At 45.6% G+C, this 72,089-nt stretch overlaps 1 protein-coding gene across 1 annotated transcript; it reads right to left on the bottom strand.

Annotated features, from left to right (window-relative positions):
- Positions 1 to 36,792: 36,792 nt before the first annotated feature.
- LOC149360053 (uncharacterized) lies at positions 36,793 to 53,227 on the bottom strand. The gene is made up of 8 exons (XM_089567769.1): positions 53,174 to 53,227; positions 50,756 to 50,864; positions 50,284 to 50,375; positions 49,194 to 49,298; positions 46,681 to 46,704; positions 41,283 to 41,330; positions 38,918 to 38,971; positions 36,793 to 36,921 (listed from the first exon to the last, which is right to left on the bottom strand). The coding sequence occupies exons 1-8, from the start codon at positions 53,225 to 53,227 to the stop codon at positions 36,793 to 36,795; spliced, it is 615 nt and encodes a 204-aa protein (XP_089423895.1).
- Positions 53,228 to 72,089: the final 18,862 nt, after the last annotated feature.

Below are 72,089 nucleotides of genomic sequence, written 5' to 3'. Positions count from 1 at the left end.
GTGGGTTGGTAGCCACGGGTGTAGCTATCTTGCAGGATTTTATCTCCTAGCGGTGGTGGTGGTGAAAAACATTTATCGTGCCATTAATTTTTACAGAGAGGTGATTGGGGTAGGCCCTTGGCCCTTTCCCCTAACAATACTAGGTGAAGCCCCTATTCCGGGGGCCCATTGGCAAGCAACGCCGCCCGCGTCCGGTGAACCAAGGCCTTTTGGGTCTTTAGGTCCTGACAGCCGATCAGGGCCGCCTCCCAGTCCTCTCTGGTGGGGTTGGGGTTGAGGGGGATAGATGGGTTTGATTGACACGCCCAAACCATGTGGAAGGTGTCAGCCACCTCCCCACAGAACTGGCACGTGCCATCAAAGGATGCGTTGAAATGTTTAAGTACCGCCGGGCACAGTACAGTGTTAGTAAGAATTTTGATGAGAAGGCGCTCGTCAGCGCGATCCAGTCCCTTACCAGGGGCCGGGTAGCGCCGGTGCTCCTCCTTGTAGCAATCGGTGATGTGTTTGAATGTAAGGGCCAGATTGTCTGATTGGGAGTAGGCTTCCAAGGACAGTGAGATAGCCCGGGGCGCGGGCGGCCTGATCGGCCTGATCGTTTCCTTGGAGTCCCTGATGACCGGGGGCCAAATCAGGTTACGTGGAGTTGGATCTTCGCATCGGCAGCTATATTCTAGTATGCGCCAGGCAAGCGGGGCAGCCCAGCCCAACTCACAGTACCGACAGGCCCCTCGCGAGTCGGTGATGATGTGTTTCGACTAGGGAGTAGTGAGAGCCAGAACAAAGCAATCTCCTCCTCGTGTGTTGCGCTGTAGGCTTTGAAAGTGAGCCTGTTAACTGTGTTTGTGTTGTATACGACTGCGGCCGTTTACCACCCCCCGTGGTGTGGGCCGGCAATGCCCACGTAATACACATGTTGTGGTTACCATAGTATTGCGCCAACGCTTCCGCGCGCGCCTGGCGACGACCGCTATGGTCTTCTCTGGACATGTTGCGGGGAAGGGGTCAGACCCGGAGGGCGCGTCTCCAGGGTTCTGGCTCTCTCTCTCTTTTCTCAATATGGTAGTCATGTTTGATGTGTAGCCCGTCCAAGAGGCGGCGACCGGACGTGGTCTGTGCAAGACGCGTGTATTGGTGGACTAAGTGGGCTTCGGCCCCTGAGGTAATTGCGATACGCTGTCTGTGAATCTGTGAGAATGTATTCTGAGCTAGTGTGTGTTGCAGCTAGAGCAATCGTCACTTTTTCCGCAGCCAGTATGTCCTGGCTAGCCAGTACTAGTCTGTCGACTGTTGTATTTTGGTGCACTACCGCGACGGCCGTCATTCCCTGCTCGGGACCCACAGCATCGACATAGAACACGCCCTCGCGCCCACCGTAGTGTCTTTTCTTGGCTTCAGCTCGGAGATCTTTAACGTGCACTAACCCGCGTCTTTCGGGTCAGCAAATTAGTAATTTGTAATTCCTTAGTCCTTAGTATGACGTCACACATAATTAAGAATAATTACTAAGGAATTGCTAATTTGAAATTTGTAATTCCTCAGTAATTAGTACTTAATTATGTGCGACGTTATCCAGTGGTGACGTCAGCAGTGCCACAGTGGCAGTCTAAGTGGTACGGAAAACGCTTTCGCCTGTACGCACTTTAGACAGTCCAAGTGCCCCCTGAGATGCCGCCGCCGCTGCGATTATCGCGCCGTTTGCTTCTGCAATTCTACTCGGGATGGCCATTGGTCAAACCGCAGCCAATTTTTGGAGCGAAAAGCTTCACTAGGCTAGTCAACACCGGGTATGGCGTATGCTCCGTGATCAGAATTAGCCCCAGCTGCGCTTGCGCAGAACCTAGTGACGTCACAGAAGAGGCGCAGATGGTCGGAGCGGCCGCCGCGCAACCGCCGCCTGACCTTTCGACGCAGCCGCGCGCTACTGTGCATGTGCGCTGCCTCCTCACCGACGCTACTACTGCGCGCTCGCCTCCTCGCCACCGTTTCACCTTTCGTTGCAGCCGCGTGTTTACCACAGTTACTACGCATGCGCAAGGAGGGCTATATATATAACACGCTTAGCTACACCGGAGATGGTGACGAATCGCGGCTTCGGCCGCTTATCTATTTTTTTCAGCCAGCGTCCGCTTCGGCGGACGCGGTTTTTTGCTGCGACGCACGCCTTTTCTTTTCTTTTTCTCTTTCCTCTCATCTTTTAACTCTGCTCTATCTGCACGTGGCAGCGGTGGTGGCACGGCTGGAGCCAGTTGGCAGGCCCGTGCAATTTCCTTTTCGTTCTTCTCTCAGTCGCAACAACAACTGTTATCGTGGTGCTCCCAGTGCATTGTCCGCGAACTGCGACAGCCATGACGTCAAACAAAGCATAACTGCAGCTTTTCGTTTGTGTATCCAGGCTTAACCAGGGCTAAGCCACTGCCAATTTTTTTTCTGTTTTGGTCTGCTCAATAGATAACGAGGGCCTCGATTCTGGCGGTCTTGATGCCGTAGACAGCATAAGAGGGTTCTCGCACAGCTTCCGCCCTCACCGTTCGACCAGTTTCCTACATGCCACTGGCGGTAATAGAGGACGTGCTACGTCCGCCGCTTTGGACGAAGTGGCGCTGATGAACGCACTTATGGTTCGGTTGCAATAAACCTAAATAACCCCGAAAGCAGGATTCTGGACATCCGTCGCCGTTGTCTAGTTGGTAGAGCACCGGGCGCAAATATTTGAGGTGGTTGGTTCCGATCAGTCCGGCGGTATGTGTTTTTCTTCTGCTTTCTAATTAACTATCGTTAAAATAATTGCTGCATTATTTCCGATTTTTAACACTGCAAATTTACAAAGAATGCCCTATCCACTTTGTTTTATACGACTGTTTATTGCCGTCATGTATGTCATGCCATATTCTAGTTGATATTACGAAGAAGGCATCACTCACGGGATATGCAATGCAACGGCCAGAAATGTCATAGGTCCTTAGGGCTGCAAAAGAATTACAAAAGAAGGAACGCGTAATAAGGACGGTAGAAAATGAGGTGGCCGGAATATATTAATTAGGTTTCTTGGAATAAGCCACAGCTCTATAGTGGAGGCCTAATTGGAGCGATTTAGGAAAGGGACTGTGTCCTTACAACACATGTAAATAATGACGAAAAAGTGTGGCGGGAGGACAAAAATTGGCGATGGGCTTCCTTGAAAGAGTAGGTATTCTGGTTACCTTTCACGCAATTTCGTATAGTTGCTGTTCAGCGCCTTACCAGGAAGTATACTTGAGTCAGCCGGCAGCAGAGATCAGGACCAGAATTCCTATGTCTGCGAGGCATCAACTTGTATACTTAGTGTAGCCCGCACACGCCGCGCTTGGTATGACTTTTCTTTTCAGTTTGTGTATCAATGCGCAAAAGTTTATTATTGCCACACACTAAAATGTATCAAATCAACTGGATAAATTCACGTGTGAAACGTACAAAGGCTTACTTTCATTTATTTATTAGTACCTCAAAGGCCCACTAGGGGCATTACATGAGGGGTGGGCATACATATCATTGAAAAAAATGAGTGATGAATGATTTGAAGTATTCCAGGGCAGGATGGATGAAAGCTTCAGCGGGGAGGTCGTTCCAATCTCTTGCGGTGTGGCCGAAGAATGATTTTAGGTGCGCAGAAGTAGATGCTCGAGGTGTACGAACAGCTTTCGGATGACTGATGCGAAGTGAAAGGCGGTATGCAGGGGCGGTAACGGATTGACTCAAATGCGAATGATAAAACTTGTGGAAAAGGCGGAGTCTGTCAATATTTCGACTGGGTTCAAGGCTAGCGAGGTTAGCTTTGGTTTTCAATGCTGTTACGCTCGTATGATATGAGTAATCAGAATATACGAATCTTATCGTGCGGCTCTGGACGTACTCAAGGGTTTTGGCTGGGTTAATTTGTTGGAGGTCCCAGATTGAGCATGACTATTCAAGTTTAGGACGGACAAGAGTTAAATAGGCGGACAGTTTTACGGAAGCAGGTGCCAAACGCAAGTTACGCTTTAGATAACCGAGAACACGGTTAGCTTCGTTGGTTATGTTCATTATGTGGGTGGTCCAAGAGAAATCCTGTGTTAGGCTAATACCTAAATATTTATATGAAGATGCGTGTGATATCATGGAACCGCGAAGGGTGTAATTGGGAGTAGGATACGATTGACGACGATGAAATGATACTAGCGTTGTTTTATTAGCGTTTAAAGACATTAGCTAGTTTGCGCACCACTCTTCCACAAGTTTTATGTCGCACTGCAGATGGTAAGTGTCTCTGTTACAAGTGATGCTCCGGTAGATGACGCAGTCGTCGGCGAACAAACGAACGGTGGAAGATAGATTACTTGGGAGGTCGTTGATGTAAATTAAAAATAGTAGAGTCCTAAAACCGTGCCTTGTGGCACGCCGGAGGTAACAGGGGAGATGGAAGATGCGTGATGGTTAGCCCATATAAACTGTTGGCGGTTAGTCAAAAAATTCCGGAGCCAATCATATACTAGTGGGCGGAGGTTTAGGCGCGAAAGTTTAAATAAGAGGCGTTGATGGGAAACTTTGTCGAAAGCTTTTACAGACTTCGTATGTTCGTGTCCATACTAGAACTGATGTCATGAGTAAAGAGGGCCATTGGGTAGAGCAGGATAGTTTTTTCAGGAATCCGTGTTGAGAAGGGTCAAAAAAGTTGACAGACTGCGAGAAGGTCATGATGTGTGAGTAAATTACGTGCTCCATTAATTTAGAGGGAGCGCTAGTGACGGAGATGGGAAGGTAGTTCTTACTAGACGATGGGGGGCCTTTTTTGTGCACTGGGATGATTTTCCCCACTTTCCAGTCGTGGGGTACAATACCGGACTCGAGTGATTGCTGGCAGATACGACAACGAAGAACAGCTACAACGTTTTTAGTATTCTTGAGAACTTTTGTGTTAATTTTATCTGTACCAGCAGATGAGGCTAGTTTCATGGAATCGATCAATGCGATTATTCCGTTAGGGTCGAAACGTATGTCAGGCGTAGGAGGGTAATCAAAATAAGGATAGTCAAGCATGTCGCCTACAGGATCGTGGGTATAATTGGATGAAAATGTATAATTTAATGCTTCAGCCGTGTCAGTGTGTGGAATAGGTGAACCGTGTTCGTCGCAAAGCGATATTGGCAGGGTTGCTTTTGGTTGATAGTCTTCCAAAATTGCCTGGGGTTCTTGTGAAGCATATCAGGTAATGTGGATGAGAAGAAGGTTTTTGTGGCTTGTGCTGCGTGAGAAAGAAAGTTCTTTTCGGCAGCATGATACTTTTTCCATGCGCGGGCGTCATTACAATGCTTTGCAGATCGAAAGAGCCTTTTCTGTTTGCTCAGTAGCCTTTTTAACTTTCCGTTGAACCATGCCGATGATGACCGTGGGGTGACTGTTTCGGTAGGGATGTAGGTGTGGATGAGCTCGCGCATTTTATCAGTGAACAGATACCAGTTAGTTTCGACAGAGCGATTTAAAAAGTTTGAGAGGACAGAGCTACAGAATCCCGTGAGGTCGTTATTCATGGCATCATAGTCAACTTTGTCGTAGGGCGTCAATGTTTTATTTAATTTTTCAGGGCGTAATAAGGGACTGTGATAGTTGCCGTAGGTTACCGAGTGATCACTCAAGCCTGATAGGTGCGTAAGTGGTGAAATGCTCTCAGGATGAGTAGCGAGCACGAGATCAAGAAATTACGGTATCTCACCGAGCGCTGTGCTGAAGTACGTCAAACGAAGATTTATTAACGCTATAGCGTCAAGGGCCCCGTGTCGCAGAAAGGGCGGTGTCGTCTTCGGCGGCGTAAATTGGCCGCGAGCGAGAAATCTCGGAAGCAATAATAAATAAAACCGAGTAGGAAATTCGTCGAGTTGGGGAATCGAACGGAGTACAGAATCGGAGTTCGAGACGAGCACGCTAATCACTCCGCCACGCCAGCTCGATGGTTTGTAGTGAACAAATGCGCGTCTAGTGAATACGGTGGTGTCTTGGAGGGATGTTTTAGAGACATATACTGGGGTGTATAAGTAATTATGAACATACAAATTACGGAAATCGCCGTTAAGAGAGTAGCAAAGTACGATTGAACCACTTTTCCTCTTCGTATGGAGCGCACGCAGCGTCATCAGCCGGCGCCCACTAAAACCACTCCCTCCACCTCCTCCTCCTCCTCCTCGCAATGTACGCCACTGCCCCCACAGATAGCGCGCGACGGCAGCGCCTCCCGCTCGTCCCGTTCGGGCGCAGTGGCGCCGTGCGGGGACGCAGGAATCACGCGGTGAGCGGTGAACAACGCAGAGCACATCCAAGGCGCGTTCACCACGAAGCTTGCGGCTTGCTGCCAGTTCGTTCCGCGCGGGAGCTATGCTTGCGTTCGTGGCATCGGGTTTGTCAAGAACGATGCGCCGACGAATTACGACTCCAGCTTGAGTCCCGCGCGTTTCGTCAACGCGCCTGGCAGAGGACTCCCAGGGATCTAAGAATATAGAGAATTACCTTCTGCATATGTGGGAATTAACCCATTACGCTATCGCGTCATACCCTCAAGGCGCAGCTTTAGCGCCCCCTCTAATTTTTTTTATGCGAAGCATATTGCTAGAGCTACCACTCACGCCGTCGCCGTGGGACCCCCCCCCCGTGACACCGTGACGTCACACCACGTGACACCGTGACGTCACACCACGTGACATCGGATGAGAGAGCCGGCCTCCACCTCGCGCCGTCGCCGCGGGACCCCTAGCCGTGACACCGTGACGTCACCGTGACACCGTGACGTGACACCGTGACGTCACACCACGTGACATCGGATGAGAGAGCCGGCCTCCACCTCGCGCCGTCGAACTGTTTCAACCAGTGCGGACAGTGGTGTATCGACTCTGGTGCAAGAGTTAAACTGTGCTTCAATCAGTGTGGACGGTAGTGAGTGTAGTACTATGTCGACTCGTTTGGAGCGTCGGAATGCCTATAGACGACAAAGGCGCGCCATGGAATCCTCCGAAGAACGAGAGCACCGGCTGGAAGAGCGTTGTTTCTAAGACAACCACTTGAATGTCCTTGTGTCTCATACTATAAAGAGAAGTTTATTGACTTCCAAACGATCAGGACAAAAATCTCTGCCTCTCCCGTAACCGAGAGTACAGTAAGCATGAAATGTTTACGGGCCTAATGTCATCTCGGAGGACACCCGAACCGCACCGTACAGGAAGGGAGGAACGCCACCACCCGTTCAGCGCGATGCCTTGCCATTTGAACCCAAGGTTTCTTGAGGAAAGGAAATGGCGCAGTAATTCTCTGCCATCTCGGTGGACGCCCGAACCGCACCGTAAAGGAAGGGAGGAACGCCACCACCCGTTCGGCGCGATGCCTTGCCCTTTGAACGCGGGCTTCCGTGGCAATCCAGGCGCTCACCCAACGCGCGTCTCGGGGTTAGTCGGCGTTCCGCGGTAGCCATGCCGTTGTCTTCCCCCACGACGAAGGCTTCTAGTGGTTGTATTAAAATGACCAAGTATTCAACCAAGGAAAGCCATGTATTACCAAGGCTAGCCACTAATATGCTTCGCATTCCCCAGGCTTAGCCAAGCTAAGCCTCAGCATTTTTTTCTCGGCTTGTGAGAAATATTGCGATGAGGCTGACGCCACCACTTTTGAGCAATTTATGCTAGGTAGAAAATACATTTGCGATTGTGGCTAGGTCTGCGTTCTAATGTACTGCCACGGCCGCTTGATGCAAAACGCAAAGCGAGGTGCGGCCAGCCACGTCGCGAGTATTTGTAAGGGCTGGCCCCCTCTGGGTCAGCTCATGCATAACCCCCTGTATTATACCTGTACATAAATGTTTTCCACCACCACCACCGCCGACAATGGGCGAGCGCGTCCTGGGGAAGTTTACAGTCGCGGCCGCTGTTTTCGGTGGGGGCGCCACTGTTCGGGGACAGGCCGCCCGGTTTCCCGGGAGTGGACTCCCGTAGCGCTGCTTGCTTCGTCGTGTTCGAGCGCGTTTGCCTCGTGTAAAACCGCGTTTGCCTTCCATATTCAATGCAAAATAAAAACCACTACTACTACTACTCACCTTCCTCATGTCTGCAGTGCTTTCTTTGGATTTTCTGCTGTGCGCGTGAGTGAGCACGTTTGCCTCGCGTCTTCGGTGCTGGATTTGGACTTTTCGTGTGCGCGTGAATGAATGTTTGCTTCCTGTCTGCCGGGCACGCTTTGGGCTTTTCGTGCATGCGTGTGTGGAGGTCAGGGACGTGCAAGGGGCACGATGCCGCGCATCTGCTGTGTGCCACTGTCCGTCACAAACTCCAGAAAACAGCCAACTGTGCGAAATCACGAGTTTCCCTCCGAACTACAGCGTCGAGAAGCGTGGCTGAAAATATCGCTCGCCAGGGACTGTCAGGGAAAGGAGGCAAGTGGGTGCCAAGCGACAGGTGTCTGGTATGTTCTTTGCATTTTACAGAGAATGACTACAAAAAAGTAAGGTGAAGGAAAGTTCTTCGTCTGTGAATGGTTCCTTCCTTTCTTGTATGACCATGCAATAAAAGTGTAAAGTATTTTGTGGTTTTCTCGGCTGCAGGTGGGCTTACGAAGTTCCACAACTTCAGCTATAATGATCGTTTTTTTTCTTTTTTATAAATTGTAATAACTTGTGCATATAAGAGCCAAAATTCGACGTGACACGAAGCGGAAATTTACTGCGTGTGACCAGCTGTGCGTGTCCGTCTCATTCACCCCTCTACATGGGGTAGTGAGAAGTGAATAAAAATCAGGGGATCACTTTGACGATCTAAAGTGGAGAGGCGTAAGCCTTTAACCGCCTCTGTTGCTGCCCTCTGCTTGGCAACTGTTGAAGATCGTTTGGCGACTCTTGAACGCTTCCGTACGGCATCGCGAGCGCGTTTCGTAGCGGGCGACATTGGAGCGCGCGCGGGCTGCATCCTTCCTCGATCAACGTTCAGAGTGCAACTGAGAGAGCTCTGGGTGATACGACCATTATGCAAACTTTTGACGTCAGTACACATGCGCTGTTGTTAAACCACCTGAGGATTGCGCATGGGGCACTGCGCATGTGCAGTGTGCGTGTTTAGTGGGTATCATTAACTAATCATCATTACTGTTCGTACATCTACTACTACACCATTAACTATCATTACTGACTTTTCAAGAAACCATTATTGACAGCTGCCGCGGACGCATGGACGGACGGACACGCTGGCGAGTCATGAGCCATAAAAGGCTTTCGCCTTAAAGATAGAATGAAAGCTTCAGGCTCATTAATGCTACATCCTGAGGTAGAGCCGTGCACAGTATAGGCGGCCGTTATGGACAGCGTTCAGGCATACACTAGAAGGGGGATTCCCACCTGCTGTGGTGATTTGTGGCATAATCGGCGCTTTTAATGACGACTGAAAAAAAAATTACCGACGATTACGTTACTTCCTAATGCGAAATTTGAGCGCAGCAAATAAGCTGTTTCACCTTTTCGATAGTGAATCAACCCCAGCTGCGGAGTTGGTTTCAGGGACAACGCCGCCGATGCCGACACAAACAATATGATACCCTCGCTTCCGCAGCGCTAAGAACCAGGTCTAGCCGTGGGAAGGTGGTCACGTATTCGTCGACGTGCCGGGGCCTACGTGAAATAACCGGCGCGTCCGCAACTGAAGAGCACCCTATCCGCCACACAAGAACAGGGGGGGGGGGGACCCTTTCCTCCTCTTTCTGCATGGCGGCGACGGTGTTCTATGCAGTCACGTTATCTTGACTCTCTAGCGGCGTCAGCGGCATCCAGCGGTATCAGTCGGTCGTTATCAGTCGGTCGCTGCTAGAGCTGGGGGGATGAAAGGGGGGCGGAGCTGGTTACGAGGCCGACGACAACGCCGACGACGACGCGAAACCCAGGAACGGACGCCAAAGAGCTGCGCTCTAAAATGCAGTCTTTAATGAGGCACTAGGAAGCGCACAGTTTACGCCCTCAAACAGTGAGAAACGGGCGTACCGACGCAGCTGTCGCGGCGTTTCCCTGCGAGCAGTTGTCCCCGAGCGGTGGCGCCGCGGCGGGCGCACGGAGAACTAGGCCCAAGACGCCGTTTCTGTGCGACGTGGCGGGCCGCACCTCGCTTTGCGCTTTGTATCTAGCGGCCGTGGTACTGCTAAGCGGTAATTTTTGACACTTCTTTTGTGTGTGTGTGTGTGTGTGTGTGCGCGCGTGCGTGCGTGCGTGCGTGTGTGTGTGCGTGCATGCGTGCGTGCGTGCGTGCGTGTGTGCGTGCGTGTGCGTGCGTGTGCGTGCGTGCGTGCGTGCGTGTGCGTGTGTGTGTGTGCGTGTGTGTGTGCGTGCGTGTGTGCGCGTGCGTGCGTGCGTGTGCGTGCGTGCGCGCGTGTGTGTGTGTGTGTGTGTGTGCGTGCGTACGTGCGTGTGTGTGTGCGTGTGTGTGTGTGTGTGTGTGTGCGCGCGCGTGCGTGTGCGTGCGTGCGTGCGCGCTTGCCTGTGTTTGTGTGTGTGTGCGTGCGTGGTGCAAGCTTTGCTCTCTCTGATACTTCAAATTGCAGAGAGTCCCAATTTGTCAGGCTGCCATCTGCGAAGTTTTTGGAAGTATATTTCAGGAATCGAGCGTACAGTGAACCCTCTGGGCTGGCGGCAATAATTTTTAATTTTTATCAGAAAAGAGCCGGTATGGCTATTCGCTATACAATGGCGCTCGGTTAGCCCTTCAGCTCAGGGGCCCATGTTGTTAAAATACTGCTTTTAAGTAGCAAGTGTGTTTTGCCTCATTTATTGATCGTCAAAAGGAATTGAACTGTTCTATAGAGCTCGAAGGTGTCCAAATATACTGTCCTGATCTGCGGCACTCCAGTCAGCGTTGTGACGGCCGGTGCTTTTTAAATTAGCCGCCAAAATTCGTATTGCTATATAGGCCCGGTCAACTTTCTGCAGCGTGCAGGCGAGGATGACGCGAAAGGGAGGGAGACAGGTCTTTGTCCACGCGAGGTGAGGTGTGATCTACTACCGCCCTCGTAAACTCGCACCGTCTCTACAAATTGCCTTCTTTGCCTAGCTATATGGAGACTATGTAAAATGAATAAAAGCCTGCTAATGAAGGAGCAAAGTTCTCAGAAATATGGTGTAATCATGTGTACAAATCTCTTGGGCACTTTTTTTGGTACGACCCAATGACGGCTAAGTGACTCAATATGTTCTTAAATTTTTGGAAATAGATTCTTCTGTCGGAGAGCGCTTTTTTTTGGCCTAGCGCTGTCCGAGGTGCAGCGCTTCAGAATAGAGCTAACACGTACTAAGTAGACGAAAGGCTAACTAATATCGAGTCGTTAACTTTTGAACTATTACTCTTAGTCACCTTGTTTACTGAGGGGCGTGTAGCCCAACGCATGTGGCATCCACATAAGTTTTTAGAAGGTCGGAAACGCATGTACCCTGGGCGATGCGGCCCAAAAATGCTCGGCTATATTGGCGGGCTACGCGCATTACAGGCGTTGCTTTGCCTACAGGCTTTTTTAAAGAACGTGACGTAGGAGCAATGAAGAGAAAAATTGTTGTGGCACAGCACTGAAGGTAACTGCATTTTCAAAATATTAAAAACAGATAAGAATATTACGCACGGAGGGTTACACACCTGTCCATAAATAAGGAGACTAGTACGTATAGTTGAAAATTTAATTATTCATTATTTGCTGTACAGCACAATAGTTAACACGTCTCAGCTGCATTGTGTTGTGCAACTCCGCTAGCAATGCTACGTCAAAAAGTGCGCTATTCTGACTGAAAAAACATGATTTTTAAATTGCAGACTATCTTAGGTGAAACACCCGGTGTATATTACGACCAAACTCTTCATTTCGTAATTGTTGAAAAAATATATCCTAGTAAGGGAATCCCGGACGAGGATGAACTTTCCTCAACTATGGTGTCTCTGTGATAGTTGTATAGGTACTATGCAGCTGCGTAGCTGTGCTTGGGTGGACACTACTAAGTAATTAGTGCGTTATTATAGACCTACTCCTACAGGGAGGCTGTTCCTTAGCACTGGATCAACAGCGTTCATATTGTGAGCTGCTGATAAAGTTCGTTCTTGTCCTACCGTCTGCTAGCCGTCCTGATTAGTTGAGTTGATAGTGGGTCTGCACCTGAGAGGCAGTGGCCCGGGTTCGAATACCGGACTAAAAAGAATATCTCTTGAACTGCGAATTTTCTGCGAAAGTGTATAGCTTTCGTTTGTAGATCTATCGCAACACCTGGATGAAGGTTAATCAGTAATTACAGTACTGTTAGAAATCTACTCCACCTTGTGTGCTTCCCCTAAACTTAAGATGAACTCTGTTACTACTTCGAAATGTCCATCCATTTGCTCTCGCACTATTATCTGCTACAACTTCCGGTTAGCTCAGTAGTTTGAGATACTGTCATGCACAGGGAGTGGTCGAGGGTTTGAACCCCGGACCACGATGATTTTTTCTTCATTTACGAAGTTTCTGTAGAAGCTGTATAGCTTTTTTTTAGAGCGCAGCTCTTTGGCGTCCGTTCCTGGGTTTCGCGTCGTCGTCGGCGTCGGCCTCGTAACCAGCTCCGCCCCCCTTTCATCCCCCCAGCGCTATCGGCGTCAGCGGCATCAGTCAGTCGCTGCTATCTCTTCCCTCCTCCCTTTATCGTGTTGTCCGCTTGCTGCGCGCGCTTCTGCCCCCATCGTTTGCTGCTGGGTGTACACGCCGCCCCCCTCCCCCCTCTTCCTGCGAGTCTCCGGTTGTCAAAGCGCCGGCTCGAACTTAATTCCTTTCTTCGCTCCTCCTCCAATGCAACCCCTGTGCGGTGGCAATCAGAGAGCCAGATCGGTGGCGGCGGATCTGTATATGTGCACCGCCCGAGCAGAAATTGCCGCTGCCGTTCGCCCTGTGCGGTGGCAGAGAGCCAGATCGGTGGCGGCGGATCTGTATATGTGCACCGCCCGAGCCGAAATTGCCGCTGCCGTTCGCTACTGCGAAAAAATTACGAGGAACTTTAGCGGCTAAAGTGCTGAAAGGCGAAAGCCTGAGTGCTGCATTCTGCTACGTGATTGTTCACTGCACATTTTGTTGGTGCATTAATTAACTGCCAATTAATGACGCTTAAGCTTCGCCTTTAGAAGTGGAACGCGACCGCGTGTTGTAGCGCTGCCACGGAGTCCAAGGAACGCCACCACCCGTTCGGCGCGATGCGTTGCCCTTTGAACGCAACGCTTTTTGAGGAAAGGAAATGGGGCTGTAATTCTCTGTCATCTCGGTGGACACCTCAGCCGCACCGTACAGGAAGGGAGGAAGTGTGAGTGAAAGAAGAAAGAGGGGCCGTAATGAAGAAAATGAAAATTGTATTTGAGGAAAGGAAATTACGCATTAACTGTCTCACATATCTGAGTAGACACTATACTCCGTTTCATACATCATGTGCAACGCGGTGAAGGCTACGGAAGTAGTCCGCACAAAAAAATAAAGAGAGGTGTATCCCTCCGCGCTGTTTTGTGGCCGTGCGGTCTAACGCGTCGCTCCATCTTCCTCCCTTCCCGTTACGGCGAGGTTTAGGTGTCCACCGAGATATGACAGATACATTTCCTTTCCTCAAAAACCAATTTACCGACGAGCAAGGCGTATTTGTCCGCGTTTCAGATTGGTCCAAATTGTCGTCACGCCGCTGAGCTGGACGCCATTTTCTCAAAAGTAAAAGGGAGGCGAACAGAAAGAGTAAACACGGCGGCCAGCGGGAACAGCGAAAACGTGAAATTGAAAAAGACGACACACGCAAAATACAAAATCACAGATCTCGGCCGATTCGCTCGCAATATCATCGTTTTTTGTCACGCTGATGACAAATGTATTACCCACAAAGCCTGTCGGCAATGCATTTGTTATTTTTCGCTCACCACAAGCAACGCACTATTTTCTGTCACGGATGCAGGCTGCGCAAAAAAGAGCGCTATCTTTGACAGCGTTGCACCTGATGTATGAAACGAAGTATAGTCGAAAATTGTATTTGAGAATCAAGCATTGCTGTACCAAGTCGAACATATATCAGTCTATTTCTCCGACCACAAAGCTTCCTTCATGACTGTCAAGAACTGTTAGTGGAGTCTTTGTTAAAGGAATACGTGTGAAAAATAAAAAAAAATTCTGTGATAGCGCATACATGTGTTACTCGATTTCTTTGCCTCAATCTATCGAAAAGGTGAAACAGCTTATTTGCTGCGCTCAAATTTCGCATTAGGAAGTAACGTAATCGTCGGTAATTTTTTTCTTGAAATATCCATATGTCAGCGCTCGGGTTACTCCCCTTGGGACATTTCTCATAAACCTTTGACCAACAAATTACGCTGAAGGAAGAACCATTAGGGCCCACCAGGGCAATCGCATAATCTGTGAGTCTAACCGCGCAGCTCATTTTCAACAAGAGAGCTAGGCAAAACAAGAAAACAATAGAAACATTTCGGAACAGAATGTAACCAATTGTCAATCTTTTGCTGTTTTAATATAGACCCCATTTATTCCCACTGCGGTGAACTTCTAGCAACCAGCGCTTCGCGTAACAGGGAGACACCAACTGTGATAACACCGTCCGAACACGCAGTCTAAGAGAGTGGAGTGATATCACCGATTGCATGCATTTTTCGCGGGCCGGCAGTGTAGTCTGGCTGCACGAGTTTTGGAAGTTTTCTCCGATGTGCGGCACCGAAAATTCCGCGTAGGTAGCTTGTTTCCAATATATTTAATGTTTAACTGACATAAAACACTTTATTAATTAGGAGAACGTCTTATTTTCCACAGTGGAGTTTAGACATTCGGCGCCTCTCAAATGCACAGTTCTTTCTCTGCAATTTTCAGTTTCCGCGAACTGGCAGTCGCGAAATTAGGATCGCCCGAGAGCGGAAAACTTGGAGGAAGGACAGAGCAGCCTGCATGAGTGGCACCGACGATGAATGACTGCATTTCGAACCTGATTGTCTCCATAGATAGCGCTTATAATACGAATTACGACGCGCATAATCGCGAATAATTTTCTTTTTTTTTTTAAGACGCCATTTTTATTGCACTTCTCGGGAAGCTTATGTAGCCAATAATTTGCAGTGTAAGAGGGGGTTTAATGTGAGGGTCTAGAACCGCGGGAGCAGCAGTAAAGATGGCCTGAGGTCAGGTAGGTCTAGCACAAACACTCACGGCGATAGCAATGCCACTGAAGCGCATATTCATCTTCGTCTTTGAGGTGTATGACCGTCTTCGTCCTTAGAATCAGCCCCGCGGAGCCATACTGGCGACTTACGGCGACAGTAAGATGGCGGGGTCGTAGTATGACTTGACGCACTGGACATGAACTGTCTCGCGTCCGTGGAGGTGGAGATCGGGAGTCGGCTTGAGGGAATCAACAACGCAGCTAACCGGTGAGGTGCACTCTAGGTCCTGGTAGGGGTCGTGATACTCACCAAGAAATTTTGGCGTAAGTTAGCGAGGTCGATCACAGACATGGCGATAGCAGTGCTGTCGTTGGCCTCATAAATCGGCACATACCCACAAAGGGGACTCGCCACAAACAGGCGGCGCTCTTCTACCGAGCCGGAGTACCCGGCTTCGAACCCGATCGCGGCGGTCGCGTTTCGATGGAGGTGAAACACAAGAGGCACCCGTGCGCTATGCGATGTCAGTGCACGTTAAAGATCCCCAGGTGGTCGAAATTACTCCGGAGACCTCCACTACGGCATCTCTTTCTCTCTTTCCTCTTTCACTCCCACCTTTCTCTCTTCTCTTACGGCGCGGTTCAGGTGTCCGCCGAGATATGTGAGACAGATACTGCTCCATTTCCTTTACTCAAAAACCAATTTAATTTAATTTAATACAACCAGGTGGTGACTACCTTTATTGCAAATTGCATGCGGCCACCATGGAATGGTCTTCAAACATTGGGCGACTCAGTTTCTGTGACAGAGGTGGCTGAGTGTGGTAAGAAGGCTAGTAAGTTGAAATTTTTGATAGGTAGTGAGTAAAAAAAATATATAGGAATAGCATAAAAGAGAGCACCAGAATAAGGGATAAAAGCGACATTACGAATGCTTACGATGGTAGACGCTTTGATTCTAGAAGAAAATTTATGCGGAAAAAATTCACAAGAAAATTTTGACTACCTGCGCGCACAAGAGACACGGGCGGCACATTCTCTACAGAAAACAGTTAAAGTACTCATTTTTCCACCGAGGCGGTTTTTTTCGTATTATGAGGTGATAATGCTCTAAATATTATTTAAAGCCGCCGCGGTGGCTCAGTGGTTATGGTGCTAGGCTGCTCACCCGAAAGACGCGGGTTCAATCCCACCCGCGATGGTCGCGTTTCGATGGAAGGAAATCGCTAGAAGCCCGTGTACTGTGCGACGTCACTGGGCGTTAGAAAGCCCCAGGTGGTCGAATTCTTCCGGAGTCCTCCATTACGGCGTCCCTCATAGCCTGAGCCGCTTTGGGACGTTAAACCCTATCAACCAATCATCAACCATCTATATTATTTTGGTAAGTCTCCAGCTACACTACTCACCTCTAGTTGTAAAAAGCCTGCCCTGTCTTGCATATGTTGCACACTCATTGGTTCATTGAGCATAAAGTACCTTACTTACCAGGCCACTTTCAGCCATAAATTAAAAAAATGAGAAATATAAAAGCATGATAGTTTCAAAATAAGGCATAAAGTATTGCACCGTATCCCAGGTATGGACATGTTTGTCACTAAATTTTTGAAAATAAACGTGTATGCCATTTTCGTTTCTTGCGGAAGTAAGTAGAACTTTTTTCACGAAATCTTTAAGAATTTCGCGACATTAAGCTGCATTTAACCGCAATTTTTTATAGGAACCAAGAAAAACCACCTGAGACACTTCAAACATATTTATTGAACTATAGAAAGATCAACACACAAGGCGACAGCAAATGGTACATTTTAAGAAATACATAGTGTGTAAAAAGCGCATATTTCACAACAGTGATAGATAGGTGTACTATGATGGATAAAATGATGCTCCTATGAATGAAGCATTACGTCCTGCCGATTTCATAGCCATTTACATACACACCGCTAAAAGCACAACTCCAAGGAAACACAGGACATGAAAGCTTAAGAATCACTCTGTAAGGGCGAGGTGCCAGTGCTGCAACTTCAATACCGTGCCATTCTTGCTATGGACAATAACAAGGAAAGTAGAAAGCAAGATGTACAGGCAAAGGGCAATCTCTACCTGCTCGCAGTCATTCTACCTTGCTGTTTTTTTTTTGCGTCCCGTAAGCGGGGTAGCTCCCGAAGGAAATCAATTAGAAAAAAAAACTGGTCCTATTCACAGCTTTAAATAGCGTGTTTATCAACTTGCCCGTTGACGTAGCATTGCGCTACGGCACTTTGTGTGGGCGCGCTGCTTCAGACGCCTACAACCCCATGTCCTGTAGCCATTGTGAATGCTTCATAGTTATTGAAGGCGTGACAGTATTATCCGATCGTTGCGGTAGAGCAAAAAGTCTCTACAGACTAAATATGAAAACATTGCGGTGACTGTTTCTTTTGTATTTTTATAGTGGTGTTTATTAACCCCCAAACCTAAGCTGTACCTGAGTGCTGTACGACGCCAGAGCACAATAAAGAGCCCCTGGTGGCCTAAATATCCCCTCCGGAGATCAACTTCACCGTTCAGCCTATATCGCGTCTCTATCGTTTCCTGTGCGCAACAACGAGGCTTTGAACAACATGCTGTTTTCTTTAACCGGTACACCGTGGGTGCCTTTATTAAAAGCTGTTGTATGGGACTGCTGGAGAATTGTATCCTTACCCACTTGTATTCTACAAGTCTGTTGCTTATAAAAGGACAATCATACTCACTGATGGATAAGACTGCTTGCGTGGCTTCAGCATAGTCAAATGGTTGTTCGTACGACTTTACATCGCGATACTCGTGGCCCGGACGTGAGCCAAAATTGAACCGCTTTCTAACTCACGCCACCACTCGCTCTCCAGCTTCCGTGGACCATAACACCAAGAAGATGCCACAATTCTGACACCAGCAAGCAAACGTCTGGCCGGACCCTAATATGACTCGTGAGATCCGCTCCTATACGCTACCCCATATCTGAAACTCAGCCGCACGGAAACCGAATGCGTAAGCACCATGATCCGCCTCGCGACTAAGGCAGCCCTAAACCTGCCTCGTAGCACTAGCACAGCCAAACTCCTTGCACTAGGCATGCATAACACCATTCAGGAACTAGTTGACGCGCACCTTCAGACACAGTACATTAGACTTGCCGCGAGCGCAACTGGCCGCCAAATGCTCTCCTCACTTCACATCAACATACCCGCTAACCGGCCAAACTTTATAGCCATCCCTCGACACATCCATACAAATCTAGCTGCCAAACCCCTTCATGGAAACGTCGATCCCCAATATGATATCTCGCTGCGTAGCTCGCGCTAATGCCCTTCATAAGTATTACGGGGAAGACCACGATGCCATGTAGGTAGACGCCGCATGTACAGCTCATGAAGCGGTAGCAGTTGGCTGCAATCCAACCCTATCCCACACCCTAACTCACCGTCTTCCCTCGGGCTCTACGCCTGAGGAGGCAGTGGAGGCCACCATCGCCCTGGCCCATGCAATTAGGACGCTCAATACATGTTTAGCGACTCCAAAACGGCTCTGTCCAACTTGGCGAGAGGAAGGATTCACTCCCCTCCCTGTCACTTTCTGACCACTGCTCTGCCGATGTGAACGTGAATGGAACTGTTTTTCACCCTTTTTCTGAGCAAACATCGGCGTCCCGGGAAAGCTGCTGCATGGCATACCCACCAGTAATGTTTCCCGACCGTTGGAAAAACCTTTTCTATAATTAGGCTGCGCGCCCACTTGCCAGCTTCAGCTCTCTATTGTGTGCCTAATGTTCTTGGCACAGCGCAGCTAGCCAAATCAACGAACGCTTCTCCAAACCCTACATCAAGCGCGGCTAAGTCCTCTCCGCAAGTGTGAAGCCCTTGAGCTAAAAAATTTCGAGGGGACACTTAGGTGATCTAAAGTGCGATGAGGCGAGAGCCTTTCCCGTAACGCTCTCTAGCGACCTTACGCTAGACAAGGAGAACTGCATATGCATATGCATATGCATGCATAGGAGGAAGCTGGCGTAGCATAACCTTTCTGTACACAACCATGTAGAATATATACCATGAAAGAATAAAAAAATGTCGACGTAGCGTAGTGGTTAGCACAATCGGCTATAGAAGGTAAGGATAGTGGTTCGACTCTCGACGTGCACTAGGTTTTAGGATTTTTTTTCTGAACTTTCACTTCAGATGTAACGGACGGACGGACGGACAGTCATGGCCGCGAGTATGGGCCATTAAAGGCTGTCGCCTTAAAATATGCTGCGTGACAATATTTCTGGAAGGGCAAAGGCTCAAAGCCGCCTGCTACTGCCAAGTGCGTGCGCCGAAGTAATAATAATATCATGAACTTAAGCAGCCCTACCTGTCCTGAACATTCAACCTAAGCATCAAGCCGGGATTTGTGAGTCTTGCACCAAGGTATTTCTATTGGATTGCACCCGTTACACTACCGTAAAAAAATTGTGGGCATTTAAGTAGGCTTAAGTGGGGGAATTCGAAAGCAGATCTTAGATCTTGATTTTTTTGCTGACTCATAATATGGACTGTGGCCTTTGGTCATTTCCGGTTACCACATACTACACCACTTCAACATTTCTGGTTACGACATACTACGACACTTCGATATATCTCGTTGCGATATAGTACATGTCATCGTTTTCGGTTACGACATACTACACCACTTCGGCATTCCAGTTACGAGATACTACACCAGTTCATTTCCGGTTTCTTCACAATATTAATACAAAAATTGGTTTTTGAGAAAAGGAAAGGGTGCAGTAGATCTCCCACCTCGACATCTCAGTGGTACCTCCCACACGTGCTACAGCCACCATCCTCTTCAATAAATGTTAATTTAAGAGAAAACGTTAAAGTTTCAGAAAGCATGGAATTGAACATGCATAGCAATTGATCCGAACACCTGTCGCAAGCGATCGTTCAACTTGGCTAAAACACGTGGCTCAAATATTTATTCACGTCACTAAAGCAGGTGGCTTAAAATTTTGGCGCGAATATAGTCGGGAATACTGCCCCCACCATGAGATCAGCCAGTGATGCCATCACTGGGTCTTCATCTGCACCTTCATCAACTATGAGCCTCATTGAGTCAATTAAATCTGCCTGTGACGTACGTATCACGTACGGGATCACGTCAGAGGTGCCCCTTCCTGTGGACATATTGTGCTGACACGGCTCGTGGACACGCTCTGCGGACAACTTGCGGTGGTGGCTTTTCGTTCGCACGTCCTTGAGACACCGCCCAAGTCACAGACAAGGGCCATCCTGGCACTTGATTTGAAAGGAGCGTTCGATAACGTTCTACATAAAAACATCCTGCAAAGCCACGCCGATACCAACTGTGGCGCCAGAACCTACAACTATATCAAAAACTTCTTATCAGCCAGGCAAGCCACTATAAACTTCGGTGGAATAAAATCAGATCACATCACTCTAGGCCCGAGGGGAACTCCGCAAGGGGCGGTACTGTCATCCCTCTTGTTCAATTTGGCTATGAAAGATCTACCAGGCCTTCTTTCCGAAATCCCCAGCATCAAACACACATTGTATGCGGATGATATCACTGTCTGGTGCAACTCGGGGAGTGACGCCGAGATCGAGGAGCGTCTTCAAGCAGCAGCTGACACGGTGGACCGGTACGCCAGGGAGAGAGGCCTCCATTGTGCGCCGGAAAAGTCCGAGTTGCTAATCCTGAAGAACCCGAGGACAGCCCTAGCGCAGAACATCTCGGTGTATATAGAGAACCACTCAGTACAGAAACCCACGGAGATCAAGATCCTAGGGCAGTATATCCCGCCGGGGCGACAGAACACCACCACTATGAAGAAGCTTACAGCATCCACCGAGCAAATCCTCCGGATGATACATCGTATCCGAAATAAACACGATGGCATGAAGGAAAGGGACACCATCCGCTTAGTGCAAGCTTTCGTGATCTCTCGGATAATGTACGGGACGGCATTCCTTAACCTCTCCAGGTCGGAAATTGAAAAGTTGGAGGTACTCATCAGGAAAGCCTACAAGACGGCACTGGGGCTACCGAACTCCACGCCAAAGGCAAAGCTCATGGCTCTAGGAGTACATAATACCCTCAAAGAGATGTGGGAAGCACAATGGCTCTCACAACTGAATAGGCTCGCACTTACAAAACCCGGCAGAGAACTGCTCGAAAAAAATCCATGCTAATCAGACCTATACAATTGACCAAAGGGAAGATGTCGCACGCGATGTCAGAAGACGCATAAACGTGCACCCAATTCCGCGGAATGTGCATCCCGCATATAAAATCGAGAGGAGGAAAGCAAGAGGTGAAGCCCTGCAGAAGAAATGGGACAAGCAAATTAACACCCTTTATGTGGACGCAGCTGGACCAAAGAATGGAGTCATGACTATTGTAGTCTCAACGCCTTCAGAGTCGATGGTGAACTGCGCCTCGGTGAAAACATCTAACCCCACTCACGCAGAGGAGGCAGCTATTGCATTAGCTGTAGCATCTAACCCCAACGCCGTTGTGCTCACTGATTCCCAGAACGCCTGTCGCAACTTCAATAACGGATTAATTCACAAGTCAGGGTTGTCATTGCTGACTAAGCATCCTTCCAACCAAGTCTCAGTCATCTGGTTCCCCGGTCACCTGGAACTACCAGGAGGAAACGAAGCCGCCCACAGGCATGCCCGAGCTCTTCTATACCGGGCGTCTCCCCCTGATGACCATGAAGGGTGCCGCGACCTAATAGGTTTAGCAGTGTATGCTGACAATCTTGCGCCATACAGAGCAGCCAGAAAGGAGTACCCAACACCACACAAATCCCTCAACAAGTTAGAAGAGAACACCCTTAGGAGACTACAAACCAACACATACCCAACACCAGCTAAATTACACCAGTGGTACCCTACACTATACTCTCCGCAGTGTCCACATTGTGGAGCGGTAGCTAGCCTCTACCATATGGTGTGGGCATGTCAATATAATCCCTTAGTTGACCCCATTCCCAACCCCTCGGAGGAGCAGTGCGAGGCTATTCTGCTCAGCGATGATCCTGACCGTCAGCAGTGGCTGGTGGGGAGGGCCAGCGCAGCAGCAGCAGCCAGTGGACTACCGGACTAGGCGGCCCACCCACATGTTCTGAGAATATTGAAGAAATAAAGATATTTGTAATCAATCAATCAATGCCATATGATGCATTCGCATCAATACTCAAGGTGCAAGCTACCCATCTTTTACGCGGCTCGCTCGTAAGCAGCAAGAGGTTATATGGCGTATAAAATGCAAGAACATGAGCTGTGATGTGACTCCTACCTCTTCCTTCCAGCTATGTCGCTTTTTCCGCAAACGTTGGCTGCCAGGTGCGTCCATCCGTGGACCAGCATGCCAAGAAACTGCCAAGCATCATTTCTGGTTTTTGATCGTTCCTCCGCACTCCCAACTTGTTATGGCGACTTTGCAAATCGCCTAACAGGAATCTGCCCTGCTTTTCATGTGTAAAACGGCACAGCCGCTGTGATATGCTGCGAATTGTAACAATTCCTAGACTGTCGGAACAATCACTGCTGCAACTTCGTCTCCGGCCTTCACAGTGAACCCCGACAACGTCAGCATACTGCTGGGGCCTGCAAACTGGAGCGGCTTGATGACCTAGACAGCCTATTTAACGTCCACGACCATGGTTTTCAGTGGCTCTGAAGTGCGTCTCAATCTCTGACGGCAGAAGCCGCCCTGGCGCTGCATTGTTGCAGCTGCCCGCTGCGAACACAGAAGAAAATGCGGGAGGCTCGAGATATGTGCCGTATTAAGCTCTGCTCTTTCTCATGATCAATATCTCTCTGCAACGAAAGCTTTCCGAAACATGGAATATTAGCCCCGTTCTCTATTTCAGTCACCGATTCCTCAGTATTTGTTTAGCTTATTTCAATTACACATCTGAATTTCTTTCATTTATTTCCTAATTATTATTATTATCATTAGTACTTTATTTTTTCCCCATCATTTATTTACTTGTTTAACATTCTCAGTACCTGTCAGTTGCCGCCTGTGTCTTGGCCAATCCCCCGCAGTGGGTACGCGCCATTATTTAGAGGACAACAACAACTAGCTCGGAGTATAAAAAAAAATGATTCTGCCCGTGTTTGCCCGAATTGTTGGCGCCGTTCCTTCACATGATGACAGATCTATTGAAGGCACGATTGCGCATCATAACAAAAAATGAACGAAAATAATCACTGCAAATCTTTTTGAATTTTCCGCACATGTAATGAGCTTGACATATAAGTTACGCGCAGCTCAAGAATTTTTCTTCACCGCTAACCGACTTTGGAATAGTATGGAGAGACAACCTAATATTAAACTGATCCCTTGGTCTCGGGCATAGCTCCCAGGGATCTTTTGGGCCATAATTAAAATGTCCACATTCAGACACACAATTCCCAATTCCAGCAGAGTTGCCCTGCAATAGTTCGAAACCGTCAGGAGTTCAAGAAATGAATAATAGTTTTCTTTCTTAAAAATTCCTGAATCTCTGCATATCTCCCTTTTCACTAAAATTTTGCCCCTCATATTCCTTGCAAGCCGAAAAATTTCCCAAATGGAACACACTGATCTCTGCATGCTGTGAATACTTAAACATCAATTGCGCCACAACTAAAACAAGTAACATCTAAACGTTGACTAGGTGACACTAACCAAATTTTTCGTTAGTTACGCGCTAGAACTGGAAACATACTACAGCGCCAAGACGCCAGTTTAGGTGCTGTATTAGCTACAGTCAGAAATGAAATGGGAATCGATTTTGGTCGTTTCCCTGAAATTAAAGTTGATTTCATCTAGAACACTCGCGTAAATAGCGTATAACAAACTAATGAAAGCAATCTACAACACAGCACGTGCAACACAGAGTAGTCTAGGCTGAAGTCAACATTCAAGTTAGAGCGAGCAGCTGTAAATAATTTAATAAGCGAAAATTCGCCAGGAATGAATTCACCTTTGGTACGCATAATGGTGACTTCGAATTTGACAGTGGCAATCCACTACTTGATATTTTGATTATAGCTGAAAGAAAGATTTGTCATACCGATAATGTTACTAAAAGAATTCAAGTGGAAAGAGGCTAGAACCTGTGCATAACACAAAGAGAGTGGCTGTTAATAATCCGTTTTGAGATCAGCATCCAGCCGCATCAGTATGCATCCGTTAAGCCAGCACAATGAAAAAAATTGCTAGTACGCATTTTGTTTCAAATAATTTCCGATTACGATTTCAGCAGTGAGTATGAGCGTTGCAGCACCCATAGATGCTAGAAAAAAGGCGAAGAATAGGCGATAGTCAGCCAATGGAACTAGGGTGTTTTTTTCGACAGGAGCATCGGAGTTCGCCATTTCCCTGCGGACCACTTTGGAGGATTCTTTAATGAGAGACGCTTCAAATATTCTGCGTACAAAATCATTGTAAGCCTTCGCCAATGCGTAATTCTTCCGAACGGGTGTTATAGCAACAATTATTCTAATTCTTTCCTTGGATTCAACAGCTCCTGGCGCCAGAGATTTTGCATACCAATCCGGAAGCCGATTTATTAGACAAACACCTCCATGTTGGGCGGCGCATATCAGGCAGCCTTCCGCATTCTTGGCGACAAGAGAAAACTTCTCAGCTCGTTTCTTGAAAGCCGACTGAAGTTTCGAATAAAGTGTGCTGGTCGTTTCAAGTTTCTCTAAATCCTGCTTCATCACGGAGTTGTCAACAACGCATGGCAAGAGAGCGTCATGGTCGAGTGCATCTTCCATCTTGTCGAGCGTATCGATAATATGTGGAGGAGACTGGGCGCTCAGCCTGGCGGTCAATTCACTCCTGAAGTAGATCGAGAGAGGTAGAATTGCGAGGATCCAAGCGGAGTAGATCAGCAGCCTAGTAGTACTCCAACGCTTAGTTGAGGGAAGCGGTGAAGAAGTTGCATACAACGAAGCCACAAATATCATCAAGGAGTCAAGAGTTGGGTTGAGGGTGGCGAATCTGTTTTCCAAGAAATCAACGGCACCTACAACTAACAAGACGGCTCCGAGGCAAACGACTGTAAACAGTAACCCTGTTCTGAACTCGACCAGTATGTTGATAAAAGAAACAGGTTCAGTCCGTCCGGGGAAAGCGTAGAAGGTTTCGTAGTCGTCGGAAATGACTGGTGGAATGGCGTAATGCAAAAGCGAGTGTTCGATGGCTGCGCATGTCTCCATAACGACATCAACCTTGCCTGTATGGACATCCTTAAGGATCTGAATAAAGTTATTGTACGTCCGCGGTACAATTGAGGTATTGTACACAAGCAGCCCGCTCCGAATAACATCCGACAGAGTTCCTTTACAGGGACTGGAGTTAGCGCTGGTGCGTGTGCCTAAACACGCCACGTTGAGAACCTGATTTCTTAAGGCGGTCCGCGTCTTCGCTATTACGACGCGTTCATGAGACAACGACGGGCAGTTCTGAGAGTAAAGAAGTTTTAAAGTGCTTTTTGACGCGTTTTCTGTGCTATTCGACTCTAGAAAAAGATATTCAGGCATCGACTGGTTGCAGATAAAGCTCTTTCCGTGGATGCCTTTAATGGCGCCCTCTATCACACTTCTGCCTTCTACGCTGTCTTCGAGGAGCACCCAGTTGGTAAGGTAGAAAGAGAATAAATAACTAAATTGAAATTTAAGACAGGTAACGGCATCAGTGCTAAGCGCTGGCACGAAGATAGTGGTTGTTACGCTGCCGTATATATTCCTGGCCAACATACGTTGCAACTTCTCCGTCGGCAATATCCATCGGCTTGCTGCCCAATCCGTACGTCGCATCCAGGAAACATCTGACATGTCCCATGTCTTCTTGCATGTTGCCACAGCCAAGTCATAGCGCTTTCCAACTAACCGTGCGCTTAGGTCAAAATTGGTAACACTGATAGGTCCAGCTGTAAGCATAAACGCCACACAAAGAAGGAATATTGATGCCATATTGTTCGGGGCACCTTAAGCCTCTAGTTAACACACTGTTACTCTTTCGGTTTGTCCTGGATAAAAATTAGTATACTTTGGTTAATTAATAGAGAATAATTGGGGAATTGATTTCCTTGCATAAAGTGCTGCAGGCTCGTTTTAGGCACTAAAGCTTTTAAGTTTACGCTAGCGATTGCACAGGCTTAATATGTCAGAAACGCCAGTGGTTCCTGCTGAGAATTTTTTTCATCAGACAAGCTTCAAAGTCCGGGAGGTGTGCAAATTCTGCGATATTAGCGCTACGATGTTACTGATATTGCTACAATAAAACTGCTAGTTGTTATTAAATTCACCTATGAAACTCAAACAAAACGTGGCGCTACGTGACCAAGAAAGTTTACATAAACGTTTTGGTTGTTGGAAGTTGGCATAAACATCTTGCGCTTGGTTACTGCTGGACTCGGCTGCACCCGTGGTAGAATCGGAACCCGGAATGTTCTGTGAAGTTATCCTGAAAGCACAGCGGTACGAGCACAGACACAGAACACAGGCAGGAAAAGAAATGTTCGGACAGGATTACCACTAAGAGAAGGTCCTTTAGGTCCACTTGTTTGCTCCTATTGGCTATGGTAACAGCCGCTTCAGTTAGTGCGTCGCGAAAGCGTTTCCTAATGCGGATATTCTCCGTAAAAAAAAGTCGTCTCTACACTTCCCAAACAGCGGTGGGGCAGACTGAGTAGAACAACTACTCTGATGAAGTGTCTGGTTGTGATGTTTTCTCATTAGGCGGAAAGCGCTCAGTCCTGTGACAGAACCCTGTCTCTATTTGGGAGAAGAGAAAATTTTGTTAATGCACCTCGAAAAAGCAGCTGCCTAGAAGAATAATGCTTTCGAGCAACAGGTTCGTACAGTTGTGGCGTATCGACCAACCAGCATTAGGAGGGTCAAAAAATGGAATTAAGTGCTTGGTACTACCGTTATAAAAAGGAAAACAGCTTTGATGAGAAAACCAAAACGCGCGCGACATATTATTTTAACATATTCATTTCTTTGTCCCTACTTGCAGACAGTTGGAATGAGCAAAAGTATAAGCGGCATTTCCCTAGCCTGAGGGACACCTGATAACATGAGATAATGGCTGGGGGTTGCTCAATGTAATCAGAGGAATATATAGAGACGATGTATATCATTTCAACGAACAAAATATCTTCTTCTATGCATGAAAAGTTAGTAACAAACAGCAGATCGCTTTGCACTAGGGATTGATTGATGCTGTTCACAACGGAGATAAAATTTGCTGTGAAGGTTTCGCCACCTATACAGGCTTCCATGACAGGGTTTTGTAACCTGTTAAATGTATCGCCGCTTATCTGACGGCCGTAATTCCTTCTCAAATGAAGGATATACCATTCTTCAGCAGAATGTGTATTGCGTTTCGGCGTAGTTTGCCTTCAAAACTCTAAATTTAACAATAAGTTGTTTGTATATTTCACACAACAGTAGCAAGTAGGCAACCTAGTCTGTAGCAGAGATAGATTTTTAATATTTTACTTAATACAAGAATTATCTGTGGCAGACTTGTAGGACGCATTAGCAAACACAGGCAGTATTCTTTTTCGGCAACAATGTTATTTTGTCTATATTACATTCGCTTGTACCTCCACATGTTAGATGGCTATAATTTACATCACAGGGAAATAAGGTATTAAAAATTAGGAGTTTTTATGAATTCGATTGCAGGAACCATTTCGCACCTTGCAAGGTCATTCCACTCTTACTGCAGCGCACAAACTTTATACCGAGAGTCTTTTCGTTTAGATTTTTTTTGTAATCGAAACGTTCTTGACCAAAACCTAAGTTTTTCTAATGGCATTCTTGTTTTCTTACTGCCAGATAGCCTGTACGGACCTTCACATCGTGAGCGAAGTATGTAGTGAGAACAGTGACTGGGATACAATCTTAATACGATGCATGCCACGACCAATAGGGAGTGCGAGATGGCAAAAACAAATGTGAAGTGAACCAAGATGCGTAATTATGTGTAAAACTGGACTTGGCGATACTAATGTTGTTTTCAAAATGTCATCAAAAAATGATACTCCGGATTTCTGTCACTGACGCCAGCAAGCAGTTTTGCCGGCACGAGTGTTGCGAATAGCAGCGCCGCTGTAAGGCATGGCGGCGACGTCGGTTGTGCGATTTCTGTTTCGAAAAGGTTTTTAAAGAGGACCATACAGGGTTAATGAACAAGACCGGCCGCAACTTCTTGAAAGCGAGAACTACGTTACCTTAAGTATATAAACAAGATTTGACTGCACGAACTGAGTTCGGGCGCCGTCATAAAATGCAGCTTAACTCTAGGCGTCTGCAATGTTATGCGTAACAAGAGATGGAAGCGTAGCATTATCATCCGCTCAGACTTGACTTTATTTGCAAGCTTGAGATTTCATAACATGTGTCGATGTGAGAACTGCGCTCCTTATTGCTACCATGGGGCATGATCTGCTGGATTATTTCAATATTTTTACAGTCGTTTCGAGTGTCCTTTCAACATCCACCACAGACAATTTAAAACGAATCGCTTCATGACTGCCGGCAGAATACGTAGGTGCCCAACGCTTTGCATTGCTCATGTCTTAACCCTATATCTGAAAGGTCGGGGCGGGCAAACGGAAGCAGACCTAGAAAATTTCACTTAACGTATCATTTCTTTTCCTCTACCAACCTTCTGTCCATCGGTCGCACCTAACTCCACGCATCACGACCCTTAAGTGCCTGGTTCTCAATGGTGGCGTGTGTTTACGACTCACATGGTTTTCGCTTACAGTGATATTCCTCGTAAATATACGCCTGCTTTATTACGTGAAGAGACTGTCAGGATGGATGCTTGGCGAAGTATAGAGGCTTATGATAGTTACGAAAGCGCTTATATTGGTTATGCGACTAAAGAAGGAGGCATAGTTTTTCGGGTCCAGGTAAGCTTGCTATAAGCAGAAATTCTCCATAAAGTTTAGGCTGGAAACAAATACGCGATTTTTGTTTTTACCCCAGTCTATTTAGTACTTGCCTGGTGGGGAGATTTTTGGGTATGTTTGCCGCCCTTACTAATCTAATGCGCTCGCACACGGTTTCTCCAGACAGCTGACCCCGCTTTTCCATGCATTGGCCCTTCAATTTTCGAAGTGATCATTTGTTTACCTAGGAAGAGCACATGGCGCCGATGTTTTGGACGTTTTGTGGCAGCCTTTTTCCTTAATTTCACCACGTGAAAAGAATTGCTTCTTTTTTATTGACAACAAGGTAGCCAACCAGATAGAGGTTGTATGCCCCGGTCATGAAACCGCTGTAAAAGAAGAACTTGTAGGTGTGAAGGAATACGGCATCAAGTTTGTACTTTACCTTATCTTGGCGGTGAGGTGCTTTTTTTACTGCCCATTCGCATGTTGTATTTGCAAGTCTAAATCAATGCGCCACATAGACAAGAACTTTCGACCTGTTTTGAAGCTTCTACCAGGGCGATATGTTATCACGGATGCGATCTTTTCTTTTTTTTTAAGTGATCAAGATCATGGAAGACATGTTAAGTGTGCGGTGTCAAACTTAAGAAAGCAGTAGCTCATCGGCAGTATCTGTGCATTTTCTTCTTCAAGAAAATGGCACAGTCTAGCGAAAAGAATAGACAAATGTCAGAATTGTTCAATAATAAAAAGACCCGCGGTGGCTCAGTGGTTATGGTGCTCGGCTGCTGACCCGAAAGACGCGAGTTCGATCCCGGCCGCGGCGGTCGAATTTCTTTGGAGGAGAAATTCTAGAGGCCCGTGTACTGTGCGACGTCAGTGCACGTTAAAGAACCCCAGGTGGTCGATATTTCCGGAGCCCTCCACTACGGCGTCTCTCATAGCCTTAGTCGCTTTGGGACGTTAAACCCCATAAACAAACAAACAAACAAACAAACAAAAAGACCACCAAATATATTAGCTTTTTTCTGTTTACCCTACGTATCGTGCTGCACTCGACTTACATCGTAGAAAATTGTATTAGACGCAGCACTGCCCGAGATATGTTTAAAATCCAAAGGTATATATAACATTGAATAAACACGTAGATTTGCCGTCACTTTGCACGAATATGATAGTTATGGTTGTGGTGCATACAGTTTTTTATTATTACCTAGAGGGAAAGCTGCCGCCCCATCTATGGGCGTTTCCGTGGAGCCCTCTAAATACCACTTCGGCCACCATGGGCAGTCAAAGCATCATGGGCCGGTGAGCTACCGGCAGCATAACTAAAACTTTTTGGCCAAAAAATAATGGAAAAATAAACGCTTTTCCATAATTAAGAATGCCCCAACATTCAATATCCTGCCTAATGATTGCAAGAAATGAGCAGGAAAGCATGTAATGGCGAAGTTTGCCCAACATAATACATGACTAGCTCTCCTATTGGCAAAGTAGTGTTGAAAAAAATGTTGCTTAAACACTTTAAAAGGTTTTTTTTAATCGCATTTTAGAACAGAAAAAGCCTTTTATTGGCGTTGTGTGCTGTTGCGGTTTCGCTGCTATGGCTTTTACTCACTGCGTTCGCGCCGAAGTCGTCTGCGCAAACACAAACAGCGTGTTCGGAATGAAACGTGTCAGTAGCGATTCTGTGTTCCCGAAAAAACACGACTGACCCGCACCAAGTAGCTCGCCGACCCGTGATGCTTTGAGCGTCCATGGTGGCTGAAGTGCAGTGCCGCCAGCTTTCCCTCTATGTAATACTAAGAAACTCTATGTGGTGGTGTGAATGCGAGACACACTTTAGCTTATTAAGAGACGCAGCAAGGGACATTTCACGCTTCCCAGCGAACTTGTTTTTCTACGGCTGAAATCCGTATTTCATTTGTCAGTTACCTGTAATTGGGTGTATGAAGACCGGCGCCTACATTCTGCATGTAGACAAAAATCGAGGAGGTTCAAGAATCCGTGCCCTTACTTATTGAAACATCGAAACATGGAAATATGACGCAGAATCACGTGTAGAACGAGCACAAGTTACAAATCTACTCATTACTGTTGATGTGTGCAGATGCAGTCAAAAATATGCGGAGCACACTTGAGCGTTACAAACTTTCTCCAGCGCTCAGTAGGAAAGATGTGAAAGTTTTTTGGGCTCATGAGGGAGCCCACCAGCGGCATGAATTAACCTATATGTAAAATACTTGGAAGTTTCCTTAGGTACGGTGAGACAAGAGCTTGGTCTCTGAAGCATGCTCCTAATATTATGGCTGAGAGCGCACCGGCAGCTGAAGGCTCTAAGGCAGTGCGTTTGCCACCAGCTGAGGTATCCCCACAGCGCGTTCAACGTTACAAATACAAATACAAATACCTTTATTTAAACATTAGGGATGTTAGGGGGTACACTCAAAAAGCCTATGACTGGCTTGACAGAGGGGCGCACCCCCGTACATAAAAACCGGCAGCAACAGAACATGGACAGAACAATAAAAAAGACTACAGTGCATAGGTAAATATCATTCAATAAATATTAGTGAACATCCTCTTGAAATTATAGATAGTTGAAGTCAGCAAGATTAACACGTTATCCCGCCTTTCCACAGAACATGCAAACTACTTCCGCTAGCACACCGGTGAAATTCTTGAAAAGTAACACCGATGTATACTTAGCAGATGAACAGCCTCAAAGACTAAATATTAGTAATTTTGGTTCTGTTCCGGTTTTGTAGCCAAAATAATGGAGAAATATAGATACATGTATGTTCCCTACACTAAATACCACAATATTCCTATGTTAATAACATTGCTCTTCCTTATTTTGCTGTGTGGTTGTTCATGCGGGAGAAATTATTAATCGCAAACGGCAGAATAAGTATCTGTAGCAAAAACACAACAGCTTTGTTAGTGTAAAATGAGCTTAAAAAGCTCGTTTTCTTTATTGTTATGTTTCTCCTAGTAACATTAAATCAATCGTCTTGCTTGTTTCACACTGTTGTCAGGAAAAGCAACTACTAATAAAACAGAAATGCGCACAAATGTACTATCAAGTAAAATGCTGTTGCAGGAGTCGGTAGTGAAGCTATATGGTCAGAACATTACGAATCCTTTCATGCCACTCAAGGGGCCCTGGATCTTGCCTATAGGAGCGCAAATTATGTCCGAAAAGTGAATTTCTCGTCGATATTCCAAATACTAATTTACATTGCCTCTGAGAACTAATAAAAGTGGTGAAATTCATTGGATCAAGCAGAAGAAGTGCTCTGAAAGAAATTCGGAAAATGACGAGGATTGGAATGGGAATATCTGTCGCCGTTCCATTCATATCGCTGCAAAAAAGAAAAAAAGAATTTGCTTACATGAAAGCAGCGTCGTGTGCGAACACGTGAAACTTGCTTTTAGCCTTGTATATTTCCTGCTTTTTCAGTTTCCTCGATTACTTTTGCGATTCTTGTATTAACACGTGTGACATCCTTACTACTTTGCACCGTGATTTTTCTCTAAGAAAAACCCTTTGCGCACTAAATAAATCTATTAGCGGTGTGCGCAACAAGAGGTTTTTTCAAACAATAATGCCCAACTTTCCAAGAAGACCTACTGTTGAGACCGGCGACAGCGTGAGTGTTTTATCTCGAGCCACCTATATTTGCTAACTTCATTCCTTGGTGGTCCTGCATGCAGAAAACAGCGGAATGGGATGCAAGAAGAAAGAGTTGTGAAACAACCAGTGGTGTACATCTCTTTTATGCCGTGCAGTACTTTGATCTCACCGTTATGAACACAGAAATGTTGTTCAGCCCCCTTATAACGGCCCCAATTGTCACGAACGTTCACCCATTACGAACGACGTCGGAGCTACCATCCAATATTAATTTCACTTAAAGCGCAGCTTCTCAGTTAAACCAACAACTCTTGCCTCAGCACTCGGCTTCAATGAACGATGAGGTGCCATAAGATTGCCGCCGCATTCGAAAAACGCGCGCTTCCCTCCAGTGCGGAGACCGAAAAACCACTCAGCTCCCTTGATAGCCGCCAAAAGAAGCATCAAGCCCCACGTAAACAATAAAAAAGGCCGGCACACAAACTGACCTTAACCGCCGGCCAAACGTGTCCCAAAAGCTGGAAAGTTAATTAGTGTGTGCGTTTGTGCAGGCTTTTCAATGCGTCTGAAGTGGATGCGATCCAACAGCCAAGGCTCTTAGGTTTGGTTAGATGGTTGCTGAAACCAGACAGTAACAAGCACCAAAAGGACGCAGAGACGAGAAAACCGTAGGACACACGCTAAGCACACGGCCGGCGACCAACCAACGACAGCAGTGAGAGAAGTTTGAATGCCAGTCATTAGGTATGTCTTGCTGAGCCACCTGGTCACGCGGAGTGCATCGCATGCCTAATCAGTTGTCTGCCTTGCGCCCTTGCCTGCAGGCAGAGCGCAGACAGCGGACAGACTGCATGATCCTTGTGGAGGGAGGTAGAGCAGTGCGCATCGATGAATTAAAAGTGAAATCGGACAGTTACTGATGGTTTTCAAGCAAAGTGTCAATTTCTCTCTGGTCATTAGGACGACAATACTCTACTTCCGCGCGAGGGTTGCGTTGAGTACCTTGTAGCCACTGCGACGTGTCTTTTTATTTGGAGCCCGATGAGCTGGTTTAATGCTTGAGACAAAGGTGACGCATAGTATATGTTCTCTGCGCTAAAGTATGCGGTAGTTTCGTCGCTGCATACTTACTACATTTTCGACGGTCGAAGACAAGAATGCTCGCCTAGCATCAGTTGCCGTGAGCGGCTTAATTGCTATTGGTATGACTTTATTCTTAAAGCCACTCCTCCAAAGGAAGACTCTCCGGTGGATTGATAACGTCTTCTTGAAGAAACAGACGTGTACAAGGAACTTTTCGAGGAAATAAAATATCTTTTTTATTTTTTCGCCGAAATAGGCCGTCTATTTGCTAGGAGCTTCGGACACAATGAACGCAACCCGTGAGGCTGTAAGGTTCGTTATAGGCGCATGCGACAGTATAATGAGCTCTATCACCCCGTATTGATTCTGCTAGTTTTAATTAGACTGGTAGTCAGTTTTCGTCAGAAATATTTATTTGCTAGCAATCGGTTTTTTATTCTCCAAGGTGCATAAAAGCGCTGTCAAGTAATTCTGGAACGCTGGTTGTGATATCTGCTGCCAGCTAAATCGGACACTGAGCTCTGCACAAAGGCTTTCATCCACGAACACCTTAATGCGGCGTCAGGAGAAAGAAAATATAATCTCTGCAAAGTCTGTCATGTTTTCAGCGGTATTTATTATGATAACAGCTGCCAGGAGGAGACAGCCAGCATAGTTTTGTCCTTACTGCGAAGAGTGTAAGAGTTAATTAAGAGAAACTGTTAATTTAAAACGGTTAATTAAGAGTTAAGAGAAACGGTTAATTTCCAACTCAGGAAGGAATCGTTAGTTATCTCCATTAAGCTATTTTATTACATTCCGAAGCTTGGGTAACAACTGTTCACATTTTGAATGTAGAAGCTGGAAATGAGGTACGATATTATTACGGCAAACTGTCCGCGCCAGTGTCTTGACCGTTAGTTACACGAAAGCAAACAGGAACAGGCGCACTTGTCATGAACCACGAAGGTTTGTTGCCAAAGCCTCCTCAATTTCAGTGGCAGCTTAATCAGCCGGTTTGTGGAAACCAACCTGCCTCCTACTGGCGTTCCTTTCTGCTTTTTGTTCTATTAGCCTTCCTACCTGCTCTCCACGTGCAGGGAAGAAGAAGAGAGGAAACCCCGAAAGTCCCCAAATTATGGAGAAAGCTACTCGTCTCTTTCAATGGTGCACAGCCATTTTCAGTCACGGAACCATCAGGTGTGCCTGGATATTCTGTGTTGAAACCTCTATTCTTTGCAATTTACATTATGTAAATGATATCAATGGCACTGCAGTCCATTTGAGCCTATATACCGATGACTGCGCCCATTACTTCAACTTTAGAAACGCTCATGATCAGTAGGAGCTAAGCGAAGTACTTTTTTTCATTTTGCGATTTAAGTATATAAACGGAATATGTAAATCAATTTAACTCAAGCAGCGGAAATTTCTTTAAGCGCAAAATGAAGCGGCTACATTTCCCTTGGAGTGCTAATGGTAACCGCATAGAACAGGTCAGGGAGTTGAAATAGCTGGGTGTTATTTTAAAAATAACTTTAAATAGCATTCTCACGCTAGAAACGTTACCGGAAAAACACTTCGCGAACTTGGCTATCTTGAACGCATCTTAAAAAATGAAGTTATGTAAAGCAACAGCTTACGAATCACTCTTTCAGCTGATATTTGATTACGCTTCAATTGGCTGGCCCCTCATTGAACGCATGACGTTAACCATTAGGTTAAGTTAACAAGAAGGGAGCAGATTCCTGTACGGTCGCTATGATCGCAGCTTGTCGCTGTCATCAAGCACTCATACTGAATCATCGCAGACTTTCAGACATAGTCGCACACGTGGACGCATCATGAAGCTGCACAAGTTTGTTCGAGTGTAATCCGTCATTCAGGCACCCTACTTTTTTGTGCGTGTAGTGGGCATGTGGCTCGACGAAAACCACTCAAAAGTGCTACTCTTACACCGCATGTGCACTGTTTTAAAGTTTCTATAACACTCGTTGACAATTAGCGTTCGTTAAAAGTTGCCTAATTGAATGAACTCTTAGTGTTTAAATATTTTAGTAGCAGCCGAGCTCGAATGCGGCCGGCACATTGCACAGGACGAAGGGCATGATGCCAACTTCGTAGAGGCCGTCGGGGGTAACAAAGGCCGTATTTTGCCGGTCAGCAGTGGACATGGGCACCTGCCAGTAGCCGGAGCGCCGGTCCAGTGAGGGAAAGAACTCCGCGCCTTGCAGGCTGTCGAGGGCATCGTCTAGACGGGGAAGTGGATATATGCATCCTTTCGCGTACTCCTGAGTCGACGGTAATCAACGCAAAAGCGGTAATCAGAAAACCAAAAATCAACACACGAACTACCTTGCGAATAGAGACTGAAGCCTTCAGAGGTATATAAGGCGTAAGAAACCCATACAAAAGCTCAACTTTAGACGAAGTGCTGAAGCAATAAGACAGCATTTCAATTTAATTCTTTCTCACGTATTTCCTGTGTATTTCAGAGGGCTTCGTGATTTTGCTCGGTCGCGTTGTGTGTATGGCGCACTTACCAAAAACAATAGCAGAATATTTCAACATAAAAATAACTCCTGTCAATACAAATACGTAAAAGACTTTAACACGAGAGCCTTAACAAAAAAAAAAAAATCTTGAAATGAAAAACAAAAGTTTGCGAACTTCGGCTGCCGTTGTATTCATGCCTGAAAAGTGATCTGCTGTAATGAATTTTTAATTACGAAAAGGAAATGCCATAGAACACCGATTACTACGGCGTTTAATATGAGAGTCCAAGGTGATCGTTAACTGACATCATACATCCCGCAGAATTATCCGTGAAAGATGCGTGAGAATTTACAAAAACAAAAAGATCACAATAGCGTTTGGCTACGTGGCTGCCTAGACGCTTCTTACACATTCCTCTGCCATTATTTATGACGTACTTCGACTAAAGAGTTTTTCTTATTGGAAGTCCAATGATGGCAGCAGTAGCCGCATTCAGTATGTCACAGCTGGTGTTACATGAGCCATGGGCTCCTTTGTAGATATCGTCATTTGGTGCGCTTCCCTGATCTCTCTCCTGTACAAGTGGTCTTCATACTCGAAGAGGGAGCAGAGGATGACACTCTGTGGAACGAAAACCCAACAAAAGACATGTAAATAAAGTGCTTAATGTCAAACAACGTCAGATGCAAACTCTTTCAGCGCATCAGCGTTTGGCAATAATAGTAATATGCAAATAGGGCTGTAACGCTACATTTAAAATGGTGATTATGTCCGTGGGAATTTCTCTGCAAGAAAATATAAGAATTATGGTTGTGCGGCACAAGGAGATAAACTGTGAAGAGTCTTTCTCTTTCTAAGTAAGATAAATTGAAGGCTTCCCCAAGTTGCTGAACGGGTTTTTCGAGGATGAGCCATGAATCCGAATGTGACAGTTTTTATGGAATATGCCAATTTCCTCCAGGGGGAGCATAAGCGCCACACATGTTGCCCAATGTGCGTTAACTGTTTGATTGAAAATGGCTTGGGTGTCCTAAAGACGATTTGGCAAAGGTCAGCTATTGTATTGGATAAGAAATTAGCCCCATCGATGGTGCGGTGATGCAAACGGAACAAGCGTTGCCTTGACCTGGTGCTCGGCTTATATAGGGTGAAATGCTTTGAAAATTAGTCTTTTGTGACGACGAAATTGCCTGCTACCATAGCACTCTTTGCTCAAAGCTGCCCTTGCGGCATAAAAGCTCATCATCATGAAGAACCGGAAGTCGAGATTTGGTTGCAAAGTATACCATCAAAAATTTTGCGCTATTTTTAGACAGCAAAGTTTTACCAGCCGTCTTCACAATGACAGAACGAGTCACGCTGCTCTACGATCGTGATTTCAAGAGTTTTGGCTCAAAAATTGCATTACCACTTTTGTAATTTATTGCTCCCACTCTTTACACAATAGAAAACAGATACCAGTTCCACGAATTGCATCATGCGCAGCGCGGTCTCCTTCAAAATTTGGTATGAAGCTCGTTATTTTTTATAGCATATCCCGACGCCTTGCTTCAATAAACTGCTGTATTCTAAATTCACTACTTAGTTTTCACCGAAATGGCGTGACCGACATTTTAGCTTAGTTTCTATATTCATTAAGCAGACATCAACGATTTGCGCCTAAGTTGCACAGCACAAAACGAAGAACCGGCGGACTGCGCGCAATGCTGCCCGCTCTATCGGTAGTTGCGACAAGGGAGCGCTGTTCTCAAATTTATTTACTGCATCGCTTCTCATTAGAAAAAGCGAGTGGAGTGCGAGATGGTATCCCGCGTTGATGTTCGTCTTTGTAGCCACCACATATATTTAAGGGCCGCTCCTCTGCGGGAAAAAAATTTATTACGGCAGAGTCACGTAATCCAGTCACTTTAAACGGGCCGATTTATGAGGCTACGTGCATGCCTTATGGGCTGGTGAGAAAAAGAAGCGATTAAAGTCATCACTCAAAGCGGCAATTAGAACACGCGTCCTGTAAAATTGTGACCGGAATTAAGTACATAGCGTATCTGTGAACATCTGCCGAAGTAGATGACTGCGCTTCAGCGCACTTCGGGACAGAATTCGCAGAATTCGGGACTTGGACTAACACCGGATACATAAGACGGCGCTTGTTCAATGTCATTCGGTCTGTACGCAAACTTTTGCACCGTTTGTTCTTCTGCAAACAACCGCAGCAAATTCCTTCACAGCAAGAGCCTACCTCAAGTAAATGCTTATTCTCGGACAGTGCTTTGCTGAGTGCATTGCCCCTCGGCTGTGTGTTGCATTCTCGCTTTTGCTGCAATCATTAGGTTTAGGTTTATCGGGGTTTAAAAGCCCAAAGCGACTCAGGCTATGGGGGCCGAATTTGTTGGAATTTCATTTTATGAGGGACTTTTAATCATTGCCACTTTGATTGTCGGTGCTACTCACTACATTAATGTTAGAAAGAGCAAAGTTTTAGACGATTCCTTGTGTTTAAGATTTATGCAGCTGGAAAATTTTTTCCTGCGGTAATAAAGCAATGCATTAATATCAGCCTATATTCAAGCTGTAGGCGCCCCATTTATCACACGTTAAGGACCGCATAAACTCTTACCTTCAATAATAGCCGCAGTATCACGTATACAAAGTGCAGAATCTGCTTGACGGTCTGCGCTGATATTAAAAACAATGTTTCGTATCGGTACAGACACTCAAAACAACAACACAGAAACGCCTGAATATATCACTTATTCATTGTCTAATTTTGGATCAAAAAATGCACCAAGGTGAAGAGACGATTAATGCGGTTTTATTTGAAATGTTTATACTGTAACTAGTATAACTAATATCTCTTAAATAATTGTTTTGGATAACAGCTGCGCGCAATTGATTTCATTGTAATGCTATTATTACTATCATTAGCGACAATCAGCATGCTACTCGGCCCCCATTTGATGATGCATCTACGATACGCGAGTGTGCATAAATGGCTTACGTTATTGCATTCGTATCCACTTATTTCGAATATACTTCGAATATTATATTTTTAGTATTCGAATTCGATTCGAAATCCAAGTATTCGTGTTGTTTCGATTATTCGACCCGACGCGAATATTCGTATCTAGCCGAATATTCATCGTGAGCACCGGCGTTCATTTCGGTCCGCAAGCCCTATCGACAGAGACATAACAACATGGCGGCGCCTACACGGAAGGCAAATTCTTTCTTCCTCCAAGGGCCATGCCGTAGCTGACTGCGCTGGTGAGCTTTTTTGTGGCTGTACCTGCGAAGATGGTATAGTCAGAGCTGTGCACGAAGTACCTCGCAATACGTGCCAGGTCAGTTCCAAGTGAGAGGGCATTTTCTGTGGCTGGAGGAGTCGTTTCAGTTAGAAGGGAACTACTTTTGCCTCACCATGTGGTGCAGCTGGTTTTCCTTCGCGACAACCTTTTACATCATCCTAGCAACGCGCTTTTGCGCTGATGGCAAGCTAGATTCAATCAGTGCTGTGTACTAGCCATCTTCTCTGATATTGCCAATCTTCTAAGAATAATGTTCGAGACTTTGATACTTTTTATGCAGCCACACACACCTTTTGTGTTCATTTAATCGTCGATAGTTGAACTGTGATGTTCTTGGGTACCCAAATAAATGTTTTGTAGTGATTAAATGCGTCTGTCCTTGATTATTCGATATTCGATTCTATATTCGAAACTAAGTATTCGTATTCGATTCGTATTCGAAAAATTTGATACTCGCACACCCCTATGTGGTAGTTTCACTCATTATTCGAACGGGGGCTTAAGTCATCCCATATTTTAACAAAAAAACCGCGGCTGAACGCCGATGCTCTGCACACTGACTGAAGAACCGCTGAAGCAGTAGATCACACTTTTTAGTCTGCACAATGCTAACGCGTACAGTCAAGGTCAGTGCGCTGAGCGGCCTCTAGCCACATCATAACCGGGAAGCCTCGCAGCAATGCAGTCAAAACTAACGTGAATTAGGGCGCTCGGCTGACATTATTGAACCACTCGTCGACAGATGGCTCCCCTGATCAACTCGCCCGTTTCTCACACGATCAGCCTGCACATGCGTGCGTCTGCTCCACTACACTCTCGAGCACTACGCTGGATGAAACCAAACCGTAGTTTCCAGCACGCAGTCCTTTTGCGCGCACGAATAGGCCATCATATATAAGTGGATTTATGGGTTCGCGTGTCTGCGTCCTTCATCGTCATGTTTTACGACGAACAAGTAAATCTCATAACTGTTTAAGAAAATGGTTCTTCTAGTTGCTGTCCGTACATTCGATTCATTGTAATTTGAACATGAATTGCTTGCTGGCTAGCCTTAGAAGAATATCGACTGGAACATGCACATTTCGAATGACTTCTGCCTGTTCGGGAGGCGCAGTAGAGAGAAAAGAACACGACACTGCGACCGAAGACTCGTGATGAGACTACTGGCTGCCTGCTGTGAGCGTAGATATATGGCCTTCATGACATCGCATGTCCATTCCCCGAAGCAATGCCAACAAGCATTGTTCGCACGTAACTTACACCCACCTCCTATTCAGGTGACTTACACGGCGGCGACACCTATCCACTAAATGGGGCAGCGAACCACAAAAAGGTTTAAAAAGGGCTTCACTTGCTCTATCTACTCGATCGTAAAGAAGGTGCCGAGTCGACTTTAGAGTCTTGATTCGCTCCTCAGAATCTTTGTTCGGTGAGTCACGTTTTTTTCTGCTTAAGAAAACCCTTTCTCTACCTTTTCTGAACTTCTCTCTAAGGAGCATTCTGCGACCGGTATTTTATTTCGTTGTTGTTTGGTACCTTAAGAATCAGTTCAATTTACCACGAGATTTCTGTCACAAAAAATATGCATTCTGGATGAGGTCTCGTAATCAAGAATTAAACGTCACCCTCTGAATGTGAACGCTGAATGTCTCAAAATTATTTTTTCAGATCACTCACCGCAGGTGGAACCTGGCTAATTAGTAGTGTGGTCCTTTTTTCCGCAGCCTGCAATAACGTGGTAGTTTCTTCAGTTATTTGTGTTGTGCATTACGTCCGCTGCAACATTTCTGAATTTTTTCGATCAATTGCTCAAGCGCAAGCGCGACCACCATTCTAGATCTATATAACGCCGCCGCGAACTTCAAACGAATGCCCCATTCCTCCTCTCAGGGACTAAATTTCTGCAGGCGCAAGTAATTCAGTATAATGCCAAAATCTCATTAGCTTTGTTGTGTGTTGTAATTACCAGCACGACGTATTAAGACCTCATAATAGCAATTTTTGTTGCTCCTAATTACCTCAGAACGCGGGGTGGTGTCCGGCTCTACGAAGTCACACACCACGTGACACCATGACATCACTAGATTCGGCCAAATACGTACAGTGTTTGTCAAAAGTTTAGAGCCCAAGGCGTTTGCTTCTAAGCCTCGCAGTGGGACTTCTGTAACATTCGTGGTAGTCCTACCCATTGGAGGAGGCAGGACCAGAAATCTTCTTACGTTCAGCAACTTTGGAGCGCTGGAGATGCATTACGAACCAGACTGTGTGCTTCAGAAGCAAACCCCCTGGGCTCCAAACTTTTGACAAACGCTGTACATGCGATGTATGTATGACGTCATGACTCTGATAGTAAGTCCGAATTATCGTCACATCGCAGGACTCCGGCTTTCCAGGCCGTCTGATATGTGGGACAGATGTTCATATAGCATTTGCGGCTTTAAATTCTAGTTCCGAGGCTGCGATGAGCGATAACGGGACAAAAATGAGTCATAATTGGAGAAACCACACTGCACAGGACCGGACGAGCGAGGAACAAGCGACACAGTGAGCGCTGACTATAGTCGCATTCAACTCATAAGAAAAGCGGCAGATTCTCCTGAAAAGAAGGCCTTCGAGCCAATGGCATCGACCGATTTTCACGATGCTATGGTTACTCCAATGAGACCGTGGTTAGACCCAAGCAATGAACAGGGTGAATTGGGAGAATACTGGAACGCCCTCTGTACTGCAGTGGTCGTAGTTAGGCTGATTATGATGATGGTGATGATTCCGTATTCATCTGCCGCACCTTGCTATTTCACGATAGCAGACACAAGGGTATCGGTCAATGGAGGAAGGGGTGGTCAAAGTGCAGAATCGGTCAGAGGGCAGAACAGGTCGACGCCATTGCTTGAGGGGCTCCTTTTTAGGTACATTTGCCGCTTCGTTCTTGAGTTGTACCCGACTACAGCCAGCTTAATACTCCTCTAGGCTACGAAAATCGCCGGGTGGCTTTATTAGCTATCCGACCTTGTAGGCACCATTTTTGCGCTGTTTTCTGGCTTCATCCATCACCTTTGTTAAAGGCACGATATCGCTTAAATTTCATGGAAGCGACAGGTTCTTTGTAGACTTTATTTTCTTATTTGTTGCTGTTTCCTTTCGGCGTTCGGAATGAGTGTTTTTCGCTCTCTCGTTGCGGCATAGGTTCTTCCACCTTTTGGAAAACCACTCTCGTCTGAATAAGTTGTTTTGTTTATTTATTAATCTTTAAACCTTTTATAGCTTGTTTTTAATGCTTGCTTATTACTTCAGTTTTAAAACAATTCAGCACACAAGGGAAGGAAAAAGAGGGACTCGTCATGACATAGATGAAGGAAGGCAACTGATACCGAAGCCAAGGGGCATAGGGGAAATCTTAGGTGTTACATAATCAGAAATTGATACTGTAATTGTTTTGTCCCTTAACGATAATTGATAAGACAGCAGAAGAAAGAGCGACAACATGCTACTGCAGCGATCCGAACCCTTCACCTCCGAATAAAAAAGGGTATTTTTTTACTACTCTCTACAAATTTTGTTAGTCATTGTTTGCTTTTGCCATGTTATCATGTCCGTCTCCCCGTCAAGCTGTCTTTAAAGTTATTAGCCGATGTGACCATGCTGACTGTGGAAAACAAAAACAATTAAATTATTTGAATGGTTTCGTTCAAGCGGCAGCCTCGGAAGTAGAAACGAAAACTGTCAATGCTATGCAAGCTTCTCCCACCTCTATCAGGTTGCGATGCAAACAAACCGCTTTTTGAGGACCTTAGCCGTGCCCACGGAACAGCAGTAAGGCGAAAAATCGGCACAGACATGAGAGCGCTCCCTCCTGGCTGAACGATCACGTACGGAAAGCGAACGAGCGCAACCGCCATTTTCACCCGGGGGAAGATACTCAGCAGTATGACCAAGGACCTTGAAGCTAACGCTGTATGGCGCCGACATATATGCAAGTCACTAACTGAAATACTAATGTGACTTTTGCAGGTTTTTTATAGCACTAAGTGCGTTAGAAGAGTTACCTGTTTTTTTGCGGTCCGAGTCGTCGTCGTCACCGCTCCGACAAGCGCGGCCTGTTCAATAGCGAAAAGACAACTAAATAAATGTATACAAATCACCGCAAGCATGGGTACAAATGACGGTTTTGCAGGTGCACTGCTGCATGTGCACTCTTCTGTTGATTCTGCACCTTCGTCGTCCACTGTTCGTTCCCTTGTCCTATACTTAAATAAAGCGCGCCAATACTCTGAATACATACAAGATGCCCGTACGGATCAGCCACCCTACGCCCACAGTGCTTTGTACTAACTCGGCTTCCTGGGCAACCAAATTCTAACCGTAGGCTCTAACCCATACCTTGATGCATAGTTCACTTCCCACGAGCCATGGATCCGTTCCATCGACCGTAGGCTACTGCGAATCGCTGCATTCCTTGTTGGCAGTTAAGGGGCACTGCCAAACTAGTGCAATGGCAGTGACAGTCATGCGTGGCGTCACCACTGTGTTAATAGTTTCTCAAACTACTTAGCGCTGATCAGATGTCGTACACCAAGGGTGAGTGGTTGCAGTTTTTTTATCCTGCCAAGTATTCAGTGCAAAGAGACAAGCGAATCCTGAGCGCTCATTTTCGTGACCAACCCATGAAAGACTGTTAAGCAGATATTGGTGGGAACTGAAGGTCTAGTTGTCAAGTACGTATAGAGGAAGTCAAGAGTCATGTAATTTAAGCAAATAATGGTGGAGCTATATTAATTTGCGCTGCTCATCAATTAGAAAGTAGTAGTGTCATCATTTGCTATCTTGAAGGTAACTGCAGATTTGGAAGTTGAAGAAATAACTGATAGCTGCGAGTCGGCTATGAACACATGACCACTGAATGTTGCGTGCGGTGGTCTACCAACTGTTCTATAGCGACGGTTGCCCAAGCTTCTACTTTCGAATGCATTTGCGCTAAGTGGAGCATAATCTAGAGAAATGGATCGTATATGAACAAGCACAGAATTTTTGTTTTAGTTTCGCAACGGGAGCTACCGGCAGCCTTTCAGTAATATTTTGGTGCGAGCTTGCACAAACCCTCCTAGGTGCTACTCAGGGCGTATAGTAGAACCACGCGAAAATTTCGACAGCTTTGTATCTGTGATTGAGAAAATGTTAATGTCGCTGTCAGGCTTAGAAGAATACCTTGTTACCTGAGCAGTTCTATGAACTTTGATCGGTTTCACTGAGGTAGAGGCAACGCTCGCGCAAAAATTAGCGAGGCTTATCGTGAATGACAGAATGAACGCGTGCATTGCTGCTGGGCGTAGATGGACACAGACAAGACAAGTAACAACCATTCTGACCCATGCGTCAACCGCTTGGCTTTCCTTCACGGACAGAATGTTATTTATTTAGATGTTGTAGTATTAATTATGACCACTAAGAATTGAGAGGAATATATGATAAATTGAACACATCGAAGGTTAACAGCAGAAGTCGTAATAAAAGTGCAAGCTATAAATTGTAAGAATCTAATAAAATAATCGCCGGACAGGACATAAATACACAATTTACAGGAAAGGAAGGTAAGAAAATTAAGATTCAGGTTATTTGTAAGCAGCTTTTGATGCAATTGTAATACAAATAGAAGCTAGAAAAACGGCTTTAAAATTGTTGGCACGAAAAAAGCAGCAAAAAAAAGGTGTGTTAATAACAATCATAGACCGAAAATATATAAATTCTGCTGAAACTACCAAGCAAGTGTGTACGCCATATGTACGAGAGAGTGTTCTGCCAAATGAACCGCGATCGTCGTTACTGCTGCTAGCAATAAACACTTAAGTGCACGCATGGAAAAAAAAACACTCGGTTTTGAGTGGTTCCAATAATAGGAAGCCATTTTACCATAGTAACCGCTGAATATGTATGCACGTGTGCAGTGTGTTCAGATATTTATCAAAATATTCAAGGTACAGCTCAATGTAAATAAATGATTATCAGCAGATAAACCAAGCAATCGTCTCTGCTGCACTAAAAAGTCTACCTGAAGTTCTCTGAATAAATGGTCCTCAGACATTTACATAACCAATGCCTGAGACTTCCTAGATCCGTATTGAGCGGTATACCTAAAACTAATTTAAGCAGAATAATTGTCTCCCTTATTAATCACCTACTGGATTGGCCACTCAGAATTTCCTTGCTCTAGAGTCGTTCACAAGGGTTGAAGAGCAATATTACCTAATAGTAGAAATACCAACCAGGAGTGACGCTACAGACAATACACATTCTCACTTAATTTATAGATTACAGCAAAAGCTGTAGAGCACACCGCTTTCAGACTGCACAGTGCAGGAGCCGATATGAAGGAAACCGCTTACCGAATGCGCTTTGACATAATGGAGTCTCTTTGAATCCTGTACAAAACGAGATAACTTCATAAGGCATACTATTTGCCCTTTGTATGAGTTTTGATTTCATGGTATGTTGTAGCGCATTAAGATGTTTTGAAACATTGCAAGTCCGATGACATGTGATTTTCATTCCCATCCAGTATAGCCAAACAACAGTACTCAATAGTACTAGCCCTCTGCGTTGGGACACACTCTGTGGCGAGCATGAAGCAGACGACATTTAACGCATGGTCATTAAAAATGGCCTTGAAAATTTTCCTCTCACTGATTTTACCCCACTATAAACGTAGGTCAATTTTTAAAGTGTCAAGAAAAGCCATGAACTACTACACCGCGATGACTTTGTTATAATTAATTATTCAATATGCTCTCTGCGATTCATGCTCCCACAAAACATTGCGCGACGGTGTTGTGACATGGTGCATTATTTTTTCACATGGCTAAAGCTCAGTCTTTTAGGAAGACCGGGGTAAAAGTGAACGTGTACGGAGAATGCGGTGCATTATCAATAATCTCTCAGTGATCATGTGATCACAAGTAACACAATACCAGAATGATGTGGTTCTTTGCAAACTGTGTTGGGCTTGGAGATGTAAACAAACTTTCTTTCATAACTGTGTTCACAACTTAATTATTGATTTACGTTTGATGTAAATACTTACCACCTTTTTTTCATCTTTCAAAAGCTAGAATAGAGAACAAGAAGTTGAGAACAAGGCGACTCTGTGCAGGATATTCTTCACGTCGGAAGGGTATCGTGGTAGCTTGCGCACTATGTTACTGATGTTTTCTCTGCACCGTTAAATTTAAATGTCTGGAGCCGTTCCGAAATCATGCAGTCGGCCATATTTTGCTTGTCGAATAAGCTATGGTGGGACGACCCAGTGAGGAATGAAAAAAGAAATGACTAAAATTTCGGCCATGTCATCACTAAGCTTTAGTGAGTCCAAGGAGACAAAACACAGTGCCCATTCCTTCTTCAAGTCTTTTGCGCAATAGAGAGCAATAGAGAGCGTGTCAGGAAAGCAAAATGGGCCTTTTTTGAGTGTGCATGTGCATAACCTGCTCGCAACCTTCCTCGGACACATATATATATATATATATATATATATATATATATATATATATATATATATATATATATATATATATATATATATATATATATATATATATATATATATATATATATTATGACTGCAGGAGAGGTCAGCCTGCTTGTTAAACGGCCATGAGGGTTAAGTGAGATGGTGAAAAAGAGGGGAAGGAAGAAGGAAGAAAGGGTGAAATCGGGCATACACAATACTCGTGCACTCACAAACAAATAGGATCAGCAAACGGGGTCTGTCAAACCCGTGGCCCTAAGGAAATCTAGTGAGGCTTTTGTAGCACGCGCCGCCAATTCCTCATTACTGCAGCGTCCGAGGACAAGTTCCAGGCACAGGACGCCGTAAATAGATGTGTTACAAGAGGCAAATAGGCGCAGTGCTAGCATCCCCTATGCCCGCGCAGATAAGTACCTCATCCCTACACTCTCCGGCTTTACGCGAGAACACAAGGTCTGGTTCTCAAGCGCTCTTTCGTCAAAGATTAAGTGGATTAATGGATTAACTGCAGCGCTGACGACGTGCTCTGAGGCAGGCGTGTACGCAGATCAGCCAAGCGCACTTCCTCTGATAGGCAAAGCAGCACTGCTTTGAACTATGCCCCTCAATAAGGACAAGCTACCACTTCACAGGAATGTATAATGGCTACGCCCCCTCCTATTACTTTCCAGCAGCGCCCATCTGTCGTTGCGACTGGCCGCTAGAGGGGCGTGCTAGCGTGAAAAGAACCATTGTTTTTATGCTGTATTGGAGAGGAACTCAAGGAACGCACGTAAATAGCTAGGTGGTATTACATTTGACAATTATTGGGAATGCGTATTTGTGTTTACTCTTTTTGGTGCAATATTTTGAGTAATCCCAGAAGGTGGAGCAGTCTTATAATACGTGAGCAATTACTCTTCATTATTCACCTAAACGTAACCGCATGGCTACAAAGTAAAGCTTTACAGCTTTCTCAGAAGTTCAGTAGAATCCGCTGGTTGCCGAGTTGGATCTTGAATATTTGAGAACAAGGTGTGCAAGACGGACACAATACAAAGAAAGCCTCGTGTTCGTGTGCACTTTTTTTTTTTCGCCCTGTGTCCGTCCCGTCAGCCTTGTTTTCAACGTTCGCGGAATCCTGTCCATTGAAGAAAAATTCGCCTTGGTCCGGGGCTCTGCAAATGAAGCGCCTTCGGGGCACTACGAATGACAGATGCCATCAATAAAGTGCTATTTTTAAGGCATGCATGTCACTACGATTGTCGAGAAATTATATAAATGGCATCTAAAGTGCCGGAGTAATGTGACCTATTGAATCATCATTTTAGGTACACCTACTTCGGAGCGCTGGTTTACCTCAATGGTCTCCACATAACCGCGTCTTCCACCTGCTGCCCCCACTCAATATAACAGCGAACCTCTCAGTCGTATCTGCCCACGGGGCTGTGTGTCAACCGCTGATTCGTTAATCTTCTGTTGGCATCAACTCCGTTAATCTGAGAAACAATCGGCTGTTCTTCATACGGCGCGCCCTGCCAATGTGATTTCCTCTTCGTAATTTCATTTTGGGAATCAACAACTCGCGTTTGGTTTCTAACTCACTGCACTCTCGTCCTCTGTTTCGATGCTACCGTTGTAGTTTTCATTTAATAGGTTGCATGGCTACCCACAATTTCATTATGTATTTTGGCTTGGTGGTTCAGGAAATCTTGAAGTAGCTAGTGATAATCATTTTTGCACTGAATCCCTTCCTACCTAAGCGCGCCCCATAACAAGCATGAAGCTTCCATGCGTACCATGAATGGATCTAAACCGCGCCGCGCAGTTGTCAGTCCGTACTCCGCTATTTATTTCAGTGCCAGATTTTTTATGAAGATTCAGAATAACAGGTAGCTAGCAATTTGTGGTTGTCGGCGTGCTTAATATGCTGTAGGTTGCAACTTACAATGCATGTTGGTAATTAGGAAACCGCAAAGTATTACCACAAAGCACTGCACTTTGAAAGTTACACATCACTGTTAGTCATCCGCAATGCTACAAATATACACTGTTCAAAGCACAAAATAACACCTGATATTTTTACTCACAAGTATTGGTAGGGTGTAGTTGGCCGATAAGAATCCAATGACGGCGTCTGCGACGCAGTCGACAGATCCCCAGAACCGGGAAGCCTCTATCATTCGAGCATGTTCCTAAGCGGAATAACAAGGTTATTTGAAACAGTAAGCCCCTGTACGCAAGTAAGTATTGTCGGTTAGCGCACTGTAGAGCACTTTATGGTTTGTCGCTGCATGATACGCTATTCGAGTTGCACAGAGCATGCATAAAGATATCATAAGGGAGTCGATCAGAAAAATTACTGCCATCTTTACCGTGATTATAGCCAGAACCGTTGCTCTTTGTAAAGCTGTCCAGGCTTTCGTACGCCCAATAAACGTCTTGAATATGTAAAGAACATTTGCCAACAGTGTTAGAGCCACTCGTGAGTGGTGAAGTGTGGAACTGAACCAAGTTACCATGTTCCTTGTTACAGGTAAGAACACTCGAGCTTACTTATTGTGTCACGCATCTCGTTTATTGATGAATTAACTGGGAGCTGCAATTGCATGACCGGTGTCATCTCACAGCGCCCATTAAAATATCATCCTTCCCGGGAGACTTCAAAGTATATTCTGTCCTTTGCATTTGGTGTAGCTGAGGTCCTTTGCTTCACTATTGGCACAAGTACTTTTTTCTCATATCCTGACTCTGAGAGGCAATGCAGGAGGGATATGTGCCAGGCATTGAAGAAGAGAGTATGGAGAAGAGAGTATGGAGAAGCGGTTTCCCAGAAGCCATTCCGAGAGATTTATGCTTCCCCAAGGCAGAAGTAAACCATTTTCAAAACAGAGTGATTGGAGATGCTGAATGAGAATGTTCACTGAAGCGCACATATTCTAAATGCTGGCTCGTTAGTAGACTTGTTATCAAACGAGAAACAAAGAGCACTTTTTGTTCTTTTTAAAATATCATGCATTTAAATAAACGATACATTTTTAATCCTTCGGTGCTGAATAGATTCACCAGTTTTGGAAGTTTGAGGAGGCAGGCAAACACCACCTCCAACCCAAAAAACAATCTCCAGCGCAGGCTTGCAGCGCATATTTCTTGACGCCTGCGTCTGCACAGCGTACGTACCCTTGCAGCGCCAACAAACAGCACAGAGTCGAAGATTAGGCTAACTCCAGCCAGGGCCATGATGATCGCGTCCGAGGCTTCCCGCCCACCTACTGCAACAAAAGCGCGTAAGAAGGTTACGTGGAGCGCCTTTCCAGCGAAATTACGCAGTACGTGCAAAGTAATATCCTATCGAAATCTCGTCCGCTGGTTTTATTGATTAGCGGTTAAGCAAGTATAAACACACTTACAAGGTCACCACAGAATAGGGGACACGGTGGCATGAAAGAAAAGGCTATAAATTGCGGCGTTCTAAATATAAGTCTGCAACATTGTAAATATATCGAGGATCTTATTTTAATTCCTGCAATTTTTTGTTATTAAACACTGAAGAGGAGCAACACCTCAAACAAGCCGCTAGTTCCAGCTGAATAGAATGGACGCGATTCGATTTCTACGCATCCGGTGGAGCTGTGCATTTTGTTTCTCTTACACCATTTTGAGAGGTCAGTGACATCTGGCAGATATGCGAATATCTTGTTCTGCTTCAGCTTATCCCGGTAGCCGAACGCCCGCGAAGATAGGTTGAATCCGTTCATGCACTGCAAGCAGTGAGAGTATAGGAATACCGTCGGTGCTAGCGCAGTGCACACAGTAAGGCAGCTGTATTTAGACCTGACATTCATTACGTGAACAATTATACACAGTTTGAACAGTCATGTATAAAACGAGAGCTTCATTCGTGGGCTTTTTTGTGTTAACTCTTGGTATCTGAGTGCTTCGTCAGCCGTTTCGCCAGCTCTTACAGCAGAACCGCGTACGGCAGCTTCGAAGAAGCTTTCTGCTTGAAATATATCCTCGAACACCTTTCGGCGAATACCTTAAAGGTGCACTGAAGAGGAATCTGAACTCGTCTTTTTGCCGCGGGAAATCGATCTACACATTTCTAGCATTCTTAGAAACTACGACTTATTGCCCTGTGTGGCCGATTTCCCTAATTAAATCGAATTAACGCCCGGCTCCCGCCTTTTTTTTTTGGAATTCTCCCTCGTACGGTGGGCGGAGTCGACCAACGCGTGGAGTGCCTTTCAGCCAGCTCCGTGGAGGCTTTGCTTTCGCTTCATTTTGTTTAGGTTTCCGCGAATAAATAGTTTCATTTGCAGACAATATAATCGCAAAATAAGCCCGCAGAAATAAATATACGCGCGGACTATTTGCTTCTACGGACTACTACGTATTACTCCGCCGATGGCAGAGCGGCAAGCCGCCACGGTACTGGGTTAAAGGCACTCCCCGCGTTGGTCGACTCCGCCCACCGTACGAGAGAGAATTTAAAAAAAAAGGCGGGAGCCGGGCGTTAATTCGATTTAATTAGGGAAATCGGCCACACAGGGCAATAAGTCGCAGTTTCTAAGAATGCTAGGAACGTGTAGATCGAGTTCCCGCGGCAAAAAGACGAGTTCAGATTCCTCTTCAGTGCACCTTTAATATAGAGAGAACATTTTTCAAACCAGTGCAGCTATTAGACTTTCCGATGCAAATAATTTGTCTTTTCTTAATGTATGTTCTGAGCACCACGCAAGGGAACCACTAGGCATTTTATTTTCCTTGTATGTGCTTTTTCTAAACGGGGCATCACATTACAGGCACTTTCGTTGTTTAAAAGGCAGACTGCCTTTTAAACAGCGAAAGTGCCTGTAATGTGATGCCCCGTTCAGATGCCTGTGTACAACGCATACGAAGTTAACAAGGAGTGCTGGCGCACCTAAGTGAATAGCATTATGCCCATGGTTTTCATGATGTGAAGGCGCTTCAAAGTCATATAAGAGATCGCCAAGGCATGCGTGAGACTGCTGGTCGAAAGTATACCGAAACTTTTCAGCGCATTTCTTTGTTGTTTTGTTACTTCAGCGGGCGTCCTGACGGCAAAACTGATTTAGGAACGCCTAAATGCGCCTCACTATGGACGAAAACTGTTCCAGCTCTAAGGCCGTGATATCCGCGATAGATATCTCCGGCTGCACGGCGGGTTTCCATAGATACAATTTCCAGCAAGCCCGCAGCTAAAGATCGGGGTTCGATCCCGGCCGCGGCGGCTGAATTTCGATGGAGGCGAAATTCTAGAGGCCCGTGTACTGTGCGATGTCAGTGCAGGCTAAACAACCCCAGGCGATCGAGATTTCCGAAGCCCTTCACTGCGGCGTCCCTCATAGCCTGAGTCGCTTTGGGACGTCAAAACCCAATAAACTAAACCAAAAACTTGCACAAATTCGAAACAATGAAGCACGAAAAAGAATTCCAAATCCTCATAAACTGCGACATTAATGTATCCGGTAACACCTGGTACTGTTATCCAGACGCCTGCTACAATAAAGTTATTAAAATCATCGCAAATTAAGCGATTCATCACCCTTTTCCACAGAAATATGTCCTCTGCCGGTTGATGTTGGTGGTTGTCGAAGAACGAAGGCTGTGTTAAGCGCGCAATCGGCATGTACAATCTAATGCCCTAAATTATACAATAATGCTCTTCTCAGAGGCAATAGTTGTGTCATTCCCTGTTTGCGTCACCAGTGGACGTTGCTGGTCAAGGCAACGCTCCGAGGAAAAGCGCTGATATTACTGACTCATATTACTTTGCAGCGTGCAATATTTCGTTTCAGCGCATAGGCCAACGAGGATAGTTGGCGGTACACTTTGTGACCCTCACACAAGTTGATACATTCTATTGACTGCTTGGCACTCTTTCACTGACAATTACTGCAGACAATTTCATCAACTCCTCCATGAGCAAGCACGTTTGCACCAAGAGACTATTCAAAAGAACACCTTTAACATAACTTCAACCGCAGGCAAATAACAGAGATAGTACTAAGAAACTCCAAAAGCCGAAACGAGAATTTGGACTTACCATGCATACAATAGAAACCAATAGAAGTGTCGTCCTGGCGCTGCTCCAGCACATCCCTCTTGCAAAGACCCTTAACTACAAGTATAGAAGGTAATAGTAGCAATATAAAACAGAAATCAACCCCCGGCGGCGACTATATATGGTTATTAAGAAGAATGCCATATTAGCGAAGAAACAGCTTATGCATCGATTCACAATCACAATTTACGTGATATTTGATACATGTCGGCTTACCTAATTGCGTAACCCGGTTGTTAAAAAAACTGTTCCACTATTTGTTGCAACTAAGTGGCTTGGGGCTACTTATCTCATTGGGCGAGATAATGCTCCAGTAGTTTTTTACACATTTATGCTATCGATAGTCGACATTTTTTCGTTAATCTGCAGGACTTTGGAGGGTTTGATACGCTGCAGCAAGGAAGATGTAATCCATTATGTCTTTGGAGGCGGTTACACTTTTCCGTAATTTCCTCCCAGTGATAGTATGAACTAAGTAAGTGGAGCACTTGGCTGAAACCGCCGGCGTAGGCACTCAGATGCCTGCAATTTTTATTGTTTCCACGAAGCTCTGCATGTGTAGAATATTTCAGAGATTTACTGGGACTATGTTACAGAAACTGAAGCGTTCTGGATTGCTATTCGTGAAAGCAGACAGCTGACGAACAGGATCAAAGTGCGATGTAGTCCGAATCTAAGCCCAAAAAATCAAGGCACATCTTTTCTTACGTGACAACCAAGTAAATGTTGCCGGAAAAAAATGCAAACTTTCAGGGGGAACAGGTACTCAGATAAGTAAAAACCTTTCTATAAGAATGATACCTCTGGAAAACTCTATATTATATTCTACTCTGCGAGCCATGAATACTGTAGTAACACCATGATCATAATGAAGCGTTCAAGAGGCCACTTAAGTGGTCCGAAAAAATTTTGGGAATATTCAGGAACCTCATTTCCTTGCACACTCTGGAAATATGGTAGACCGCCATGTACATCTCCCACTTCGATACTCATTCTTCGGTTAATTCTCAAATTTAACTTATCCAAACGATTATCTACGGAATGCTTTACACTGTTCGATGTGAAAAAAAGCAATAAAATGAGCGACAACCAGTTTTAACTGAGGACGAGTTACGATTTCATTCTGTCAGCTGTAATGAAATCAAAAACTTACCGCTCAGTGGTTATGGTGCTCGGCTACTGACCCGAAAGACGCGGGTTGGACCCCGGCCGCGGCGGCTGAATTTGGATGGATGGGAAATTCTAGAGGCCCGTGTACTGTGCCATGTCAGTGCACGTTAAAGAGCCCCAGGTGGTCGAAATTTCCAGAGCCCTTCACTACGGCGTCTCATAGCCTAAGTCGCTTTGGGACGTTAAACCCCATAAACCAAGCCAAACCGCACAAAACCAAAAACTTACCCGTCAGCTCACACTTATATTGGGCTGTCCGCCATAAGGATTTATGCTTCAAATACTTGGGCTCGTAACTAAACGCGCGAGGAAACCAGTTTCTTGCGTTCGACTGACACAGCACTTGCTACTAGCAATGCAGAGCTTTGTGCTATAAAAACGTGTCGGCCGTACAAGTTCTGTGAACTGCTTTTTGACTACTTGCCTCAATCCCCTTTTCGGCTTGTTCGACGCCTTCCAGGAGCAGCGCCTCTAGCAAAGTATACAGACAGGCCTCCAGTAAGTCCAGTCGACCACCTGGGATACTTCTTTCTCGTCTTTGCCTCTCGATGTCCCAGTTTTTTGCGCGTGCTTCTTTATTGATGTCGCTATTATTTCAAAGCATATTAAGCGCACAGCGCGTGCTTAGTTTTGAAAACATTGAATTTCGATAACCAAGCAAGTGAAAACATTGCTTTGGCGAAAGGATATCTGTACCTTTTGTAGCTTCTTGATATGGGAGAGGCCTTTGCCCTGCAGTGGGCGTCATCAGGCTGATGATGATGATGATGAGCTTTTCAGATTCCTCTCTTATTAGTTAGAAGCGCTATATGGAATACATCCTTCCTGAGAAAGAAGACGACGAAAAGCGCTGACCTGACTCTGACTCCTTGTGGTAGTGTGGGCACCGGTGGAAGCAGAATGCGTCACGCGATTTAATTTAAAAGTAATTTAAGTTCAGGTTTGGAGAACCGAGGACGCAGGCGCACGGTGAATGTATGTAGACGATGGCCTCCGCTTACCAGAGATTGTCGACACGTCGATGCATGCAGTTCGAAGAAACAGGCGAGCTGCTAAAAATTCCGCCAGACGTCGGGCACGCGCTAGCGCTAAATCAAATAGGCGATACAAAACGACGTTTACCTTCGCTTCTTCTTTCCATGAATGACTTGTCTCTATATTATTATTTGCAAGATCATATATAATGGCGTCAGATGCGGTGACTTGGCACCTAACATCGTCTTGCACTAACGTGTTGATGTTCGTAGTTCACTAACACTGGGAATCAACAGTCTTTGAAGTGTCAGCAAATTTTGCGTTAGTACTGCAATCTGCAATCTGACACATCTGACAATGGCTATGGCCAAGTCAGCAGCACCTATGCAAAACTGTCGTAAATGTTTTAACCTTGTCATATATAGCCATGCTTGTACCTTCAGTCGCGATACAAAAAAAAGAGGAAATTATTTGCTCAACATTTTTGCACAAAACATCTCTTCTGTTAAAAATTTCTCAATCGCGATGTGGTTCGAAATGTCGGAAGTGAAACATACGCACTTGAAAACTAGTTCAAATGGCTTTCCCGCATTTTGTATTTATAAAGTCGTCTCTCGCAGTTGTTATGCTTGAAATACATGCGGAGTTAGTGTATTTGATGATGTAGAAGGAGTTAACGGGATTTCGGCGGTTATACCAGACGTAGCGATGCCAAAAGCACTGCGGTAAAGCCAACTCAAGAAGCTTTCAATTACGCATTTTTGACGGCAGAGAGATTGAAAGAAGAGATAATCGCAGTGATGCCGATTCCCGCTTTCAATATCAGTCACGAGGGTCATCGGCCACGCGTGCCTGTCTAATCATCTCCGTTTGGAACGAATCCTCTTTCACTTCCTCCGGACTGTGTCCCAAGGCCTGTAGTGAAGCTGACAAGGGATAAGCGAGGCCTCGGCGTCCCCTACCTAGGCATCGCAGCTGCAGGCTTGCACGTCAGGTGGACCCAAGTAGCTTTGAACTCGGACATGTCCCTCACCCGTGGTCGTGATTCATACTTCTTAAGCACTCGGCTTCGCTTGTTTCCACAGAGCCCGCTATCTCATTGGGTGCCACGGCCGGGTACACCATCACCCTGCGATGCTCAGGCAGCCATCTGCCTCGAGCGGCTCCGTAGCGCAAAGGCAGACAAACGTTGTCACGGTTCACTTGAATAGCTTGGTCGAAATCCTCACCCCTAGGCTCCCGCCCCTCTCCTTCACCATGAACTTTCCAACGTGCGTTCTTGTTGGCAGCTGATCAGGGAAGAAGTCTTGGAAGCAAGCAGGGCTTCTTTTATGTGTCGCCTGGCCAGGGGCTTCCACCCTATCAAAGCCAACGGAGTCCACAAGGGTCAGCATGCGACCTACCTGTCCGTTCTGTGCTGGTAGAGAAGACGCTGCGCATGTCTTCTCACAGTGTCTCCTTCAAGAGGCTCTCCTCCGTCGTGTAACTTATCTGTTCCAGCTTCTGGGTGTACCGTACCAGACTGTGCGATATCTGAACACATTGCCAGGTCGTGCCGTTAACCAGTTTGTGCTCTTGCTCGTCAAATGCTCGTACCAAGTTTGGCTGGCACGCTGTTCGGCCGCCTGCAACAGCACGGTTCCGGGCCTTCATGAAGTGTTTGCAAAAGTACGGAAGGAGGTCTGTCTCCATTCGCAACGACTGAGGCGTGTCCAAGGCGACTAGAGATTCCTAAACGCTTGCTGCCGGCCACCTGTGATCTGCACGGTTTTCGGTAAAACACTTTCTGTGTCACTATGAGTACTACACAGGGAACGGTCACCCTTTGTGACGCTTTTGTGGTCGATAAACCTGCTGCCTTGCTGCCACAGTGGTGACCATGGCCGCTTCAGTGCATGGTATACTCTCCTCCAAGACTCCAAGAGATCCCACACGGCGGCCACCCGTGCCCGGGAAGGGCCTTCGCCCGGAATAAAAAAATTCCTCTCTGTGCTCCCTTGGGGGGGGGGGGGGGGTGGGGGGGGCGACGCAGGAACGGCGGGCGACGCATGTCTCGCAGCTGCGAGACCTATCTTGCTCTGACCATGATGTTAGGTTGTATGTAGTCTCGAGGGTCTTTTGAAAGAGCGTGCCATTTGTAAAAATTCCACGCCTGGCTACTTTAGGTCCTCAGTACTAAAATTTCCTCTCTGTCGCTGTAGCAGTTTCGTAGGCAGCACTCACAGGTATGAATGAAGGCAGAACAGGGAAAATCAATGCTCTCACTCGATAAAAGCAATCTACTGTTCAATATAAACAGTAGCATTGCTCATTTCCTGCTGGCAATGCCCTGTGCGAACCCTGAATCACCCCTAGAAGAGCTTGACATAGACGCATGAATTGAAAACATATTCTTATTGTTTTTATTGCGTCGGTACAACGAGGGAATCAGTATTATGAACCTTCATAGGCAGCGCGAGTTGGAGTTTACAAGGCGTTGTGCGTGTTCAGCACCTCTAGGAATTTAAGCACTTGGCTTTCAGTCTTGGCTAAATCACGTAAAAGTCGGTGCTCACAGTCATCCTGCAGGAACTGTCGGCGCTGACATCACTTCTTATTAAAATGTCCGTTTACACGACGAGCACCAGTGTTTTGTTAAGTGTTTCATGTGTGATCGTGGTTAAAGAAAAAGCTCCACAGAAGTAACAGATTCAGACCAGCCATCGACGAAAGTGTAGGGGCCGTCCGTCAACTTCCAAGAATGCCCACGGGGGGGGAGGGGGGTTACACCAACAAAACTAGTGATGAAAAATGATACCAGGAATGAAATGAGAAAAAATTGCAGGATTGCACTTTAGCCCGCTTAAGAGCAGAAATTTCAGAAATTTCGAGCGTCTCCCTATCCTTTTTCTTCCTCCATTGCTTGCTGCAAATTTTTCTCATGGCAACATTTTATCACCATCTGCCGCAATCAAACTTTCACACATTTATCATAAGAGAACGGCGTAATCGTGCGGACAAAACTACGGACACTTTTTTCTGACACGACCAAGCCTTATAGTACTCTCGCATTAAAATTTGCTAACGCAGCTTAGTTAACCTCGTCTTGTTGGTTGTGTACTTATATTCTTCCTTGTATTTGCTAACTTTTCTGAATTCGTGTACCTCGTTCTTTCCCTGTAATATCACCTTTGGAAGACAGCCGTTCGGCCAGTTTAAAAGCAGATCAAACATGACGTACTCTTTAACTTTAAATTTATCCTCTCTTCGTAGAGGATCTCCACAGCCAAAGCTTCGTATGTATGAAAGAGAAACCAAGCAAATGCAGCGTAAACTTCAACTCTTTGTCTTGAAGTAAAGGGTAATATATGAAACTAAATGCCATGCACGGGTGCAGTACGCCATAATTACTACTTATCTTTTTTCGTCAGCCACTCCCCGGTATTTTGCTGCATTATAATGGTTGTTGCTACTGAGCAGTAGATGTGCAGATTGGTAGGGCTAAAGCGCACACGGACTTGGGGGAAAACGCAAAAATACAGGTGCACAAGCTTGAATCAAAGGCTTTATTTGCCCTGGGAAGCTTAGACTGCAACCTCTAGACATTTTCTTTTGCCTCGACCCCAGGTTAACGTATCAGAAAATATATTTTCCACTAGGCTAGTACGGAGCAGCTTACACGAAAAAATTTGGGCGTAGACAACTTCATTAACACTGCCTTTAACATCGAGTCCTTGCAAGATAAAGCTCGCATAATAAAGTACACAGAATATATTGAGCTGTACCTTTTAGACACGCCGAAGGTATACATGTAAGAAAAAAGCCAGTGCAAGAAAGAAAAGCAAAGCCAGCAAGCCGTCGTCCCGATTATCTGTCGTATCATAAAAAATTGGCTGCGGTTTAGCTCTTGTTAAACCTGGAATGACGCGACAGCTCCGCCGAGTCGCCTACTTATACAGCTCCGACTTCTCACCCCTCTCCACTTCCCCCCCCCCCCCATCCCCCCACTCGACACGGCACATGCACACAGCTGTTGCAGCTCGGTTTCGCCGGCGCGCAGCACCGTCGGCAGCAGGGGCTGCTCCACACCACGTGACCAACTGGCTCAAGGCCACGGCGCCGCCACGGGGCTCAAGGGGTGCCACGCTCAAGGCTCGAAGAGATGGCGTAGTGTAGCTCTCGCTACAAAAGCTTTCTAGAGCCCTGCTCTTCAGCTGCCGTCTTTGGGTTGAGCGGCGTACCTCGGCGTAACCGAGCGAACGAGGACAAGAGGAGAGAGTGAAAGGGAGCGAACGGAAAACGCAGGAAAGTATGAAAAACTTTAATAGTGAGAAGTGTGTGAGAAGGAAGTGGAAGAAGTGCGTGCAACACAATCATGAGGAGGAAAGAAGAGTGCCACGTAATACGTGCTGCATGGCGGCGACCCGCTAAGAAATGGCGCCAAAGTAGCGCGCCGAGCGCCGTCTTCCGTTCGCGCGAAGAGCGGCTCAGCAGCAGCGGATCGCTGTGCGCGCTGACCAAGCCGAAACCCTGAGCCACCCCTGTTCGACAATGCGGAATCCGTCTGTGTTCGCCTACGGATCAAATGCTGCTGTAGCTGCGCTCCAGAATTACATTACCACGAAGCGTAACCATAGGTAAGCTTTTTTTTCATGCCAGCAACACACGCGTTTAGTGTTGCGGACATTAACGTCATCACCCAAATTATGTATAGATCAAGAAAAACGACTCAGTGAAAAGGCCTTCATTGCGCCACCTCCGCGACACGGTGCCAGCAAAGTTTTGCTAGTTACCTTCCCACGGGACTCTGTACTCACCCACGGCTATGCGCACGTCTGTCACGTGCAAAATGGTCTCGCTGTCAAAGGTTTTCCTATCAACACCCATAAAATCAAAGCCCCAGATTATACTTAATCTCTATTTCTCACTAAACTCTTTCAAAGATCCAAAGCCCATGCTTCGTCTTCTGCAACTCTCAGCGTCCTTTGGAAGGCAGTACCTGCCAACACAATTCTTATAGTGCTAATTTGAAATCAAAGACAGAGAAATATGTTGAATATCCACGTAAATGAAAATAAGAACGGCCTCTTCTAATCGCGCAGCAAAGGCTGAATCGCATGACCATGGTGCATTGGTGCCGTGATGATGGCAGCTATGAAGAGTTAGTTATACTTTTCCCGATCCCACCCAGCCACACAGCTGTGTTATCCTGGTCAAGCGTTTGCTCTGCGCACAAACTCGCCTGAGCAAATTCGTGACTGTCCGTAGTTTATGACGACAATAAAACATCAGTCTTTTGTTCGGCCGCCTTAAAAGAGCACGGAGAAACGCTGCAAGTGTTTAACTATTTTCTTTTCAACCTCAGACCGAAATTACCAGCGAGTAAAATAATGCCCCTTCGGTGTTTGAAAGCTGTCTGCACGAACAAGATCTGCGTCCCATCTTCAGTCCCTTGACGTAAGCTGGTTTCGCATGAGCGTGAGTCAATGGCAGATCTCACTTTTTTCCGTATAATGCTCTTGCTAGTTTCAAAGAATTCCGCCAGTTGCTTAAATGTTGAGCGGAAGTCTAAAAGCTTGGCATAATAGACTAATTCACGTTGCCGGCGTATTCTTCGTTTCCAGATATAACGTCTACCAACGCTGACCTGATATGAAATCAGTCATCGTTCTCTTGTCATTATTGACAATTTTGGCTTCGGCATCAGCATTTTCGGGGATGAAGGTTTGATTTCATTTCAGTGCCTGTAACTAGTTACTTATTATCCGTAGCATCATGCTGAGTGCAATGTCTCTAACAAAGGAGCAATATTTGTTTGTTGTCAGTGAGTTCGTTACACGCTTTGGACTGAACAAAGCAGTTGTGCTAGCGCTGCTTAATGTGAACAAATCATACAAGGTGCTTTTGCATCATCAATTGTAATGATTGTAATTCAAAGCTGACGTAATAAATGCACTGCTTCTTCAAGTTGACCATTATGCGACCAAATGCAGATTTAGGTGCCGCCCTTCAGTGCGAATCGGATCTAACGTAGGAATGATATGGATGTTTTAAGCGCTCAAGATAAGTTTTGCACGAAACTGAAAAACGATCCTAGATGGACAGTCTGAGATGCACAGATATATTTCATAATCATTTCGTCGGCTATATTAATGATCATGCGAATCACTAAGGGGCGCAGGCAATCTACGTGCACAGCAGAACAATGTGTATGTTGGGTTAGGTTCGTGCTCTTAACATATACGTTGAGGCAGTGACCGCTAACTGTAATGCATTTTTCTTCATGTTTAATCGAGAGGTCCAACATAACTAGGATAAAATTAACAATGGAACCAGGATAAACATAGCGAGGATAAAATTAACAATGGAACCACATTTCCCATTTACTTTGAATTGAATGATTCTTGCACTTCTTAAACCCTTGAATCACTGTGCTCCTTTTCTTCAATATGACCCAAGTACGGCGTAGCTTTGCGTATATGCTCAATGTACATAGAAAAGAGTTACGCAATAAATTTGTGAAAAAATTTGAAAACTGCTTCACATAATTTTCTAAAGCCGTGCATGCGGAATTAAAGCAGAAAATTGCTTTAATAAGGATACCTCAGCGGCTTTTGTTAGGTCAAGGAAACGCTTTCGTAATTGCGAGTACTAATGTGCTTGTCTTGCAAGCACCAGTACTTTAAAACAGGTAAAATGTATCGATACGAATTTTGATAACAGGACTAAGTGATAAAAGTGCTACAGACCTCCTGAAAGTGCTCCTGAATCACAATGTCAATATATAAGGAGCAAAGGGAATTGGCACATTGGATCATCTGTCTGGCATTCTGCGCAGACTCCTTGGGAAAAGCAGAAAATTTAAAAGTTTTTCTGAACTGTATAACAATGACCACCTGCACGGAATGTGCTTCCTCACAAAATTATTTTCTTTTTTTTTGCAGATGGGCTTCAGCAAGAAGTGCATGCGAATTGGAGATGCCGTACGTTCTAAGCCCTGAAATTGAAGTAGCTTGCTTGCTTAGTCTAAAAAAGAAAAGAATCCTTCCCGGACCAATCAAGAAACTCTAAACACATACACATTGTGGAAGCTTGAAATAAGGACTACCATTCGCATCTATGTAGCACATTGAATGCTATCATGCAAACGTAGCATCCGAGCACACAGACAGAAAACTACCTTAGCGTCAATATCGAGTGAAGAACAAACACGCAACCCTCAGCATTTTTACCTTTCTTTTGCAGATTTACACTTATTTCTTTTTTTAGACATGCATCCTCACGAGCATACAGGTAACGCCTATTTATTGTAGGATCAAAATTTCGTTCGAAAATGCTGTTATGCGCATGCTAAACTCACCGGAACATATCGATTCTATCACGCTGGTGCCATATAATCTTGGTGGCCGCCGAAAAAATTTGCATTAAGCAAGGAATTCAGGAGTGTGGGAACACGGATGCATCCTTCTGCAAAGAAAGTATGCTTGCGACTGTGGTAAAATAAGAAGCAATCATGACGGTGAAAGCGTATACAAACGCCTCAGGGCCTGTAGCACTCCGAAACATAAAAGGCGGAGGGAGAATTTCTCTCTGTAGCGCGAAGGCGAAAAGCTGAGCGAAAGACAGCAGAAGCAGCTGCCATACGAAGCCGCGTTGCCTGCCATTCAACCTAGAATCACAACGACCCGTCAAATACTGAATTATATGTTCTGCCTCCAACGCCACGCAATGAACGTCAGCGGATTTGAAAATTTCTCTCTCATTTCAAGGCACGTGTGGTAAGAATATTGCAGAGAGACAATTATAACGGCCTTACCTACTCTCTGGACACATCAGAATCACCGAAACTGGGTCATCCCTCCTTTTCTGACAGCGTAGCCAGATTGCGTACCATTTTCTGAGACGTTTGTATGTATCACGCTGATACGGCGCAGGTACAAATGGAATGAGCCGGCTCATAACTGCTAACAAATCGCCCAGCTGTAAAACAGAACCGATGCGGCCTACTTCACCATCTGAAATACCTATGGACTGAGCTGTGCAGCAGGGACTAGATATGCTAGCAGAATATCTATCTAGGAATATCAAGACTTCATATTGCCCCATACCTGTTAGGACTACTTCTTTGAACGCATATCCAAACCGAGCTCTGATAAGCCCAGTCGTGAGTCATGCCCGGCATTCTCGGAAAAAAAAATGAAAATTTGAAAATTGTAAGATACTGTTCTGAAAATATTGAAGGTAATAGTCCAATCTCCTTCTACTTATGGAACTCTTTCTTTTAAAGTACTGCCATCTATCGTGTCGAACAGTTAAGACTGTCGTAGAAATCCAATCAGGAACGCCTTTGACGATAGCAAAAACGTTAACAGAAAAAAAAATCAAGACTACTGTCGGGCCACCTGCGGATATATTGATTGCTATAATGAAATCTTACATTATATGAAAAAGTGCGTTCAAAGACTCTGCCCCGCTCAAGAATGCTTTTGTCCACAATACTTGGGTATGATCTTGTCCCGTTGAAATTACGGCGTGCATTTAAGCGAGGAATCACTTCAAGCCAGCAGCATTTCAGCTGTAAACACATGCCAAATATTTACTCGCCTATTACATGGTGTGGCCGAAAGCCAAGCTGGTCACCATGAAACACAGGGAAGAAAACCAGGCTTTATATTTGCTTGAGCAGACATCTTTAGTCATAAGCCGGTTTCAGATTCGGGATGTTATAAAATTTTTATTACATCTGAACACTTTCTGCAAGGCTGCTGCAAGCTGTTCTGTCCAAACACTTGAGCAAAATTCTCATCACACGACAAATTTTCTACTCTTTCCTCCCTAAACCTCCTTCGTGATAGATATGTCCCTCGGGAACATTGAGGTGCAGACGAATCCTAGCTACAGCAGACCTTTCCTTTCCGACTTTCCATAAATAGTATACTCATCCCAGATTTACCCTAAAACTGTGCTTTGCTCCCGTGCCGGGCTGCATCATGTCCCTTGTGTCGACTACGGAGAGAGGAGGGCACAGGCTACATATCCGAACCAAATCCTTTAGACACAATCATATGCCGCTTCCACCTTCTTCTACTACATCGTTTGGGTACCAGATCAGTGGGCTACCCGTGGGAATGAGGGCGCACACGCGCTTGCCTGCGAGCAATGAAAACAAATCTCCTCGGGGACAGTAGAGGTGTGGCCCGAATTGCGAAGGTTTTGAGAGTGCATTTCTCATACGCCGATAAGTTACGCGTGTAGAGTGAAGACCGCCGCAAGTAAACTCCCATCCCTCACCCCATCCCAACCCGACGCTCTCTCGAGAGGGAGCTTTTTTATATCGGCAGCTACAGACAGGCAGGTTCGCCCAAACTTAAAATCAACATGCCTGCCAGCACACCGACACTGATCTAACGCGCACCTTTTGCACAACCCCTACCCCCCCGCCCCCTCCCCCCCAAAAAAAAGAAAACCAAAAATAAAAAAATAAAATGCATTTACCACAAGGTGTGGAAAAGCGGCAGCGCCCCACAGCCACCCATCCGTAAAGCCTCGAGGGCTTCGCAGGACCACTGGTTGCCCCTCCCCTTGCCCCGTCACCATATTTACAGGGCTTGGCGCGTGGAAAATTTCAGCCATCGCTGAACATTTTGAAAGCTAGACTCACCTAAAACAGCATAAATTAATCTGTTTAGTAATTTACTGCTATTTCCTCTCTTTCGCGTGCGTGCACAATCCTTACCAATCTCAGCCGCCGCGGTGGCTCAGTGGTTATGCTGCTCGGCTGTTGACCCGGAAGACGCGGGTTCGATCCCGGTCGCTGCTGTCAAATTTCGATGGAGGCAAAATTCTAGAGGCCCGTGTGCTGTGCGATGTGAGCGCAAGTTAAAGAACCCCAGGTGGTCGAAAATTCTGGAGCCCTTCACTACGGCGTTCCTTATAGCCTGAGTCGCTTTGGGACGTTAAACCCATACACCACACCACCTTACCAATATGCAACCCGTGCATTTCAAACCAGATTTGCATATAGCAGCCACTGGTGCTGTAAGGCACAATGCCACATTGCGGGCACTTTGAGCAGTGCTCCTAGAGAAAGCGTTTACTGGTGAATGCGCCTATACTTGTTGAGAGCACACAGTTAAGGGAGGAGTTCCTGTTGTGTAAGAAAGGTTCATCGGTCAAGGCTTCTCGACGCGTAATACCTGCGCCACATATGAGCATTATTTGCGTGAATGTATGCCGTGTTCTAAATTCTAAAACTGCGTCGAAACTAAGCAGGTTATGCCATATCCTCTGCTTGAAGTAACATATACCACTTGCTTTTTTTCTCTAGTGCTATTCATCCAGTGATTGCTGTCGAGGCCTGCGGTGCAAGGAAGGGCACTGCGTTGTCGACGCAGTGCCGCCATGGCGACACGTGTGACCAGATTCCAAAATATTCCAGGAAAAAAATCACAAGTTTCAAGATAAATAAATGGATGCAGTGGTGATACCTGGGTCAAGGAAACAATGATAGTTTCAGAACTCTTAACTGCAACCAGAGCATATAAAAATCATGAGAATAGATATCGCGCGTGCTTTTCTTCATTACGTAACTCTATAATTACTCATGCCCTGTTCTCCTTCGGCAATGAAATACGACTGGTGCGAAGAGCACACCTTCGTTGGGTTTTCCCTAAATTTAGAAGCACTAATCGAAAGAGTAAAAGCGCCTAAAGTAATTAACAGACTAGGGAAGGGAAAAGAGTGGATTATTATGGCATCCATGACAGAAGCCAACAACTAAATGAAGGAGTGTAGGCGATTTTTTTTATAAATTTGTGGTGTAGATAAATGGGAGGATAATAGGGTAATTATTTCAGGACACTTGATAAGAAAGCAGAAGAAGAAAGAACCACACGCCGTCGGTGGGCTTCTGATCCCACCGGTGTGAATATCTAGTTGATCTGCAACAAGTTGCGCCAATGGCTTAACACGGCTTATTCTAGCGAAAAGCTGTTCCCGGCAGAGGCGTCACCAATTTCTACAGGTCAAGATGTTCAACCTCTGCCGTGGATTTTTTTTTTATGTCAGTCACCAGGCGGCTCCTGCGACAGCAGTCTGCGCTCGGCAGCAGAAAGAGACCGCTATAGTCTGAATGTACCCCTTCTTATGGTCGCGATGCTGCCGATAATATGTGAGGTGTACCTTCGACGATGTCCAGGTCGACCACGAAGGCAGTAGCTTCGTAATCCTCCCGGTGATTCTTCAAAGCCCACCAACACTGCGAATCTCGCTGCTGAATGAACTGCGGCCGATCTGATGGCCCCGCATTAGTCGTGGCAAATGATTCGCACGCCCAGCCTGGCCTTTCCTCTAAGCCACAAAGGTGAAGCCGCCACGGGTGCGAGTGGTGTACACGGGCGGCTAGTTGCGTGGTCTTGCTCTACGCGCCACCGGCAGCCCTGACGCTGAACTCTCAAGCGAACCATTACAGCCTAGCCCCTCATGACCTTCGGTCTGAGATGCAAAAACGGCCAAGAGACAAGGGGTGCGTGATGAGAGCTCGTGTGTGTTATAGCGGTCCTTATGCGCTGCGGATCAAGGCCATCGCGAATGAGCTCCCTGTAAGGCATAGCTGCCGAAATGACATATTTACGCCACTCTTCTGCGTCCAAGAAGAGTGCTTATTCTCGACTTTGTGCGCTAATAAAAAAGCAAAAATCTACAGCCTAGGGCTGATAGCGTTAAACAAGCGCTCCTATGCAGTAGATCGCTTCTTACGCAGTGAGATGAAGCATTTGGCCCATACGAGTCAAACAGATTCTCAACAGCTTGACGGAAGGAGCTCAACTAAATGCAGTGTGCCTCAAAGCATCGGGTGCTGTCGCATTTCAAAACTCGACGGGTTTATCCATTGACAACTTCTTAGAAGTGCTTCGTTTTTACCTTGCATCAACATTTGTTATTCATAACGGACAGTCTTTTCTTCAAAAAGAAGGCATATGCATTGGTTCCTGCCTTGCCCCCATTTTAAGTGACGTCTTTTTAGCCCATTGTGACAGGCGCATTAGCGACAGCCTTGATAAATCTGTTGTTGTCAAAGTGTTTAGGTATGTCGATGATTAACTTGTGGTTCTGAAATCGGCAGAAGGTGGACAAAGTAGCAATGCTATAAAAAATGTGATCAAGGTGTTCGAAAATTGTTCCCTAGGTCTGCAGTTTACGTGTGAGGATCCTATCAAAGGCAGTCTGCAGTACCTTGACGTTTGTTTGAGTCTAGATAAGGATAAAGTCTGCTGGGTGTATCAGCCGCGTACCAAAAAAGGCGTTTTGAAATATGATTCGGCCCACTCAAACGTAGTAAAGAGGGGGATTGCCCTAAATTGCATACGTGAGGCCCTCAACAAATCGTGTCAGCATAAAGTCTCGGCCAGTGTGCAGATGCAGTCACAGCGCCTGAAAACGGCTGCTTTCCCACAAGAAATCATCGCCCCTGTGGTGGAGAGCCTAGTGAAGGAGCTAAACTCTGGGAAGCGAAAAGAAAAGGCACCCCAGACTAGGCGTCCGGCGGTGATCCCCTACATATACAACGTGTCGCACCGGCTTAAAAAAGTGGCCGAAAAGTCCGGGGTATCCGTCGTGTTTTCAGCGCCCAATAAGCTCTCACAAATCTGTCGAGCTGTCAACGAGGTGAATGACCATCTTGGGGGCACAACGAAGCATGCCACCCGTTTCACAAGATGCGTCACAGGGGTGGTCTACGAGATTCCGCTCTCGTGCAAGAAGTCGTACATTGTCCAGACAGGCAGGTGCCTGAACGATAGGTTGAGGGAACACCGTCGTGCTGTTCAAGCTGCAGCAACGGTTGGGCACCTAGCAGAACACTGCAAGTCAAGTAAAAAATGTATAGGAAATGAGCTGCAGTTCAATGCCACACGCACGTGCGGTAAAGGAAAAAAGAGGCTTGACAGAGAAATTATAGAGGCTTATCGCATTGTAAAGAAAGCTGAAAATTGTATCAGCACTCCTTCCTTGACCTTATCACGCAAGGAAATTGCTTACCTTGATACCTGTTCACGCTAAACACACTTGTGATAAAGCCGATTCATCGCTTGGTTTATAATTTGTTTCCGCCCTCTTTGTATCTGTATATATGTGTTTTTTCCCGAGTAAAGAACTAGTTGATGTCAAGCGTTTGTCCTGCGTGCTTCTTCTTCTTGTCCCTGTCTTTTTATTGCGCTTTGCTAAGATCAACATGTATTACCAACTCGCCCAACTTTCTGCATTGCCAGAAATATTCGTCGAAATGACCTTTCAGAAGCCGCCAACAGATAAGCAGTAACTGAGAAGCGCAGGCAGTTCACCTCGTAGGCAGTAATGCTTAAGTAAGGCTTGTTCAATAGGCCGAGTACGCAGTTCTGAATGACGGCCGGCGGGGCGAGTTTGTTCATGACTGAAAAAACTGCGTCGCAACAACGCAACACAAGAAAGGAAAGGACAAAACATGCGCACACTACCATGTGCGCATGTGTTTTACTTTTCTTTCTTCTGTTGTCGTCGTTGTGGTGCAGTTTTTTTCCTACATTTCAGATTTTTGAGAAACTGGTCTTTAGAAATTTGCGAGTACTTGGTTCATTTTATGAAACATGGAGCTTTCAATCTTGCAAATCTTACTTTACTCGCAGGCAAAAATTCAGCGGAAAAAAATCCAGAGTCGGAGATTTGATAGAAAAGAATGCAAGATTGATTAGCTGAGACAATTTTTTCCCACTCAAAAAAGATTTTCAAATATTCTAGGTTCACAGCAAGAGGTATTGTTAAAGATCGCTCATTTATTTATTTTATTTATTTATTTATTTATTACATACTACGAGTCCTTTCCAGTACTAAGGCAGGTGTGGAAACATTACATCGTACAGTGACAGAAATACCAAGACAATTGGTACAAACAAACAAACCCGTATCAAAATATGCTTACTAAGTACTACACAAATGGTCATAAAGCAGAGACGAAAACTCATCATGAGATTCCACAGACACCACGCCATCAGGTAGGCGATTCCAGTCATGTGCGGTCAGCGGAAAGAAGGAATATTTAAAGCAATCTTTAGCAGCACGGAATTCTTCGACATATCGAGTGTGTTTATTACGGGTTATGCGAGATGTGCACTCCTTTATATAAAATTTGGTATCAATCCCAACAGTTTCATTCATAATGTTATAAAAGAGACACAGTTGTTTATGTTTTCCTCGAACATAAAGGAGCGGTGAGTTGGCTTCACGGTACAAAGGAGATACTGAATCTTTCCTCCGAAAGCGGTAGAATATGAAACGTAATGCGCGCGCCTCTGAACATGCTCCAGTTCCTGCCCTAACATTTTGCTTTTCGGGTCCCACACCTCGCATGCGTACTCCAGCAAAGGGAGCACCAACGTTTTATATGCAATTAGTTTTGTTTCACTTGGAGCAAACTTCAGTGTTCTCCTGAGGTAGCCTAACTTCTTATTAGCTTTACCAAAAATGGACATGACGCGTTGCTTCCAATTAAGGTTCGATGTGATACACCCCTAGGTAACGGACTTCATTTGTGCGTCGGAGCGTGTTTCCTTGTACGGAGTACCCAAATTCTAGTGGTTGACGTTTGTGCGATACAGTCATGCATGTTGATTTAATGGGGTTTAAGGACATTTGCCACAATTTACACCAGTCATTTATTTTATCCAAGTATTGATTTAGTCTAATATGGTCATCTACTGTTTGAATCTTAGTATAAATGATGATGTCGTCTGCAAATAATCTTAATTTAATTGACCTTTCCATCACAAGATCATTAATATACAACAGGAACAATAACGGTCCAAGCACTGACCCTTGCGGCACCCCTGATCTTACTTTGCATGTTCTGGACATAGTTCCTTCGATGGATGCGAACTGTCGGTGATCACTCAAGAAGCTTTCAATCCATTGTACCAGTGAATCATTTTTAAGAATGTGCCTCATTTTCGAGTTAAGGTTTCGGTGGTTTACTTTGTCGAAAGCCTTCATAAAATCTAGAAATATAGTGTCTACCTGTCCCTTGCGATCAGCAGTCTCGCAAAAATCATGCATTGCTTCCACCAATTAGGTTACTGTTGATAGACCCCGTTTAAATCCGTGTTGAAATGGATATATTATGTTGTTATCACTTAAGTATTGTCGAATGTGCATACAAATGATGTGTTCTAATATCTTGCAAGCTGTACTCGTCAAAGCGAGCTTAAGAGCTGTATTGTTGGGCATGGCAAGATAAACCTAAAACTTTATTATTATTTCGTAGGAAGCAAACCGGACAGAAGCAGCACGCTTGATTATGTATTCGAAACCAGCCAACAGCCCATCGGAACCATAGAAAGCGCAGGAGATTAATTACTTCTTTAAATGGTTCCGTGGGTCACTGAGGGAAATTAGTAGAGGAATTTTTGTTGCTTATGTGGAAGGCGGCTGAAGAGAAGAAGCTTGAATCAACGATTACAGCCGACAGTTCAGACAAGGTTTCAAGCACAATGGTCTTCTTAAAAGTCGGCAAGCCGCATTAGAGCCCGTAATGCTGGAGCATGGCGGGTCGCGGCCGTAAGTTATAACGCATTTTTCTATAATTATGCACAACAGATCAACCCCAGACTGTGCCTTTCCATATCACAGTAGCCAGTGTGGAATGATAAGCAGTAACTATACCAAATAAAGTGGTAGTGACTGAATTAGAACGTCAAGGTACGGATCTTGAACGCTGCCCAATGAAAATACTAAGGGGATGTACTGCTGTAATTGTGCACCACTGTGTTTGTTTAGTAATCTGTGAGTATACTGTTAGAGTTCTTCACATTTATTCAAAAGTGAGGGCACAAAAATTCACGTATACATTTCAGAACACGACGGGAAAAATGCACAAAAACCTTTAGCACTAAAAATAATATTGCCGGCAAAGAGCACGCATGTACAAGCTTAGGCATGATGGGGCATGTTACTCCTTATATAAACTGCAAGACTACGGTGACGCAGTCCACAAACTTGACACATTCTGAAAAGCTGTGAACCTTCATGTTGCCAGACCATGGACGGTGGGCAGAGGTAATAATCCTCACGAGCTTCTACCTAAATGAAAAGAGCATTTGTCGAGTGAACACAAGAAAGAGAGCACCTTCGGCTTACTTGAGATCTTCGATATCAAGATATATGGGGCGTAAGAAGATATCAATATCGGACGACCCTCTTATACCTCGCCATCTAAGGGATGGGCATTGTCATTTGTACAATGCTGAGAGTGGCGCGCTGAAAGAGCAGTGAATCACTGTGCCATGTGCGGCGCGCAAAGCAGACGTTCGGTTGCAAGTCACGCTTTCTGAATTTCAAGCCGCTCTTATATCGACGGGCAGTATTGTAGGAATAATCCGCCCTTGTTCGGCTCAAAAAGCGATAAATAAGTGTTGTCTTGGCCTTCAATCGATAAAGATATTGTGTCCGAAAAGTATTGGTACATAAAATTAGAGGAACCATTCGACACGTCTTTTCGTAAGGTTCGGACACTCAATATGTCGAGTTGAGGACCATCGATACTAACTCATAAAAAGTCCTTGACGATTATGATTTGATGAAAGCCAAATGCAGGTTGTGGAAAATATAGCACCAAAAAAATTTGCACTGTGTGGTGTAGGAAATGGTTCTAATGTTTCTAACAACCTCTTCCCAATGGAAGGAGTCGGATTGTGAGCTAGAATTACGATATCCACACACGTTACGAACATTTCAAATTACTCTCTTA

This window comes from Amblyomma mixtum, chromosome 2 (assembly GCF_055824585.1).
Source record: "Amblyomma mixtum isolate Tamu chromosome 2, ASM5582458v1, whole genome shotgun sequence".
NCBI classification, from domain to species: domain Eukaryota; kingdom Metazoa; phylum Arthropoda; class Arachnida; order Ixodida; family Ixodidae; genus Amblyomma; species Amblyomma mixtum.
This window is presented reverse-complemented; position numbering and strand designations above follow the sequence as displayed.

Bases quoted from the DNA above. Each gene is read 5' to 3' on its own strand.
- LOC149360053 (XM_089567769.1), bottom strand. From the start codon at position 53,227: ATGTGCTGGAGCAGCGCCAGGACGACACTTCTATTGGTTTCTATTGTA. The intron at 49,299-50,283 runs GTACGTACGCTG...TATTCCGCTTAG, and splicing joins TGTTTGTTGGCGCTGCAAGG to GAACATGCTCGAATGATAGA. The intron at 36,922-38,917 runs GTAAGAGTTTAT...TTCGTTCCACAG, and splicing joins TACTGCGGCTATTATTGAAG to AGTGTCATCCTCTGCTCCCT.